The sequence below is a fragment of the Mizuhopecten yessoensis genome, unplaced genomic scaffold, assembly GCF_002113885.1.
Source record: "Mizuhopecten yessoensis strain PY_sf001 unplaced genomic scaffold, ASM211388v2 scaffold10441, whole genome shotgun sequence".
Lineage (NCBI taxonomy): Eukaryota > Metazoa > Mollusca > Bivalvia > Pectinida > Pectinidae > Mizuhopecten > Mizuhopecten yessoensis.
Window position 1 is genome coordinate 324,586 of NW_018408548.1, and position 72,089 is coordinate 396,674.

The 72,089-nt window shown below is 35.4% G+C and overlaps 5 protein-coding genes across 12 annotated transcripts in view; 3 read left to right on the plus strand and 2 right to left on the minus strand.

Annotated features, from left to right (window-relative positions):
- LOC110460609 (SRSF protein kinase 3-like) overlaps window positions 1-11,412 on the plus strand; it is a 94,476-nt gene extending 83,064 nt beyond the window's left edge. For all 4 annotated transcript variants that reach the window (XM_021513613.1, XM_021513611.1, XM_021513615.1 and 1 more), the window contains 4 exons: window positions 913-1,001; window positions 2,050-2,157; window positions 3,231-3,393; window positions 5,288-11,412. In XM_021513613.1, the coding sequence (XP_021369288.1) occupies window positions 913-1,001; window positions 2,050-2,157; window positions 3,231-3,393; window positions 5,288-5,478 (551 nt within the window). In that variant the 3' untranslated portion in view covers window positions 5,479-11,412. The remainder of the gene's footprint in view (window positions 1-912; window positions 1,002-2,049; window positions 2,158-3,230; window positions 3,394-5,287) is intronic.
- A 2,221-nt stretch (window positions 11,413-13,633) lies between these two features.
- Window positions 13,634-39,411, minus strand: LOC110460610 (histone acetyltransferase KAT2B-like). Of its 2 annotated transcripts, none has more exons than XM_021513617.1 (17): window positions 39,181-39,411; window positions 37,940-38,063; window positions 36,074-36,219; window positions 35,596-35,685; window positions 35,255-35,436; window positions 33,962-34,153; window positions 32,429-32,580; window positions 31,444-31,596; window positions 27,028-27,176; window positions 26,032-26,240; window positions 25,212-25,338; window positions 24,632-24,742; window positions 21,697-21,840; window positions 21,017-21,165; window positions 20,532-20,598; window positions 16,277-16,361; window positions 13,634-15,873 (listed from the first exon to the last, which is right to left on the minus strand). In XM_021513617.1, the coding sequence occupies exons 1-17, from the start codon at window positions 39,370-39,372 to the stop codon at window positions 15,680-15,682; spliced, it is 2,466 nt and encodes an 821-aa protein (XP_021369292.1). In that variant the 5' UTR covers window positions 39,373-39,411; the 3' UTR covers window positions 13,634-15,679. The 2 variants fall into 2 exon arrangements, with proteins under 2 accessions (XP_021369292.1, XP_021369291.1); XM_021513616.1 differs by having other exon boundaries at window positions 37,940-38,066.
- Window positions 39,412-43,559: 4,148 nt separating this feature from the next.
- Window positions 43,560-58,796, plus strand: LOC110460612 (pre-rRNA-processing protein TSR1 homolog). The gene is made up of 20 exons (XM_021513618.1): window positions 43,560-43,756; window positions 44,086-44,156; window positions 45,870-45,956; window positions 46,607-46,719; window positions 47,183-47,378; window positions 47,829-47,899; window positions 48,889-49,045; window positions 49,700-49,876; window positions 50,297-50,441; window positions 50,859-50,977; window positions 51,420-51,557; window positions 51,903-51,973; window positions 52,846-52,938; window positions 53,791-53,935; window positions 54,065-54,116; window positions 55,029-55,234; window positions 55,692-55,794; window positions 56,460-56,600; window positions 56,994-57,068; window positions 58,032-58,796. The coding sequence occupies exons 1-20, from the start codon at window positions 43,645-43,647 to the stop codon at window positions 58,241-58,243; spliced, it is 2,484 nt and encodes an 827-aa protein (XP_021369293.1). The 5' UTR covers window positions 43,560-43,644; the 3' UTR covers window positions 58,244-58,796.
- Window positions 58,797-60,197: 1,401 nt separating this feature from the next.
- Window positions 60,198-66,469, minus strand: LOC110460597 (protein lin-37 homolog). 2 transcript variants are annotated; one of them, XM_021513587.1, is made up of 8 exons: window positions 66,349-66,469; window positions 64,322-64,391; window positions 62,912-62,965; window positions 62,489-62,592; window positions 62,027-62,211; window positions 61,369-61,491; window positions 60,778-60,851; window positions 60,198-60,414 (listed from the first exon to the last, which is right to left on the minus strand). In XM_021513587.1, exons 1-8 carry the CDS (start codon window positions 66,371-66,373, stop codon window positions 60,318-60,320), a joined length of 732 nt encoding a protein of 243 aa, XP_021369262.1. In that variant the 5' UTR covers window positions 66,374-66,469; the 3' UTR covers window positions 60,198-60,317. The 2 variants fall into 2 exon arrangements, with proteins under 2 accessions (XP_021369262.1, XP_021369263.1); XM_021513588.1 differs by lacking the exon at window positions 66,349-66,469 and adding an exon at window positions 64,624-64,693.
- Window positions 66,470-66,540: 71 nt separating this feature from the next.
- Window positions 66,541-72,089, plus strand: part of LOC110460596 (histone deacetylase 11-like) — a 20,930-nt gene continuing 15,381 nt past the window's right edge. For 2 of the 3 annotated variants that reach the window (XM_021513583.1, XM_021513586.1), the window contains exons 1-4: window positions 66,541-66,648; window positions 67,257-67,408; window positions 68,159-68,259; window positions 70,400-70,429. In XM_021513583.1, the coding sequence (XP_021369258.1) occupies window positions 66,623-66,648; window positions 67,257-67,408; window positions 68,159-68,259; window positions 70,400-70,429 (309 nt within the window). In that variant the 5' untranslated portion in view covers window positions 66,541-66,622. The remainder of the gene's footprint in view (window positions 66,649-67,256; window positions 67,409-68,158; window positions 68,260-70,399; window positions 70,430-72,089) is intronic. The other variant, XM_021513584.1, reaches the window with a different exon arrangement.

The following is a 72,089-nucleotide window of genomic DNA, read 5'->3' on the forward strand; positions in this document are numbered from 1 at the left end:
GACCTCAAATTGTTGCTCTAACCAACTAAGCTATATGGTCAAACAAGTCCCACACCTAATATGCACAACAGTTATATATCAGAAACGAAATGAAGGGGAGGTTACTGTACATTGTATATACGGAAAACCCCCACAGTGGAATTCTAGAGTGTTTTGCCTGCAGGGGGACAGGGTTCCTCAGCCTGTACTTGTTAAATGTTTTACTTTAAAGGCCCTCACTGTAAATGTATTAGTAGGAAACTATATTATTGCGATTTTAAGCTTTCTATTAGAAAAAATGAAGTGTTCATGTTGTGTTGCCAGTAGACTTATTCTCCCCCTTCACCAACTGTACTGGATCCTTTTCTGAGAATGTCTTGTACTTACGTGCTATTGATTTTACATTTAGAGGATAACCCTATTGTATTTAGAGATTTGAAGCAATATTTATATCCTGATGATACGGTCCCAAATTGAGTCTTACTGGTAAAGAGGAGCAGAGTTAGTAAAATGGATATTGGCGACGTAAAATCACAATATATTGCTTCAAATCTGAAAATACCAGATGGTTATCCTCATTCTAATTCACTGAAAGTATACAACCACAAGAAACGATGATTTTAAGATACATTTTACCGTTTTCTTTAAAATCTTGATCGCTCAGCTGTGGATTGGTCATGTCTGGAATATTCAAAGTTAAATTGACCTTTGAGGGTCACGCTATTGTTATTGACGTAAACGAATAATCAATTTCATGACGTGTCGGGGTCATCCACATCATTAACAATCGCCATCCAGGCTTCATATGCAAATGAGAGATTTCTGGACTGTAATATTGTGGTTATACTGATGCATATTAATTTGATTGACCAATCAAATGCCATGTTACATATCAATTGAATCAGAATGTAATTTATTTGCCTTTTGTTACAGCACGCAAACTAAGCGGTGTGGTCGACCCGGTGAGGGAAATTTGTGATATACCTGTGAAGATAGCGGACTTAGGAAATGCCTGCTGGATAGTAAGTACTGTCACAACTTCACAGTAGTACAATAAATAACTGATGCTTGAATACCAAGAATAATGTTAACAGATTTTAACACATCTTAATCAGTTTGAAAATATGTAATGTCAAATAAAAACTTAGTTTATGTTCCAACAATTTGGAACTGAAAACTTTTCAATTCCTATTTGTGTTCTAAACAATTATTCATACCAAACTGATGAATCTTATTCCGAAAAGAATATCAAAGTTTTCCTTTATTCACAAACAATGTACGTACCAAACGTGTCGGAACGCACGAAGACTGACTGCTATGACTGCGTGAGTGATTTGTATTGCTTACCTGTACAACGATGTGATGAAATTGTATGTTTTATATATCACTTGATCTCAGGACTACATCTGAGAGTCATATTGAAAATGTTTTCTACCTTTATACGATATCCCAGATTCTATTTCCTCAGTTTATTGCTGTATATTAATAGCTCTAAAATATTGCAATATATTGTAAAATGAAAACATTTGGTAAATTGTAATAGTTTTGCCCCTGATTTATTTTCGCCTTTGAATGCGAGGACAAATATTTTGGATGCATAGAATATTATGATTTACAATTATCATTCAGGTTTTACGTAACACTGAAAATAAAAACATTTGGTATTATTCAACTCTACCTATTTCAAAGTATTAAATTGAATGTAAATTGTAATAGTTTTGCCCCCAATTTATTTTCGCCTTTGAATGTGAGGACAAATATTTAGGATGAATAGAATATTATGATTTACAATTATCAATCTTAATTGAGGAGAAAATATTTTCAGTGTTAAGTAAAAACTGATTATCATTCAGTTTTTATTTAACACTGAATATATTTTCTCCTCAATTAAGTCTTGACTTGCCCTAAAACAAGCACCGTACTGATTAATTTTCGTATCCATGACAAGTGTTATGTTGCTTTGCTGTTAAAACACTGGAGTGGCAGTTTTGGACGTAACATGTTTTCTCTGTGGTAATACAGGTCTGTGATTATGGAAGTTGTATCTAACACCTGATTTCTGTTTTTCAGCATCACCACTTCACAGAGGACATCCAGACGAGACAGTACCGCTGTCTGGAGGTCCTGATCGGGGCCGGCTATGGCGCACCAGCCGACCTCTGGAGCACTGCTTGTATGGTAAGGCTTTAGGACTGCTATAGACCATTTCATTGTATCAATTATTCACAGACAACTACTTGTTGGCAGCATGCTTAGAGCCAAACTCCAGTCAAACTAACTGATAAGAGTAGTAATTTTCTTGATTTCCACCCAGATACAGTTAAATATGTGTACATTGGTTAGGTAAATGGTTATTTAAGTATCTTTGTGATATAGACAATGTCTGGCTGATAATTACTGAACAAAAAATCATATTTACAATTGGAAAATTTTAATATTCTTTTATAAGTTTAATGAGTTGGTCGAAGATTCTCAGGTATACTGGTTACTGGTATAATACTTACCATACTTAATCATTTTCCCCTTTACACTGGAAGTACACATTCTTTTGTACAGTAGTATAAGGAGTCCCTTCACATTTCAAGATCTTTGACTCATCATAAACTTAAATGAAGAAATTTTTCCCAAAGTGGGTATATTATGGCGGATTTCTTTTAACACCAATGTACTTAGCTTATATATGAGGAAAAAATTGGTTGTCTCATTTTATGTTAAAATGTCTTGTGTTGTATTAGAATTGTTCAGTTAACAGTTTCAGATCCTTCAAATATCAGTCACTCTTGTAGTTTCATGTTATAGTCAAACTACGATCAAATATAGAAAATCATGATTGATTAATCAAGTCAGGAATAAAATGACTAAACACTGATTAATTTGAACAACACTTGTGTACAGCTTGCTGTGTACACCCCACTACCTAAGGGAAAAGTAACAAATATAAGGGGGAATGAGATCCAAGCTCCTCTAGTGGATGTTCAGTGAAGTTCTTCGTCCCCCAGTCGATGGATTCCAAAATGGAAACCACCAAATACGGCTGTAAGAGTAATCAAAATTCAAACGAAGAGATGAAGTGAAAAGTGCTGAAGTTCAAACTGCAGCAAATATTTTCCAGCATACAGTATTTTTGTTGTTATTATCATTAACATCAAAATTGAACACCAATTTTAAATACGATTTGGAGGAGGACATTGTGATTGTTGACTTTAAGTTTGCTTTATCAATGTGCTGACCGATCCACTCTTTGTTTACAGGCTTTTGAGCTGGCGACCGGTGATTATCTGTTTGAGCCTCACTCCGGTGAGGACTACTCACGAGACGAGGACCACCTTGCACACGTCATAGAACTTATCGGCCCCATTCCACGCCATATAGCCCTGTCTGGCAAATATTCCCGCGAGTTCTTTAACAGAAAAGGTAACTAAAATTTTGGTTAATGACCCATTTTTTTTATTTTTTTTTACGTAAATTAATGTCTATGAACTGTTCAGGTTTTTATTTCCAATCTGTCATCAGTTTCTCACATTTACCTAACTCAGTTTTAAGAGCAAAATTTCGGAAATAGTTGAAAATGATTTATTAGTATCAGAATAGCTAAAAAATCAGAACCCCGACACTGATTTGATGATGCATCATACAGAATAAATCAAACATCAAAATTGTACCTGACAAACAGGGTCAGTCCCTATCTGGGCCAGTACTGTTTGATAATGATATACCTGTTATAGCCTTCCACTGACGGCACTCCGGTCTCGTAAAGTGACGATTTGTTTCTAAAATATCAGTTTGAAGAGCGACCCAGGTGCGGGTCGCTTATTTCCCGCATATATTAGAGGGGGGGAGGTCTGACGTTAATCGACGACAGACCGATATAAAAAAGTCGATAAAACGTCAGAATACTAAGGACTATATACAGTAAAACCTTGTTATACTGCCACCAATCTGTACTGCACTATGCCTGGAGAACAAAAGGGATGTAACTGTAGAAATGATAATGTCCAACTGGGCAAGCACTATACAGTAAAACCTTGTTATACTTCCACCAATCAGTACTACAGCATGCCTGGAGAGCAATAGCGACGTAACAAGAAATGATAATGTCCAAATGGGCAAGCACTATACAGTAAACCCTCTTTATACCTGCACCAATCAGTACTGCACTATGCCTGGAGACCAATAGCGACGTAACTGTAGAAATGATAATGTCCAACTTGGCAAGCACTATACAGTAAACCCTCGTTATACCCGCACCAATCAGTACTGCACTATGCCTGGAGAGCAATAGCGACATAACAAGAAACCAACTGGGCAAGCACTATACAGTAAACCCTCTTTATACCCGCACCAATCAGTACTGCACAATGCCTGGAGAACAATAGGGACGTAACTGTAGAAATGATAATGTCCAACTGTGCAAGCACTATACAGTAAACCCCTCTTTATACCCGCACCAATAAGAACTGCACTATGCCTGGAGAGCAATAGCGACATAACAAGAAACCAACTGGGCAAGCACTATACAGTAAACACTCTTTATACCCGCACCAATCAGAACTGCACTATGCCTGGAGAGCAATAGTGACGTAACTGTAGAAATGATAATGTCCAACTTGGCAAGCACTATACAGTAACCCATCTTTATCCCCGCACCAATCAGTACTGCACAATGCCTGGAGAGCAATAGCGATGTAACAAGAAATGATAATGTCCAAATGGGCAAGCACTATACAGTAAACCCTCTTTATACCCGCATCAATCAGTACTGCACTATGCCTGGAGAACAATAGCGACATAACTGTAGAAATGATAATGTCCAACTTGGCAAGCACTATACAGTAAAACCTCATTATACCCGACCGATCAGTACTGCACTATGCCTGGAGAGCAATAGTGACGTAACTGTAGAAATGATAATGTCCAACTGGGCAAGCACTATACAGTAAAACCTCGTTATACCCGTACCAATTTTCCAGAGAAATTCTTGTGTTATAAAGGGGTTTGGCTATAAAATGAGGTAAATATATAAAGAAATTCAAAAGAAAAAGAGAAAAATTGACTTTGAAATATGTTGGCAGTAAGTGAGTGGGAAATTAAACGAAAGGCATTATATTGAGGTTTTACTGTGTATATGTTTCTTAATCTGCATGGGGTTGTCCAATTAAATCCTTGGATTTTATCATGTAATGTTTTAAATGGTTTTATAAAGAATTGGCCTGCTCCTCCCTCCCTTCTATAGGCAGGCCAACTGGAGAAATCAATTTTACAAGTGAACTTAACCTTGAACTAACCTATTATATACATTTTTGAACAGGAGAGTTACGACACATCGTGAAGCTGAAGCCATGGGGCCTTTACGAAGTGCTGACAGAAAAATATGAATGGGAACCGTCGCAGGCCCAGCATTTCTCCGACTTTCTAATGCCTATGCTTAGATTTGACCCCGAGAAGCGTGCCACAGCGTTCGAAAGTCTAGAACATCCCTGGTTGACCGATGCGTCTTAGCCATACCTGGTGACCTGAGGAGTCCTAGCTATCCCTGTCTGTTAATCAATTCATGCTTGTGCTAAAGTAAGCAGATCTATCCCCAGAGCTACACGTATCAGAGAAATACCAAAGTTAGTTGACTTGCCTTTGTACAAGACGAGGAAGCAAGATTCATCAGATTGATGATTTCTTTGTTATGGTGGTTGGACTACAAGTGTCTAACTTCCTTCTCTGGACAAGGAGGCAAACTCAAGAATCCTAGGTTTTGTTCATCATCCATTCTCATTGAAATCGGAGGATTTTTTTATTAGTTAGCCAGACACTTCAGTAAGGTTCATGTGCCGTGGGGCAACATCAGTCGTCTTGTCAACTTTTTTGTGAATCTCTTGGCATATCTTAATATCTATAGATGAAATATGTGAAAATGGTAGAAGTGCTCCATTTTGGGCCACAAGTATAATGGTTGAATTTGAGAATAAGAGTCCACCTTTTTAATTATCAAGAAGTCAATTTTGGGACCGATCGAAGTGTGTTAGTGTGTATATTTACTAAGAATAGAATCAGTTATTACCAGATGAGCATTGTAGACTCTACGGGTGTCCTGGTTATTTTTTACACAATTAATATGAAGATAAAATTGTACAATGTCACATATTATGTACAAGTATGAGGAGTACTTGATGATTACAAGTTATTTATATTATGTAAAACAAAGGTGATCTGCCATAGACGCTAGTATTTACAAAGGTCGTATTTATTTGGTAGTTATAACAGTCAATCTGCCGTTCCCTCATTCCTATCCCATTGTTAATCACTGAAGACGTATGTCAAGTTGTCACCTTTATCACTTGTAAATAAACTCGTTAATAACCCTGTACAGATGTAACAATCGTCACGGACCCTGTGAAAGGACAAACGCAGATGTTTATCTAAGCAAGAATTTTTTTAAGGAGTAGAAAATGTATTGAAAACCTACTAATATTGGCGCTTACCCGGTAAATATTGGAGCACCCCCATGTTAGATATAGTCATCAGTAGCATGTTGATAGGATCTGAAAGCAGAGTGTATATAATAGATATAGTTAACAGTAATATTTAGGGTCAGTGGAGCGATGTTCACCGCTGCACATAAGTTCTCATCGTAAATTTCTGTCATAGCCAAGTGGACCTCAGTTGGGGTATAGCCTTATCCCTAAACATTTCTCTGATCTGCAAGCTCTCTTGGCTTCTTTTTAAAACTATGCTTAATAACAAAAAAATAACTTTTGGGATGAAATGGAGAAGAATATTTTGATCAGTTACTTCTGAAATTTATGATGGATGAATGCAATGTCGAGTAATATATGGTTGACAAGCAGTTTGATGGAATGGACGGAAAAAGAAATACATCAGATGAGGGTTCCACCGGCAATATCGGCACTGTGATCAGATGAGGGTTCCACCGGCAATATCGGCACTATGATCAGATGAGGGTTCCACTGGCAATATCGGCACTGTGATCAGGAATTAATTCCTCCAAGAGTGCTTTAAATGAATTTAGTTACAGAAATATTGAGTTTGATAGTAAATATTAAACATACAGTATTCTGTATTGTTTGTAAAAAGGATGATACATGTATAAATATGTATAGTGAAGAGCTTAGAGCTCAAACTTCTGTATCAAGTAGTCAAATGTCCAGCACTCGGACATAGGCAGAAGTCATTCTACACTACCAGGGGTTAATCCCAAGGGAGAAGTCATTGAGGTGGTAAAAGAGGCCACTGGACTCATTCCCGAATTCAAAAAAAGTAATACATTGTAATTTTGTTTCCATTTTATTTTTGGACTAATTTGCTTATAAATGAGACCAAATCAACAAAGGTGACATTTATTTTGTACAAGAATGCAGTTATGAAATAATTAAAAGCAAACATTAACAACAAGGTTAATTCAGCATTGAGCATGTTTGTTAGGACCAGAGTCTTAAGGTTATGAGAAATCAAATTTCTCGGAGAGAAAAAAGTGGGTTTATGTATTAAAATTTCATATTCATGAGTCATGGAATCAGCTACACAACTTTTGGTATTTTAAGTTAAAAATTCATGAAATGAAAGATTAGAATGTTTTTGGCACTACAGGTCTTGGTATTTTGGATGATTAAGTTGAGTCGATAGCTAGTTCTGTATGCTTCTATGTTCTATTTTCTTGAAAAGGATTTTGAAAGGAAAAAAACTTTTTAGCAGAGTTTTGAAATATAATAGAATTAAAGAAGATAAATAGATCACCATTTAGACATTGTTTACATAATTTCTGTTTTCTGTAGCATTTAATATTTTTGCAGCGTTTGAATTCTTTTAAAGAATTGTTTTAGTAGAAAAAAGTATCAGTAGCATCATGTTACATTTCACGATGTATAATTGTCCCCACCCCCTTGCGCATTTGTTTTACCCTAGATTTTGACACGCCCCCTTTGTTGTTGTTTTGTATACATGATGTTGTGATGACTCATGTTTAACCAAAGGGGCCATTATAGGGGTAATCACCCCCAGAGTCAGTGGGTGGGACTGGCAAGTGATTGACATTTGTAGCTGACAATACTAGCCATTTGTTGTACATATATGTATGCAATGCAAGATACTGAAAATCGCTTATGGTTTGTTGTGGATTAATTTTCGTACAATTGCAAGTACCAGATAGCCTTGTACCTTTATACACGTGATGTTAAATCTGTCTAATCAGCTATCATAATGTTATCACAGATTATAAACAACTATAGGGAATAAGAATTCTGACCATGGTTCATACAGGCTGTGAAAAGTGCTGAAATTGAGGTTGGTGCTTGAAAAGTACTAGAAAATAAGTGACTGGTGTTCTGGAAAAATGATAGAAATGGCTTACTGGTAATATTTTATTAAAAGTGCTCCAATAGTAATACTTAGAAAAAAATATTGTAAAAAAATATTATTTTAAATCCAGTTTAACTTGTTTTATTTTTGTCCTATGTACAGATTTCTGAACATTCAAAACAAGATGTTTGTTTTTTTGGTGAAAATAATCTGGATCAGAAAAAATTGCAAGAAAGTGCTTGAAAAGTGTTTAAATTTCGTCCCGGGGGGGAAGGCTGTATGAACCAAGTGGAGGCTAATAGCAGCACAAAACCTAAGTGATTTACGGTATTAAAAGATTGGTGTATAAAGTTTTGTGTATATCTTGATAATCAAATGGATTCTGGTCTCAGTAGTATATTAGTTTTATTACCGTGAATAGTTAAACTGGGTGGAAACAGCTAATGTTGGTTTGGTTTCCGCTTAATTCTTTTTGATTTTACAATGTTTCAAATCAACCTGTGACAGTGAAATGTTCAACACATAATTGTATTATGAAAATCGTTGAAAACTAATATTAAACCTCCTTCGTCATTCTGAATTTGCTCTTATTTTTCAGAAATAATAAAATCAGGAACACAAATGAAACCTGGGTAACAATTTGGCTTTTAACAACATCTCTGAGTTGATGATAAGGACCAGGGTGTGTTGTGTAGTACCTCAGTCATGGGTTGATAGAATATATTGTGATGGGTCCCTAGTCTGCCTCACGATGGTACAGACGGAACCAATCCTACAGCTGCTGATTCTGATAGTTTTATGGAAGGATGACAGGGAGAGAGCAAATGATTTTGTCTGATTTTCTTAGCTTTTTCTTTTTTGGAGTTGGTTGATTTGGTTTGTGTAGCGCATTGAAGTAGTTCTAAGGGAGACAGCACACAGCGAAGGAAGGAAAAAACAAAATAAATGTTCACCATGACAAGTAACGTGTTTTGTTTGTGGTTTAATGTGTGTATAGGATCTGATACATCCTATGATTGTCCAGATGTTGCATTCCAACATGTGCCGCCCCCGAGATACAGCTGATTTTTACACCATTAACTAGCCTGCTAGTTGTGTGTTTTATAAATTGTAGGGCTAGCAATGCTGTTTTGAGATGCATATGATTGTATTATGCACATTGGTTTACTGTGAAATAAAATCTGTATATGAAAATGCTGTATACCGGGAAATCTTTGCCCTTCTTGCCCGACATTAAATTCGCCCTTCACATTTAATTACTATGAATATTAAGTTGTAAACAGGTGTTTGCTGTAATGATTAATTTGCCGTTATTATGGAGGGCGAAAAAGGCGAACAACTACAATGTAACAAACATTTCCCAATATACAGTAGAACTTTCTAAAGGAGGGTTTCTGATTTTCAATATGCTGATTTTTGAAGATTACACTTTATGGCAGGTACACAGTAGGTGTATTAGCATGATTAACAGACTAAAGGAAAATCAGAACATTAAGAGAAGGGATTTTATTCCCAAAACAATCAAATGTAAAATTGGGAACAAAGGACTTGGCTCTCTGCTGTATATGTCGGACTAGACTGGACTGATGTATTGTTAGTACTAAACAGGACATGTATATTTAGTACAGACCCCAAACTGGACAGATTTCCTTTCCAAACTGGTCATCCTAGACAACTCTGTATTTATCTTGTCAGAGCAATGTTTTTTGTGAACTTAAAAAAAATATTGAACTGAATAAGGGCAACAGGTTGGTTAATTTTGTTGATACTGCCACAGTTATAAATTTACTGGTGAATTCCTCATTTTCATTCAATATTGACTAATAATTTGTACGATTCACAATTACACATCAGTTGAAACAATTCAAAACGTGATTTCTTTATGCCATAAGAAATGGTTTATCCTTTATTCTCGTCATTAGGTAACATTCTCGCAGGTCATACCGAACAGGCATTTCAGGCTGTTTTAAGGTATGTTTAAGAGAGGTTCATGTAAAGGAGAGGATTGGAGATCGTGTGTAATATACAAAGTGACAAAAGGTACGCCAACAGAGCCCCATTATCTATTGCAAACTTCAAAATCTAACGTGTCAACATCACATTGGGTCAACATCCGACCAGACAATCTCGTTCAAAATCTTCTTCATTTGTCACCCTGTGTGTAAAATTACAAGCTGCAGTTTTCGTCTTCAAAATTCAGTAGATCATCAGATTTTGTGGTGATGGGCCAACTGGATACAAATACATGTACCTGTGGTGCATAATTTGATACGACCAAGAGAAATGGACATTTTTGTGCATTTATCACATAGATAATTTTGCATTTATCAATAGCATTTTACAGTCTATTCTAGCTAACCTGTCTGCCTTGAACAATTGGGTTTGACTTGTACAAACTTTTTGGAAAATTGTATACAAAGAGAAGGAAATTTAGACAAAATTCACTTTAAATTGAAAATTTCTTGAAATAGTTGGCGAAAAATGGATTGGTTACAAATACATGTATATACTGGGAGATAGGTTGGTTGTATTAAAATCATAGCCGATATAAGATGATTTCTTCAATCGTATATATCAGTGACTTATCTAGTAGTTGGATTACAGTACAATATGTATTTACTGCAGTAGATGGACCTGTTTTTTGTGGAGACAGCAGTTTTCTATAGTACATGTACTGCTGAGATAGGCGACACCACAACTGATATTGAATTTCAACAAATTGTACATATATACCACCACCAGCCCAATGCTTAAGTACATGTATATAGCAGTCATAATTTAGAACGTGGGCTGGATGCTGAATTATCATATTTATTGTATAGTCATAACAATTAATTATGATTGACATGCCATGGTGACATGATTTAATTATGTAAGTGTATCGTTTCCTTGGTATCGATATTGTTTGGTCTTTTCAAACACTGGTACAGTTATAACGGTAGGTTGCGACATGCAGTTATTTTTATTGTTTTATGTCTTAGACAGTAGAGGTATGGACATTGATATGGCACAAACTAGCTACACAGATCTGACTGTAGTCAAGCCAAGGAATTAAGACCGAATCTTTATATTGAGTTTACTAAGAAATATGAACTGAAAATGGAATAAAAGTGCAGATAAGCATTATCACTGACTTCCTGTTTTGATTTCATACAACTGCTACTATGTAAGTGTGAACATCAGCTCATTCAGGCTACAGGGCGCTATCTTTGAATAGAAAAGAAATATAAGAAAAACCAAAAAATTCCAGACCGTGAAGAAACATGTACTGTAAAAGAGGAAATGTTCATAGACTGCTTTTGTTTATCGTGATCCAAACAGTTGAAGCGGTTGGATCAGAGTTGTTTGAGAAATTAATCTGATGCTGCTTTCAGGCGAGCCTTGAAAAAGCCTTGGAAGGCCTGCATAAACATTTGCAGGTCTGCCAGAATTTATACCTGAAAACGTAACGATTAAAACCAGTAACAAACCAGTTGTTCCGTATAAACAAACAGGCCTATTGTGGGAATGCATCAAGTAAATTGGTGCAAAAGTATCCACATGAAAATATGTATAGATTACCGGTAAATAAATTCCCGAACCATTGCCAGCATAATGCCATCATAATTTCTACACTGTGGTCACATTGCTAGCATTTCCTCATAGGAGAACTTCTACACTGTGGTCACAATGCAAGAATTTCCACATAGGAGAACTTCTACACTGTGGTCACAATGCAAGCATTGCTACATAGGAGAACTTCTACACTGTGGTCACAATGCAAGCATTTCCACATAGGAGAAACATTTCCACATAGGAGAACTTCTACACTGTGGTCACAATGCAAGCATTGCCACATAGGATAACTTTTACACTGTGGTCACAATGCTAGCATTTCAACATAGAACTTCTACACTGTGGTCACAATGCAAGCATTTCCACATTGGAGAACTTCTACACTGTGGTCACAATGCTAGCATTTCCACATAGGAGAACTTCTTCGCTGTGGTCACAATGCTAGCATTTCCACATACGAGAACGTCTACACTGTGGTCACAATGCAAGCATTTCCACAGAGAACTTCTACACTGTGGTCACAATGCAAGCATTTCCTCATAGGAGAACTTCTACACTGTGGTCACAAGGCAAGCATTTCCACATAGGAGAATGTCTACACTGTTGTCACAATGCAAGCATTGCTACATAGGAGTACTTCTAAACTGCGGTCACAATGCTAGCATTTCCACATAGGAGAATTTCTACACTGCGGTCACAATGCAAGCATTTCCACATAGGAGAAGTTCTACTCTGTGGTCACAATGCAAGCATTTCCACATAGGATAACTTTTACACTGTGGTGACAATGCTAGCATTTCAACATAGAACTTCTACACTGTGGTCACAATGAAAGCATTTCCACATAGGAGAACTTCTACACTGTGGTCACAATGAAAGAATTTACACATCGGAGAACTTCTACACTGGTCACAATGCAAGCATTGCTACATGGGAGAACTTCTACACTGTGGTCACAATGCTATCATTTCCACATAGGAGATCTTCTACACTGTGGTCACAATGCAAGCATTGCCACATAGGATAACTTTTACACTGTGGTCACAATGCTAGCATTTCAACATAGAACTTCTACACTGTGGTCACAATGAAAGCATTTCCACATAGGAGAACTTCTACACTGTGGTCACAATGCAAGCATTACCACATTGGAGAACTTCTACACTGTGGTCACAATGCTAGCATTTCCACATAGGAGAATTTCTACACTGTGGTCACAATGCAAGCATTTCCACATAGGAGAATGTCTACACTGTTGTCACAATGCAAGCATTGCTACATAGGAGAACTTCTACACTGCGGTCACAATGCTAGCATTTCCACATAGGAGAATTTCTACACTGTGGTCACAATGCAAGCATTTCCACATCGGAGAACTTCTACACTGGTCACAATGCAAGCATTGCCACATAGGAGAATGTCTACACTGTGGTCACAATGCAAGCATTTCCACATAGGAGAACTTCTACACTGTGGTCACAATGCTAGCATTTCCACATCGGAGAACTTCTACACTGGTCACAATGCAAGCATTGCTACATGGGAGAACTTCTACACTGTGGTCACAATGCTAGCATTTCCACATGGAGAATTTCTACACTGTGGTCACAATGCTAGCATTTCCACATAGGAGAATTTCTACACTGGTCACAATGCAAGCATTGCTACATAGGAGAATTTCTACACTGTGGTCACAATGCAAGCTTGGTATACAACACAAAAAATAACTTACACTTTTGGTAAGATTTATTGATTATGAAGTTGAATAAGAAATGATTTCAACAAAAATACATGTAAGGATGATACCATGATTTATATGAAGTTTGAGTTTCCATACAACAACTAACATTTATACTAATTTCACAATACACTGGCTCCCTTATCTGTCAGGCACTCGTACATGTAATATGAATCGCATTACTAGGGAGATTTCATGAGTGCATGTTTACAGGAAATTTTCTTAAAATCTTAAAAAGATTTTTTTCTGAAAATATATCTACTTTAATGGAGAACTTGTAATAAACTTGTCACAATGTCGTGTATATTTCATGAAACAGAACATCTCCGTTAACATGCCTACATAAACAAGCCACTTAAGATCTTGCTGATCTAAACAACCCAAATCCCTTCATGCACTTTGATTTTGTCCGAGGTTTTCTACATGAATTCACTGCAATATTTCATTAACTGTTCAAATTCATATTTTTTGAACTTTTGATCATAACCATTGTTTGGAATAACATTTAGAATCTATTGCAATTTGTTCATACAGAAATTTTACGTCTGGATGTTCCACTCCTTATAAACATGCATGTACAATATAAGGCTCTGTTTCTTTCAATCATACCCACTGTAATACAACAAGGTTACAAATCATTCCTAGCTCGCTGTCCAATAACTAGACCCTCAGTTTGGATACAAGAGTCTTAAGTTACTCAGTCCACTCATTAATAGAATGACGTACCAGTATCCTTCGGTATTCGCAGTGCTGCAGCAGACTGCAGGAATTCAATCAAGTCAGGCAAGCTCTTGACTCTGGCCATACCTGATCTCTGAGCAGTTTAACCTAAACAGTAGGGTATTTAGGGTTCACCAAACGTCTAAGGGAGACTGACCAATCCATACCAGTGACAGAAATGTGGGTAGAAACATGGATTGCAGCAGCTGTCAATATGACAAGCACAAGTTGTTCCAACTGCAAATCAGCACAGATTTCATCGTATCAAATTTCAAAAACATTACAGATGAAGAACCGGACAACCCCACTGATACTTGGGCACACAGTACTGATGTTAAAAGTAACCTCGGGCTGATGAGATTCCGAGGACTTTCTAAGATGTATTACAGATTTGTCCAAGCTTTATGAAACAGAATTCTTGATTATTTGATTCAGAATTTGTAAATTTCCAAACAGACGGGTCATTACGGGTTGTACCTTAAACGAAGTTAGTCTATACTTGTCATTCATTTACTCTTTTAAATACTGACATTCCTCATTCTACTAAACCATGTAGACATGTATTAAATAATGTCATCGTTTACCATGGAACACTTGCACGCTCCACTCTCGTACTTGCTGCACTTTAACATACACACATATACACTGATTTACCATTTAATGGTTCGCAGATAAATTCATTGTAGAAAATAATCGTTGGACATAAAATTGACTCCAATTGATATCCAGATGCGTACAAACAGCATTTTACTGAAATGTTAAAATGAAACAATTTCAACTTTTAGACTGATATAAAACAACATTTCAGCTTTGGGTACATCATTTAAAATGTCTGAATACTTTAAAAAGTACAATGTCATGTACAAGTGCTGTTTCATATTCACAAGTATATTCAACTTGAATATAAAGAATACCACAGTTGTTTCATATTTATATGTAAGATATTGAATACTGTGGATTCAGAAATTTTACAACATTTATCTTTAACTGTGCATCACAAATTCAAAAATATTGTACAAAATACATAAACTGGACATACTTCATAATAAAAGTGGTCAACATTTTCACCATACATGGGCAGTCTAATTGTTCAAAACTCAATACTTCATTTATTTTTTCATCAATATGGTATCTCATTCATCCCTTTGAACTTCCATTCAAAGGTTGGAATAGTCCATTATGAAACTTCAGGGGTGAACGAGTTAATATAACAGAAACAAGTTATTTTAGTTCTTATCTACCGATCCCATGTCACTGTGGAGTAGTATTTTATAAAGGCATTCAGTACAACATTAAACCAGATCTCAATATTGCAGTTTCAGTATCAAATTGCTGTTTCAAAACCAGCCCCCCACACTCCCTCCCCCCACAAACACGATTTCACTTTTCCATCAATCCAGCCTCCTTCATCTTTGTACTGAAGAATTTCTCCAGTGCATTAGCACATTTGTAGTATTCCGTGTCGGGTTTGTTATAAGCCCTACAGTTAGAGAAGATCCTGGACATGTCGGCGATGAAGAGTCGCTTGTTGCAGTAGTAACGATTTTTTAATCTTTCAGTCATTGATTTCAGATCTAAATCAGAAATGAAATGTTTTATTAGAAAGCACTCACATAAATAGAAGAATACATGAATACATATCTGAACTCAAAATAGTCACAAATCATAAAGGCTTTTGAGTGATTAAGCAAAATATTTAACTCATTCACCCCTGAAATTTCATAATGAACTATTTCAACCTTTGAATTGGAAGAGTTCAGATGTGTCTTTAAGGGTGAATGAGTTAATCATAATTAAAGTTATTTGTACATGTGTACACTACTAAGCTATTCTTTTGTCATCTGAAACTTTTCCCCAGGGAAATTAATGCCTAAATAATCATGATTTTCATAGAATATCATTTAAATAATTTTTAAATCACCTAGCTTGCTGATTATACTAGAGAAACAAAGTTACTGTTTCAACACAAGCCCTTACCCATAGGAAACTTGATGTGCTCGTAGTAATCTGGGGCCTCAGACTTGTCAACAGGCTTTTGGAACGGCCAGGAACTTGAATTGGACTGAAAAGACGTAATTGTTTGACATTGAAGACAATCTACTATGATTGAAAAATAAATGTTTGGTAGTAAAAAAGCACTACAAAAACCATATTTTATGTCAATGCAAATCACAGAACGTTCATGAAAACAAAGAAAATAAAAAAAAGGTGTGTGCAATCCAGTCTCCACCCTCTGAACAAACTTTGGCTTCAGAAATTAGGCAAAGGTCATAGCTCTGTATATAGTATAAACCTGAAATTAGGCAAAGGTCATCGCTCTGTATATAGTATAAACCTGAAATTAGGCAAAGGTCATAGCTCTGTATATAGTATAAACCTGAAATTAGGCAAAGGTCATCGCTCTGTATATAGTATAAACCTGAAATTAGGCAAAGGTCATAACTCTGTATATAGTATAAACCTGAAATTAGGCAAAGGTCATAACTCTGTATATAGTATAAACCTGAAATTAGGCAAAGGTCATAACTCTGTATATAGTATAAACCTGAAATTAGGCAAAGGTCATAACTCTGTATATAGTATAAACCTGAAATTAGGCAAAGGTCATAACTCTGTATATAGTATAAACCTGAAATTAGGCAAAGGTCATAACTCTGTATATAGTATAAACCTGAAATTAGGCAAAGGTCATAGCTCTGTATATAGTATAAACCTGAAATTAGGCATAGGTCATAACTCTGTATATAGTATAAACCTGAAATTAGGCAAAGGTCATAACTCTGTATATAGTATAAACCTGAAATTAGGCAAAGGTCATAACTCTGTATATAGTATAAACCTGAAATTAGGCAAAGGTCATAACTCTGTATATAGTATAAACCTGAAATTAGGCAAAGGTCATAACTCTGTATATAGTATAAACCTGAAATTAGGCAAAGGTCATAACTCTGTATATAGTATAAACCTGAAATTAGGCAAAGGTCATAACTCTGTATATAGTATAAACCTGAAATTAGGCAAAGGTCATAACTCTGTATATAGTATAAACCTGAAATTAGGCAAAGGTCATAACTCTGTATATAGTATAAACCTGAAATTAGGCAAAGGTCATAACTCTGTATATAGTATAAACCTGAAATTAGGCAAAGGTCATAACTCTGTATATAGTATAAACCTGAAATTAGGCAAAGGTCATAACTCTGTATATAGTATAAACCTGAAATTAGGCAAAGGTCATAACTCTGTATATAGTATAAACCTGAAATTAGGCAAAGGTCATAACTCTGTATATAGTATAAACCTGAAATTAGGCAAAGGTCATAACTCTGTATATAGTATAAACCTGAAATTAGGCAAAGGTCATAACTCTGTATATAGTATAAACCTGAAATTAGGCAAAGGTCATAACTCTGTATATAGTATAAACCTGAAATTAGGCAAAGGTCATAACTCTGTATATAGTATAAACCTGAAATTAGGCAAAGGTCATAACTCTGTATATAGTATAAACCTGAAATTAGGCAAAGGTCATAACTCTGTATATAGTATAAACCTGAAATTAGGCAAAGGTCATAACTCTGTATATAGTATAAACCTGAAATTAGGCAAAGGTCATAACTCTGTATATAGTATAAACCTGAAATTAGGCAAAGGTCATAACTCTGTATATAGTATAAACCTGAAATTAGGCAAAGGTCATAACTCTGTATATAGTATAAACCTGAAATTAGGCAAAGGTCATAACTCTGTATATAGTATAAACCTGAAATTAGGCAAAGGTCATAACTCTGTATATAGTATAAACCTGAAATTAGGCAAAGGTCATAACTCTGTATATAGTATAAACCTGAAATTAGGCAAAGGTCATAACTCTGTATATAGTATAAACCTGAAATTAGGCAAAGGTCATAACTCTGTATATAGTATAAACCTGAAATTAGGCAAAGGTCATAACTCTGTATATAGTATAAACCTGAAATTAGGCAAAGGTCATAACTCTGTATATAGTATAAACCTGAAATTAGGCAAAGGTCATAACTCTGTATATAGTATAAACCTGAAATTAGGCAAAGGTCATAACTCTGTATATAGTATAAACCTGAAATTAGGCAAAGGTCATAACTCTGTATATAGTATAAACCTGAAATTAGGCAAAGGTCATAACTCTGTATATAGTATAAACCTGAAATTAGGCAAAGGTCATAGCTCTGTATATAGTATAAACCTGAAATTAGGCAAAGGTCATAACTCTGTATATAGTATAAACCTGAAATTAGGCAAAGGTCATAACTCTGTATATAGTATAAACCTGAAATTAGGCAAAGGTCATAACTCTGTATATAGTATAAACCTGAAATTAGGCAAAGGTCATAACTCTGTATATAGTATAAACCTGAAATTAGGCAAAGGTCATAACTCTGTATATAGTATAAACCTGAAATTAGGCAAAGGTCATAACTCTGTATATAGTATAAACCTGAAATTAGGCAAAGGTCATAACTCTGTATATAGTATAAACCTGAAATTAGGCAAAGGTCATAACTCTGTATATAGTATAAACCTGAAATTAGGCAAAGGTCATAACTCTGTATATAGTATAAACCTGAAATTAGGCAAAGGTCATAACTCTGTATATAGTATAAACCTGAAATTAGGCAAAGGTCATAGCTCTGTATATAGTATAAACCTGAAATTAGGCAAAGGTCATAACTCTGTATATAGTATAAACCTGAAATTAGGCAAAGGTCATAACTCTGTATATAGTATAAACCTGAAATTAGGCAAAGGTCATAGCTCTGTATATAGTATAAACCTGAAATTAGGCAAAGGTCATAGCTCTGTATATAGTATAAACCTGAAATTAGGCAAAGGTCATAACTCTGTATATAGTATAAACCTGAAATTAGGCAAAGGTCATAACTCTGTATATAGTATAAACCTGAAATTAGGCAAAGGTCATAACTCTGTATATAGTATAAACCTGAAATTAGGCAAAGGTCATAACTCTGTATATAGTATAAACCTGAAATTAGGCAAAGGTCATAGCTCTGTATATAGTATAAACCTGAAATTAGGCATAGGTCATAGCTCTGTATATAGTATAAACCTGAAATTAGGCATAGGTCATAACTCTGTATATAGTATAAACCTGAAATTAGGCAAAGGTCATAACTCTGTATATAGTATAAACCTGAAATTAGGCAAAGGTCATCGCTCTGTATATAGTATAAACCTGAAATTAGGCAAAGGTCATAGCTCTGTATATAGTATAAACTTGAAATTAGGCATAGGTCATAGCTCTGTATATAGTATAAACCTGAAATTAGGCAAAGGTCATAACTCTGTGTATAGTATAAACCTGATTGAAGTATCTAACACTATAGTACACATTCTCACACAATTTATGACAATAGTACAAGGCAGAGTATATGAAATATTCCCTGGATCTAGATAACACAGGACCATGTTCGAGTGGGCACAAAACCCGAATTCAATATGCAATACACTGCCATCCCAAGAGGTACTTTAATACAAAGTTTGTCAATTCTAGGCGACAGAGAATGAGAGATTTGTCCTGGGCCCCTTCCACGTATCCAGTTCAACCAGGTGAAATGGTTGAACCTGAAAGAAAACAACAGGCTCAGATCTGAACCGAGGCTGACCTCAGAAATATTTGGCACATGTAGATTGAGGGGTCCAGACGTGTCTGACCGTAACTATAATGCTGACCATTGCTAGTTTGCGTTATGTCTTTATAAAACAAGGTCAATCCACATGTACATTTTAAGATACGTTATATAATTTAGTGGAAAGAAGGATATACATTGTCATTTATTCACTGAAATTGTGCCTTTTTTAGCTCCGTCTATAGTTCAGTTGAAGTGGGTTTGTTTATCATGGAATATTTCTGCGCCCCCTCAATCATTTCAACCTGGAAATGCAAATGTGACCCTGGATAAAGTGATGCCCAGTGAATGAAGGGCCATTACTCTATATTTAGTGATACTCGTGATCTGATTTTAGGATGTGACACTTTGTCATCACAAAAGGCACTCACAAACACAATTGATTATTGTGGGTGAAAGAGTATATGAGAACGACCCAGAAAATGTGACTGACTGACAAAGTGCAAGCCAAAGACCCTTTATGTAGTACTGACTGGAGACTAATCATTTACTTGGTATTCATGTTTTATTAAACCATAATAGCCATTTTGTATTTGTGCCGTTACCTTGACTTGCTGCAGTATTGTTTTGGTTGTCGTGTGGAGTTGTTCACTGTCCATATGGGTCTCTTTGCTGCAAGGATAAAAGAAAATATTAAATGAAAATTCAATCTTGATCCTTTTAAAGTCTGTGGTTTTGGTGACACATGTATTACTTCAGTGTCTTTTAAAACTGTCAGAAGTCCTATCCCGGGGTGATGTCATGAATGCTAGTCTTTTACCAGTACATCATGTAATTTGAAATATAAGTGGTGATACAACATGCTAATTGTTTTCAAAGTTCATGCCCATCTACACAGAAAAAAGATTATCAGTGGATCCTTATAATCAAAGTCCAAACTTATCTTTCCTGAAACGATTAATAGAAAGCCTGAACCCTTTCACCACTGTAGACCATAATGGACTCATCCAGATCAATGCATGGTAGAGTCTACTAAAGTTACATGGGGGTGAAAGCCTTAAATTCATGTTCTATTCAAAGCAATATATACCCTTTGTCAAGAGAGGATTTCCAGCCTAGATCGTGCAGCCCTGGGATATTCTCCACTGGTATCTGTCGCACGCCCTCCTTGAAGCAGGTCAGGCCGGGGTATACCTTCTGTAGCTGGTCCTGTTTCTTCTCTATAATAGTCTTCACTATCTGTCAGGGACAACCAGGCAATCAATTTATGAATATATAATATTGACCAGACTTTGGGTACACATTTATAGAGGATAGTAAGGCCAAACAAATATATGTCTGTTTCAGGTATTAAAAACTAGAAGCAGTATGGTAGGTCGGTCAGAATTGTTTTCTCTCTCTTTTTGGAGGGGTTGGGGGCTAATTTAAGAAATTTCAAACACCAGCAAACATAACTTTAGGTCTTTTACATAATTATAAGGGATTTAAATTTGGTTTTAATACATGCCGTTGAAGTATACAGGTGTATATATATAGTCACCATGATTATTTGTCCATCAATTTGTTTGCAACTGGTAGACAAGTTACCTCAACACTGGATGGAGTGTGTTCGAGTGAGATAAATTTGTTACCACACCACAATTATAGCTGTCCAAAAAACTACCTATCAAGTTTTATCTTGTCTGTTTCTCTGTACGTCAATAACCTGAATCAGTATTTTTAATCCTAGGCATATTGTAGCAGTCATCTGGTGTTTAAGTACAATCATACCTCCTTCTGTTTTCTAATGACACTGGAGAAGTCTGTGTAACAGATCCTGGGGTTTAGTTCACACCCCATCAGTGTGGCTCCCTCGTAGTCCTTGATGTAGCCCAGGTAGGACGACCGGTTCATCTTGATGTCTTTGGAAAAACCCTGTCATTGCCATCCATAAAACAAGTACAATATCACCAAATGACTTCAACAAAGACTTCTCCGAACTCACTTTCATTTAAAACTTGAACACCCAGATAGCTTGAACACTACTGTTGAACCAGGCAATTTTCATTTGACATAATTATGGTAAACAGACTTTTGCAAATATTCCTTGATATGACATTTTTGCTTTAAGAATTTGAATTGAATTATCAAAATCATCTACTTGAGAAATTTTTTACTCAATGTCTTTTCAACTAAAAGGGTAACAAAATTAATCAATTCAAAAAACCAGGTCAAACGATATCTACTGCTGCCGGTATTTGTTGGGGTGTGTTCAGTAAAAGAAACAATATGGATCATTATTTAACTAAAATACTCATTATCTTATACAGGTAATATCTTATATTTTGTAATTGGAAGTTTACTACAAATGTATTGAAACTTTCAAATGATAAATTACTGGTTTACATTTATTTTACTAGTGTAACGATAAAGAGAGTAGTGTGCTTCAACGGGGATTGAACCCGTGACCCCCAGCTTCCCAGTCTGTCGCTCTACCAATTGAGCTAAAGGGAAATTCCCTCTAGCTCTAAGCAAGAAGGTAACTGTAACCTTATGCACAATTAAATTCTGCCACACTACTCCCCCCTTTTTAAATGTGCTCGCCCTCAAACACCACAACAACCCAGGTTCTAACTCCCTGTCACCACAGGAAGGGTCATGGACACCATTAGTAACAGGAAAAGAGAGAAGTGTGCTTACAACGGGGATCGAACAAGCTAAAAGGTGACCATAATGGGGATTCTGTGTACAATTACAACCTGCCAAACTAGTAAAACAAAATCTACATTTTAAATCAGAATTACAATTCTGCAATGTTTAAAACTGTTTTCTTTACTGAATCTACCCCTTCCTTGACAATAAAAACATCTTTACTGAATCTACCCATTCCTTGACAATAAAAACATCTTTACTGAATCTACCCATTCCATGACAATAAAAACATCTTTACTGAATCTACCCATTCCTTGACAATAAAAACATCTTTACTGAATCTACCCATTCCTTGACAATAAAAACATCTTTACTGAATCTACCCATTCCTTGACAATAAAAACATCTTTACTGAATCTACCCATTCCTTGACAATAAAAACATCTTTACTGAATCTACCCATTCCTTGACAATAAAAACATCTTTACTGAATCTACCCATTCCTTGACAATAAAAACATCTTTACTGAATCTACCCATTCCTTGACAATAAAAACATCTTTACTGAATCTACCCATTCCTTGACAATAAAAACATCTTTACTGAATCTACCCATTCCTTGACAATAAAAACATCTTTACTGAATCTACCCATTCCTTGACAATAAAAACATCTTTACTGAATCTACCCATTCCTTGACAATAAAAACATCTTTACTGAATCTACCCATTCCTTGACAATAAAAACATCTTTACTGAATCTACCCATTCCTTGACAATAAAAACATCTTTACTGAATCTACCCATTCCTTGACAATAAAAACATCTTTACTGAATCTACCCATTCCTTGACAATAAAAACATCTTTACTGAATCTACCCATTCCTTGACAATAAAAACATCTTTACTGAATCTACCCATTCCTTGACAATAAAAACATCTTTACTGAATCTACCCATTCCTTGACAATAAAAACATCTTTACTGAATCTACCCATTCCTTGACAATAAAAACATCTTTACTGAATCTACCCATTCCTTGACAATAAAAACATCTTTACTGAATCTACCCATTCCTTGACAATAAAAACATCTTTACTGAATCTACCCATTCCTTGACAATAAAAACATCTTTACTGAATCTACCCATTCCTTGACAATAAAAACATCTTTACTGAATCTACCCATTCCTTGACAATAAAAACATCTTTACTGAATCTACCCATTCCTTGACAATAAAAACATCTTTACTGAATCTACCCATTCCTTGACAATAAAAACATCTTTACTGAATCTACCCATTCCTTGACAATAAAAACATCTTTACTGAATCTACCCATTCCTTGACAATAAAAACATCTTTACTGAATCTACCCATTCCTTGACAATAAAAACATCTTTACTGAATCTACCCATTCCTTGACAATAAAAACATCTTTACTGAATCTACCCATTCCTTGACAATAAAAACATCTTTACTGAATCTACCCATTCCTTGACAATAAAAACATCTTTACTGAATCTACCCATTCCTTGACAATAAAAACATCTTTACTGAATCTACCCATTCCTTGACAATAAAAACATCTTTACTGAATCTACCCATTCCTTGACAATAAAAACATCTTTACTGAATCTACCCATTCCTTGACAATAAAAACATCTTTACTGAATCTACCCATTCCTTGACAATAAAAACATCTTTACTGAATCTACCCATTCCTTGACAATAAAAACATCTTTACTGAATCTACCCATTCCTTGACAATAAAAACATCTTTACTGAATCTACCCATTCCTTGACAATAAAAACATCTTTACTGAATCTACCCATTCCTTGACAATAAAAACATCTTTACTGAATCTACCCATTCCATGACAATAAAAACATCTTTACTGAATCTACCCATTCCATGACAATAAAAACATCTTTACTGAATCTACCCATTCCTTGACAATAAAAACATCTTTACTGAATCTACCCATTCCATGACAATAAAAAAATCTTCAAAATTATGTTTTTAGGTCACAACACCACCCTTAGTAACAGAACTACAAACACATACAATGCCCTTACCTGCTTTTTGAAATAACCGATGGCATACTCATCAGCAAACGTGAGGAAGTGGAGGACACTGTGTTTTATGTGGTAATTCTTTAGATGGTTCATCATGTGGGTCCCATAGCCCTAAATAGTAAAACAACAAATGGAATGTTAATCAGAGAGTTTTAAATACCAAACTGTGTTGTAAATCACTGTACAGGTCACCAGTCAATGTAACATTTCACATTCATTCACATCAAGAAATGAAGAAGGAATTATGTACTGAAAATCATTTAAATAAGATATTAGCTAAATTTAGAAACGATTAGCACATGTTAGTTTATGTTCTTCCTACCTCTGTGATGAAGGTAAATTAACCATGATAACAAATATCTATACACAGCTCCGGGAGAAAAAGCATTTCTACCCTGAAGGGTGAAACAACCACTCGGGGAATACATAGATTTTTATATGGAAAGGCCAATATTAATGAGAAGGGAGAATTTCCCTGCGGACAGTATGTAAGTAATTCAGTTTTCTTTACTGAGAGAATTTATCCTCGTTGACTTCTACCAGGAATCTACCTTAAAACAAACACTTTTAACAACCTCACCTTCACTTGTTCGTTGGATGTGACAGCACAGAAAACAATCTCGGTAAAACCCTGTGTAGGGAACATTCGGAAGCATATCCCTCCAATCACTTTGTTGTCCTTGATCAAGGATAAACACTTGTGCTTCCTGAAAAAAGCAACGAAATTGCATTTATAAAACACTTGTGCTTCCTGAAAAAAGCAACGAAATTGCATTTATAAAACACTTGTGCTTCCTGAAAAAAGCAACGAAATTGCATTTATAAAACACTTGTGCTTCCTGAAAAAAGCAACGAAATTGCATTTATAAAACACTTGTGCTTCCTGAAAAAAGCAACGAAATTGCATTTATAAAACACTTGTGCTTCCTGAAAAAAGCAACGAAATTGCATTTATAAAACACTTGTGCTTCCTGAAAAAAGCAACGAAATTGCATTTATAAAACACTTGTGCTTCCTGAAAAAAGCAACGAAATTGCATTTATAAAACACTTGTGCTTCCTGAAAAAAGCAACGAAATTGCATTTATAAAACACTTGTGCTTCCTGACAAATGAAAACTTGTATAAAACGGTGTGTTTGTGAGAAAACAAAACTGTAAGAGGACACTTTGGGAGTATCTACATGTAACCCTTTAAATCTACATAAGCTTGCTGAAGGCACTCTTCCCCACTCCATTTTTAGGACAGTTTCCCCCAATTTAATGAAGAAAATAGTATGTTGTTTAACTTGTATCCAATTTTACTTGAAAATACAAATTTTCCTACAACAAACTCTTTATCTAAGTTCATCTCTTTGAAATGCAGCTTGATCATCATTTTAAAGTGACATGCAATTACTTACGGATCAAACACCAGGCGAGTTATGTATTCTTTAGGCATCCGGGGAAGCTGGTGAGAGAAGACGTTTTGGAGGCCGATAAGCCAGATCAATGTCTGTTTGGTAGGTTTGTTACTGAGGCTATTAGCCACCACGTGGAACTCTATCACGCCCTTAATCTCCTCTCGTCGAGCTGATTCATCACGTGCGGAGTGGGCGGGGAATAATGAGGTCTGTAACAGGAAATATCATGTTAATTTCAATGTCAGTCAAGAAAGTAGTTTTTGCAAACACAGCAATTATAATCACAAATTTCCTCCTTCTTAACAATGACATTCAACGTATATATATATTTTAGTCAACAATAATTAAATATCCGAATAATGTATATAAAACTCCTACCAAATGTGTTTCACCAATTTTGAAGATTTTCTAGTTTAACACTGCTATATATATTAATTACTACCTCACCTATAATTATTTAGTAATAAATTATTTCAGATGATTTTTCATCACCACTATGTTAACATACTTCAACTTGTCTATAACAGCATAATACATTGGAGGTTTAAAAATTTGATATTCGGAGATTTAGAGAACTGGTAGTGCATGTATACACTGTAAGATTGTCTATGTGACGTTTCAATGACTAGTACGATATGTACACTGTCACCTTCATCAGACAAATGACCAGTAAAGCTTATCCACACCAAGGTGTACAATGTGTACGAGTTGTCCACAAAATCGATGTTGATTCGGCTTCGCTGGAAGCGTATGTACAATAGTTGTTATACATGTACCATTTCACTTGTCATTTGTCTGATGAAGGTGACAGTGCACATATCGTACTAGTCATCGAAACACCACATAGAAACTCTTATTGGTTGTGTAGAAAGAACTTCTCATAAAACATTGATTATTGTCAGTCAAGTCTGGGAAATGATCTCCCACACAGTGCTATTGACCGTTACATGTGACTTAAGATTCAGTTACACTGATAACAAACTGACAGATGCTTACATCAGGTCCAACCATCTTCTCGGGCTCGGTGATGGTGGCCACTACCTCTGCCAGGTACTCAGCACTGATGTCTCCATCAATCCGCTTCCTCTTGACTTCCTCGGGACTGAAGGCATCCTCCAACTTCCTTTTCAGCTCACTCCCACCACCTAGTAAAACACACATCATCCAGATAAATAATCACCTGTTGTTGTCATAGCTTTCACAATTTCTTTTTAAAGAATCTGGTACATGGGCCTGCCCTCTGAGGATTTAAACCACCAGTGGCTAGGTACTATTATATAAATAGTTAAACCACCAGTGGCTAAGTACTATTACATAAATAGATAAACCACGAGTGGCTAAGTACTATTATATAAATAGTTAAACAACCAGTGGCTAAGTACTATCGTATAAATAGTTAAACCACGAGGGGCTAAGTACTATTATATAAATAGTTAAATCACCAGTGGCTAAGTACTATTACATAAATAGTTAAACCACGAGGGGCTAAGTACTATTATATAAATAGTTAACCCACCAGTGGCTAAGTACTGTCATATAAATAGTTAAACCCCCAGTGGCTAGGTACTATTATATAAATAGTTAACCCACCAGTGGCTAAGTACTGTCATATAAATAGTTAAACCCCCAGTGGCTAGGTACTATTATATAAATATTTAAACCACGAGTGGCTAAGAACTATTATATAAATAGTTAAACCACCAGTGGCTAAGTACTATTATATAAAAATTATATTAAGGTGAGGATGCAACTATGTTTAAAATTGTTTAGGATTATGTCTGATAATTTGTTTTTTAATATATTTTTTCAAATTTCACAGTTTGCAGTCATAATTACTACGTATATGCTCAACAATGCGAGATTTGTGCAGTGAACACTTCTTTCCAGGACAAAAATTCTGCAGAAATGTTCGCACACTTTACCCCTCATTTGAGAAATGGAATGGAATGAAAGCCTATTATCATCCCCTCTGGTGGTACTGTTATCCAGGTGCCCAGCACTTTTTGTTTCTAGCTGTACATTATGGAAAGGTCTTTTGACTTAATTTATATCGGGATGTATCAAAACATTTTTATCAAATCGTTTTAAAATGAACCATCACAAAATGTCACTTGACTTGTAGGTGAACAACGTTGCTTCAGTAATACTCTGTTATATCTCATAGCTGGGGACCATCACTTGTAAATGGACAATGTCATATCTCTAAGCCCGGGATGTGACTTGTATAGTGACAATGCTGCCCAAATAACACCCCAGAGTTAGAGACTTATCTAGTCCATAGGCTGGTTTTGAAAAGGCATCTGCCAGAGTACCAGGTATGTTATAAGCTAGATTAATCGTAAAACAAGTCGAGTGGAATGAAATTGGATTGATCGTTGATCGTTGGTGACCGGGTAGTTCAGTTTGTTAGCATGCTCTTCTAGAGCTGTGAGATACCAGACTCTAGTTAAGTCTGGCTGCTACATTATCCTACCTCTGTTACAAATAGCACATTATCCTACCTCTGTTACACAAATTATACATTATCCTACCTCTGTTACACAAATAGCACATTATCTTACCTCTGTTACACAAATAATACATTACCCTACTTTTGTTACACAAATAGTACATTATCCTACCTCTGTTACACAAAAAGTACATTATCCTACCTCTGTTACACAAATAATGCATTATATTGAATCCAAAACAAATCATTATCCTACCTCTGTTACACAAATAATACATTACCCTACTTTTGTTACACAAATAGTACATTATCCTACCTCTGTTACACAATTAGTACATTATCCTACCTCTGTTACACAAATAATGCATTATATTGAATCCAAAACAAATCATTATCCTACCTCTGTTACACAAATAATACATAATCCTACCTCTGTTACACAAATAGTACATTATCCTCCCTCTGTTACACAAATAGTACATTATCCTACCTCTCTTACACAAATAATACATTATCCTACCTCTGTTACAAATAGTACATTATCTTACCTCTGTTACACAAATAATACATTACCCTACTTTTGTTACACAAATAGTACATTATCCTACCTCTGTTACACAAAAAGTACATTATCCTACCTCTGTTACACAAATAATACATAATCCTACCTCTGTTACACAAATAGTACATTATCCTTCCTCTGTTACACAAATAGTACATTATCCTACCTCAATTACACAAATAGTACATTATCCTACCTCTATTACACAAATAGTACATTATCCTACCTCTATTACACAAATAATACATTGTCCTACCTCTGTTACACAAATAGTACATTATCCTCCCTCTATTACACAAATAATACATTATCCTACCTCTATTACACAAATAATACATTAGCCTACTTCTGTTACACAAATAATACATTATACTACCTCTGTTACACAAATAGTACATTATCCTAGCTCTATTACACAAATAATACATTATCCTACCTCTGTTCCACAAATAGTACATTATCCTACCTCTGTTACACAAAAAGTACATTATCCTACCTCTGTTACACAAATAATGCATTATATTGAATCCAAAACAAATCATTATCCTACCTCTGTTACACAAATAATACATTACCCTACTTCTGTTACACAAATAGTACATTATCCTACCTCTATTACACAAATAGTACATTATCCTACCTCTATTACACAAATAATACATTGTCCTACCTCTGTTACACAAATAGTACATTACCCTACCTCTGTTACACAAATAATACATTATCCTCCCTCTGTTACACAAATAATACATTATCCTTCCTCTGTTACACAAATAGTACATTATCCTACCTCAATTACACAAATAGTACATTATCCTACCTCTATTACACAAATAATACATTATCCTACCTCTGTTCCACAAATAGTACATTATCCTACCTCTGTTACACAATTAGTACATTATCCTACCTCTGTTACACAAATAATACATAATCCTACCTCTGTTACACAAATAGTACATTATCCTCCCTCTATTACACAAATAATACATTATCCTACCTCTATTACACAAATAATACATTATCCTACCTCTGTTACACAAATAGTCCATTATCCTACCTCTGTTACAAATAGCACATTATCGTACCTCTGTTACACAAGTAGTACATTATCCTACCTCTGTTACACAAATAATGCATTATCCTTCCTCTGTTACACAAATAATACATTATCCTTCCTCTGTTACACAAATAGTACATTATCCTACCTCAATTACACAAATAGTACATTATCCTACCTCTATTACACAAATAATACATTGTCCTACCTCTGTTACACAAATAGTACATTATCCTGCCTCTGTTACACAAATAGTACATTATCCTACTTCTGTTACACAAATAGTACATTATCCTACCTCAATTACACAAATAGTACATTATCCTACCTCTATTACACAAATAATACATTAGCCTACTTCTGTTACACAAATAATACATTATACTACCTCTGTTTCACAAATAATACATTATGCTACCTCTGTTACACAAATAGTACATTATCCTCCCTCTGTTACAAATAGCACATTATCCTACCTCTGTTACACAAATCATACATTATCCTACCTCTGTTACACAAATAATACATTATCCCACCTCTGTTACAAATAGTACATTATCCTACCTCTGTTACACAAAAAGTACATTATCCTACCTCTGTTACACAAATAATGCATTATATTGAATCCAAAACAAATCATTATCCTACCTCTGTTACACAAATAATACATTAAATAATACATTATCCTACCTCTGTTACACAAATGGTACATTATCCTACCTCTATTACACAAATAATACATTAGCCTACTTCTGTTACACAAATAATACATTATACTACCTCTGTTACACAAATAGTACATTATCCTAGCTCTATTACACAAATAATACATTATCCTACCTCTATTACACAAATAATACATTAGCCTACTTCTGTTACACAAATAATACATTATACTACCTCTGTTACACAAATAGTACATTATCCTACCTCAATTACACAAATAGTACATTATCCTACCTCTATTACACAAATAATACATTGTCCTACCTCTGTTACACAAATAGTACATTATCCTTCCTCTGTTACACAAATAGTACATTATCCTACCTCAATTACACAAATAGTACATTATCCTACCTCTATTACACAAATAATACATTGTCCTACCTCTGTTACACAAATAGTACATTACCCTACTTTTGTTACACAAATAGCACATTATCCTACCTCTGTTACACAAATAATACATTATCCTACCTCTGTTTCACAAATAATACATTATGCTACCTCTGTTACACAAATAGTACATTATCCTACCTCTGTTACACAAATAATGCATTATATTGAATCCAAAACAAATAGCCACAGCAAATCAATAATGTCATAGTGTGTACATACCTGTCTCTACCTTGGAGGTGCGTCTGGTGGTGGGTATGAGGCCGGGGCTCACATTGATTGATGTGAAGGTGTCACCTGCTGTTACGGGGACGGTCCCTGATGTGGTGAAGCGATTCAGACCACTCACCCCGGTGGCTGTGGGTGGAGGCTGTGCTGTAAGGAGAACATTCTACAGCTCTAAAGAATGAAACAACAAAATTACTACCACTATTCTACAAATTAAAAACAACTATTTAATAATCAAAGTATGCAGATGTAACACTCAATAGTAATAACATTACTGCTTCTATATGAACAGTTTTCACTTCATGCAAATGTTTTCAGTCTTCAGTTAAAGTACTTTTAATATAGATTCTCATCCTGTTAGTGTAACTTAAGGTCCAAACTATTGAATGTTGTCATAAATAATATATCAGCATTTTAAAATGTTTTCACATTAAATGCCATGTCTTATTTCTGTGTAAAACAAATCTGTTCTTTTTTTCCCAACAGCATGCTTTTCAAAGTCATCTTCAGAACACTTTTCTGATCATAAATATCATTTACAAATATATTTCTCTAATCTTTATGTTTTCTCTTTAGATACTTTATTTGTACTTAAGCTTTTTTAAACTGTTATTGGTAATGTTTTGTTTTTAATTTTTGCCATATTCATGATCTGAACACAATCCACAAATTCTAATCACCAACAATCTCTTTGCCCACGTACAAACCTTAATACAGTCAAACCTTTATCGAGAGACCTTCCTTGGGAAATACCAAAAATGGTCTCTTAACACAGGAGGTGGTCACAGGAGCAGGTTTGTATGTACGACCAATGGCAGAGTGTGTTGTAACACATATGGAAACATTTCATATTTGGTCCAGATACAATATTAACCCCATTATATTAAGCCACTGTTGTTCAGTAGCTCACACTTGGTAATATTTTACTGATACTGATATTCAGAGTCATGTAAATAGCATAACTTGGGTGTATTCTTACCGTGATTTATTGTGTCATCAAAATCTAAACAGACGGACGCGAAACGGTTGCTAGGTGATGATCCGCTCATATTGGCAGCATTCTGGGAAAATTCTGGATCCCATATTGGTGAATTTGTACCATACACCTCTTCTTCCAACATTGACAAAAATCTGGAACATTTGAAAATACCAACATTTCACAAATCTTACTGCTGATAGATCTTACTTATGAGGTTCTGCACACTGGCCTTGGGAACTCCGATCTGGGTCTAATCATTTGTCTACCTCAGCTATCCTATTTGTGACCAAAGTTTTCTCTAGTATAACATTAAGTTGTGAGACCCTTTTCAAATGATATTTCACATGCAACCATACACTCCAGTTTTACAGATTGATGTTAACTTTAAAAATTTGAAGTATGATGCAAGTATGATGCACATCACGTGCTGAAAAGTTGTGAATTACCCAGGCAGCAGTAATTAATCCTCCCCCCCACCCACCCCCCCGAGAAATTCTGAAAATGTCTGGAAACCAAAATATTGATAATCCTATGTAAAACCAAAAATCCGGACCTCTTCACTGATATCCAGCAACAGATTGACCGTGAGGGGACACTTTTGTTAACTCATTCACCCCTACATATTTTAACTGGACTTGCCCCGTTTTTGATTTGGTAAGGTTCCAATGTGACTTTCGGGGTGAATTGGTTAATGTGGATATTTAACAAGAGATCCCAAAGGGATCTTGGCGCCCACTTTTGTACCATCTTCATTAGTTCTTTGTCAGTTCGATCTTTTCTCTTCTTTTCTCTAATCTGTTTGATTGAGTCATGTTAACAGTAAATGCACCTTGAGGTAACTTTTGATCTAAACTTAATACTGATGTGTATGAAAGTCAACCTTCCAAGTGTGTTGGTCATTTCACATATTTACTAGTACAGTACTTTATGTGAAAGAAATAGAATCGATCATTGCAATATGAGAAAGATCTGATTAGATTTTCTTTTAATCCATTTTGTTTTTATGATCAGTCTCAAAATATAACATACACAATGAGGAATCAAAGGGAACCTACATTTAAAATTTGAGAAAGATCCCTCTAGTTCTTCCGGAGAAATAGCGGTAACAAACCTACACTATCAAAATCCAAGATGGCTGCCTGTCGGCCATGTTGTTTATCCGATCAATCTCAAAAGTTGCCCTGCACAGCTAAGGACCAAGGGGAAACTACATACAAAATTTGAGAAAGATCCCTCTAATACTTCCTGAGAAATAGCAATAACAAACTTTCAATATCAAAATCAAAGATGGCTGCCTGTCGGCCATGTTGTTTACTCGATCAGTCTCTAAAGTTGCCCTGCAGAGCTAAGGACCAAGGGGAACCTACATATAAAATTTGAGAAAGATCCCTTTGGCACTTCTTGAGAAATAGCGATAACAAACTTTCACTATCAAAATCCAAGATGGCTGCCTGTNTGGGCTAAAAATTCCTGACATTATGCCCAAACATCCAAATTAACAGGAGTTTACTGTTTAGTGATTTGATACATTACCTTGGAAAGTGAGTCAACACAAGGGTCCTTTTTTCAGGGGGCATTTTTTCTTTCTCAGCTCGAAATTTATCGAGGAGTTGTCTGCGCATCGTTTGGAAGACAGAGCGGAGAAGAGTGCGACCAAAGATGAGGGTTGTCTCATATCTGGTAAGGCTATCACAGAAGGCAGGCACATGGCAGTAACACAACCACCTGTGGTAATGATAGAAGGATTGACCATAACAAAGACATCTGAGGCATACCCACACATATAACATATTACCTTCCATGGGTGAGAAATTTGGAATATCAACCACCGTATACTCAACAATGATATAGTGTTCTACTGCAATATTATCAATGAATATACAGACAGACCTGAATGATTTCAATTAGATTCAAACAGAGAAGTTTAATTACCCTACTCTATCTATGACAAGAAAATAGAACAACTTATTTTAATGTGAGATTGATTGGATATCAACAACTAAATCCTTCCTTTAACCTTAGACATGTCATTAATGTTTATAGATTAATCCTTCCTTTAACCTTAGACATGTCATTAATGTTTATAGATTAATCCTTCCTTTAACCTTAGACATGTCATTAATGTTTATAGATTAATCCTTCCTTTAACCTTAGACATGTTATTAATGTTTATAGATTAATCCTTTCTTTAACCTTAGACATGTTATTAATGTTTATAGATATCATTCTTAAGCTGATCACATTAATATTTGACAAGTTAATTGTTATCATTTTATACTGTAAATAGGAAATTTGCGTCCAGTCAAACTTTAGCCCTTCGCCCATGAAACTATTTTTTACCCAGTGTTCACTAACTCCTGAACACTGTTATGGAAAAGCCCTCATTACGGTGGGTCAAGAGAGGCGAAAATTAAACTGCAGCGAAATATTCCCGGTATAAAGTATATTGTAAAGTATATTGTATCTGGTAATAAGCCCATACTTGGTGATAGGCCCACCTAAATATCCTGCAATTCAGTAGAAATGCTATCAAATAACTACCAGTACCCTGTTCTAACTGATCCCTCTACTTTGAGTGACAGATTATGAGTAGCGCTCCCTAGATTATATACGGTAATGTAAACCATATACTGTATACAGGGAAATTTTCACTTTTTTCGCCCTCTGCAATGGGGGCAAATTTATTATTAAAGCGAACACTTGTAAACAACACAATAAACATGGTACTTAAATGTGAATTTAATACTGGGTGAAAATAGATTTTACTGTCGAAGGGGCAAACATTTCCTAGTATACAGCAGCAGTACACGTATTCGTTATCCTTACCTAGTGTAGTTGACTTTGTACACAGCCATGTCCTCCGTACCCGCATGCTGTGTTCTGCTGGTCGGAGTTTCTAACTTCCAGTGGTTGAGGCAGTGCAAAAACATCTTAGCCAGATCATACATTGTCTGCCATTCACGTTGAGCCAGATGTCCGAACTTGTATACCACAAAGTTTGTCACTCCCTGTCATAAACAATTATATTACATTATAGTTATTTTATTTCTCTTGGCCTTTGTGTTGAATAAAATCCTTTTCCTTGTTTTCACAAACGATGTTATAGGTCAATATCCAGACTTTCATTAATGAATATACAATAAAAAGTACCAGATTTGCTTTCTCACCTTTGCTATACTGGGTTTCTCAAATGGCGGACTCCCTAGGGGTCCTTCTATGGTGGGTTGGCTCATGTTCAGAATACATTTCCGAAGCAGCTGAAATCAGAGGTAATTCTGTCAATCGTTTCTGATGATTATTTCAGTTATTCACATATTTGATTGACGGCATGATATTTGTACAAATATCATCAAATGCAAGTTAAACATGTTCAGTAGGGCTTATGTATGGTGCCCTATCTGTATGCTTCAAAAAACCAAGATTATTTTTTATTAAAGTGCCTTGTCAATGTTGTTAAAATTTTAACCTTTCCAAAATATAGAATTACCAGGGTACATGACCAACCATTAAAACTCTGGACTTCTGGCTGTTATTTCAAGTCATATTTACAGCTGTTGAAATCTTATTTGTCGGCGATACAGAATAAGCGGTTGAATAACTGTCAGGGGGGTTTGTAGTGGCATGGATTTAACAATTCATACATACCTTAAACAGGTAGAAATAGACTTGTTTTGTTTCTGCATCTTCTTCCTTGTGTACGCACATGAACAGGTTTTCAACATCAACAACAATTCTCAGCAACCGGTTTAATTCAGATTCCTCTGTGTTTTCTAGGTGGGAGACGTGAGCACCTGGAAAAAATTAACACCTCTAACACCTCAACATTCAATTTGAACAAACACCCACATCTACATCTAAGTGTGTAACTTCAGCATATAGCCCAGCAGTGTACCATACACATCAGTGGGTTCCATCTGTAAGATTCGGGAAGTTTTTCGGAGTGCATACATTTGGTTATTATCTTCTACATAGTACACACTAGAGTTGTCCTAATTATAAGCTTTTCACCAGGAAAAGTCCCTTTGATGGATTCATAGTGTAGGTCATATGTCTTACTGCACAAAAACAACACAGAATTAAGGCTTACTTGAAAACATAACCAACTACACACATCAAGCAGCTGGCACCTACAAAATGTTTTTTTCTACCACGATACGTTGTGTTATTCCACTCTCAGATCATTGTATGAACATGCAGACTGTTGAATAAATATGAGTTATACACCACACATGGTATATGACCTTCCATAGTTTTGATTGGTCACGAAGATGAACCTTGACCAGACGACTATATTCACTCACTTATTATTGCATGCTGTTTTGTTTACATCATCTGCTGTCAACATCCAGCAAATGTTGGTGACTTTTGTGAGATTATGCGATGGGGGGGAAAAGGGGGTTATTAAGGCAATACCAAAAGAAGATGATGCTTAAAGACTTGATCGCTAGTTTCAGGCAAAATTGCTAGAGACGCTCGATATCATTTCGACACCATACCGTCGCGTGTCCAGGTCGTGAAACCCAGAGACGTAATATATATGTCTCTGTGAAACCCAAACAAGATCTGTAACAGTGTCGGAAATAAACTTCAATTTCAATCATCTATCTTAATTACGAGAGTACACTTCCATATTTAGAGTATTAAGACTTAGCCCAAAGGCAAATTTTGGAAAATTCTACAAGCCCAACCTGTATTTTCATAGTAACGTACATTGAAAATGTTCACTGGCTCTGACATAATCTCTGCTAGCCTCCGGTGTCAACCTAGAGGAATTGTACACCTCTAGCCTCTGGTGTCAACCTAGTGGAATTGTACACCTCTAGCCTTTAGTGTTAACCTAGTGGAATTGTACACCTCTAGCCTCTGGTGTCAACCTAGTGGAATTGTACACATCTAGCCCCTGGTGTCAACCTAGTGGAATTGTACACCTCTAGATCTGTAAACAGTAATTCAATTTGGGTATACTGTAATTATGCAGTGTAGCTGGGCCAACTGACTAGTGACCCCATGGTGGACGGGGCGGCGGTGGCCAAGTCGTTAAGGCGTCTGACATTCTGCTACCACTAGCCCTCCTCCACCACTCAGGGTCGTGGGGTTCGAGACCTATGTGGGTCAGTCGCCAGGTACTGGCTGTAGGTCTAGTGTTTCTCCAGGAACTCCGGCTTTCCTCCACCACCAAAACCTGACATGTCCTTAAATGACCATAGCTGGTAATAGGACCTAATACACAAACAAACCAAACCAAAAGCCCTATGGTGACAGTCTTATTTAGTTGGTAGGGTGTCTGTTTAAAGTTTAAAGGTCATAGTTAAGTCCTTGCCTGACCAGTTGCATTTTACTGTTCCAGTTATTTCTGGAGCGAGCAACATGTTACTCGAGTATAAATTCTATTTTGCTGAATATTAATTTTTACAAAGCCTTTGTATTTAATATGTGAACCTGTTATTGCTTGAAATCATATACTTTCATGGATATCCTGTTGGATTTTAAACTGTGATTGTGTTTTCTTACCAAGTGTATGTGAACAGCTGCGACAGGGGTCGGTGAGGTTCGCCAGGGGCTGTGATACGTCCATTCGTGGGGGAGTGGGAGGGGGGTTAGGATTCTTCCATCCATTGCACTTACAGGAATCGGACTGCTAAATACAAATAGTCAAGTCATCTTTTTGTGTTTTACTGATTTACAATTATTCCTTCAATTCTGAAAAAGCATGATTATCAAATGATAACTTAACCATAAATGCGAAAGTCTTGTCTCTCTTACATTTAAAATGTTGACATTCAAACTAAAATCACATGTACTTTTTACAAATTTTCAGATACAGCATTGTGCCAATAGCGATGCGATAATCTCTCTTAGTTATTCTAAATTTCATGCATTTTTACCTTTTTTAAAGAATTTTCTGGGGTAAATTAAATACAGTGTTACTGAAACAGTATGCATTTCCATATAACCAGTTAACAGTCTGATAATATTTTCATACATATGATAAATGCAAGGTACAAATGTATTGTATTTAGATGAAATTGATTTTACAATGTCATTTTGTTCTTCATCTTACAAAATAATGGCAATGATTTTTTCCCAAGAATAACTTACTCTCACTACATATTGTAACTAATTACATAGAAATATACGAAAACGTGTCTGATAAAACATCAATTAATTCTCTTTCAGTGTGTCCAATTTTATTTCAATGTCATAATACTTCAATGAAAAAAGAAAGAGATGCAAGAAATATATAGTAAATCTGGGCATATTGCCAATACTAACTTTTGGCACAATGCTGTCTTGGAAATTACATTTTGAAAATTTGCGTTGACAGTATGTTAAGCTTGTCAGACTTTGAACAAATGGACATGAAATTCTGTCCATGACATATATAGTAGGCCTTAATAAAAATATATATAATTTCCGTTTTAACAGCTGAAATATTATCATTAATACGAAAAATAATTATCTTAATGAGCACACATTAAAGATGGATGTTTTTCTTTGTTCTAAACGAATTTTTATTGCAAAGTGTCGAAACAATGTTTATCTCATGACATTGTTTACTTTTTTTTCTGAATATTGACAGTTGCCAAAAAGACACCAAAAAGACTTCTAATCTATTCCCAGATAATAAACACGCATGTTCACTATTTAAATGAAAGCTATACAAGTTACTTACTACAAACATTACAACAGTGAATACATAATGCTGAAAGAAACCTGGCGAATATTACAAACAACAACAGAAGATGGTAAACCTTGCAAGAAGAATACACTGCTAATTTCTCAAGCTTCTTTGTCTTTGGGTAGTTCAGTACGATCGCTTTCTTCTGTGCTATTCGCTGCAGATGATTCGGTCGTGACATTTCCCCTGTTGTGCCCTGTGTGAGAGTCTGTTTTGATTGTGCACTGGTTCCATTTTGGAGGGGTTTGTCTAAAGCGTCCGACATCTTTCATCTTTCCGTTCGATTTCGTCTAATTTCGGAACACGAAGCGTAGCGTAAATCCGAAGGGTTCCGAATAAAAGTAATACTAAAAACGACATCGGACCAACAGTATGGGGAAATTACACAAAGCTAGACTTTCACGGACGATTGATAAGAAGTTAGGTTTTAAACAGAATATGTTTGCCAGAAATAAATGACAAGAGTATCGGTTGCAAGTAACATTATAATGCCCTCTCCAGTTTAAACATATTTACAATCGGTGTAACTTGCCATAATTGGGATTACCTACCTGTGCATTGGAAGATGAACGCAACACACAGGTGTTTGCACATTTACATTTGGTAATAGATACAGAATCCCAAAAATGAATTACTTTACATCATACAGCTGTTTCGTGTTTCTAGGACTCATCGGTGATGCTAGGGGCCAAAACGTTGGAAATCCAAATTGCCTAAACTCTACTATTGAAACAGAGGGGCATGCAGGTGCGTAAACCTATTAATTTATGAATTTACAAATTCGGAGAAAAGTATTTGTTAATTTCGAATTAAACAATCTATAAAGTATTATATTATGAACCGTGCCACTACTCAAAAGAGATAACTGATGTTCCGAAATAGTTCAAGTTACAATCATCGTTGAAAAGAAATCTGTTATATATATACCATATATATATAATAAGAGAGTTTGTGCACAGACTAAGATAATTCCATGGTTTGTGTAAATAGTTAAAAAATATTCTGATAGAAGATTTGTTTAATAGAGAATGAACGATATTGATCAAGATATCTTTTGAGTTCTGTTAAATCCCAAATCCATGCATACTTCTGTAGTATATAATGTCTATTTATAAAGAATTGTAGAAGGAACTTTGGATAATGGCATCGTTGAGTACCTAGCAGAGCTGGAAACAAAACGATTTCTATAATAACTCTCGTGAAGTTTCGTATCAAATACAAACTGTATGGTAAAAATAAAAGGCGACCTAAAATAGATCCTTGGCGAACGCCTGCTTTCATATCGCACAAGATAGAGAACTCAATAGCTGGCCAGATATTCTATATTATTTCAATTTGCTTATGAGCCCTTATGACATACACAACCAAATGCCATATATTTGTCACAGAACATTAAACATAGGATGCATTCTTTCCTTCAAAGCTAAATGAACAAGAAACAAAAGAGTTGGTATGAAGTCGAAAAATCATTTAGACTGGATTATGAGAAGTTCTTTTTACACAACCAATAAAATGTTCTATGTGACGTTTCGATGACTAGTACGATATGTACACTGTCACCTTCATCAGACAAATGACCAGTAAAGCGTATGCACACAAAGGTGTACAATGTGTACGTCTATACAATCGATGTCGATTTCGGCTACGCTGGAAACGTATGTACAATAGTTAACGTTGTTATAGATGTACCGAAATGACTCAATTCAGCTACGCTTTGTTAACACTTGGTCATAGATGCGCGAGAGTCTTTGAGCCCCTCGTCTCGTCTCCATACTTACCAACCCGAAGAAAATGTTTAGAAATATCATTTATACTGGTTTTGCAAAAAAAAGTTAGTTTTTCGTTCAAAACAGTTATGAATATATTTGAAACTAATCTTTACAAAACTGTTCTCATCAGTATAAGTATAAGAAATCCTTCTGAATAAGGGTATTTCCAAGGTCGAGGATATGTACTTCGGTAAAGAAACATATCACAACTAGCATGAGGCTGAACGGTATTAAATAACGACTATTATCAATAGATGCGATACCACAGAGTAATATTGATTGAAATATATTTGAAAAATTGATATCCTTTTCAACTGTTAAAAACAGACAGATGCACATATATCCCAACCCGCGGTGATGAAACTGGCATCAGGATATATAATGGCCACCAGGGACACTCACACTATGACGCAATGGGAAACGCTACACGAGACAGATAGTAATCTAGGACACATATTTACATGATAATATTATCAAATGTAGTTGGATATTGAGAAGATATTTGCAAAACAAGCTGATGACATATCAAGAAAGGTTTGAGCTTATAGTATCTATATAGTATCTAACGAGTTTTTAAAATCTATCATGTCTGTACAAAAAGTATTACGAGTTTAAATCTGTCATGTCTGTACCGTAGTGTTTTAGATTGCCGTCCACTCCGCATGTTGTCTGTCTCTGTCAATCGACAGAACAAGCTTGAACCAACAACAAATCAAAGCAATACTCACGTGCTTGGACAGCCCATAAACCGCGTGACACTCGTGTCAATCAAATGAACCTACGAGCATGCGCAATACGTTACACGTGTTGGATCGGTCGGCCGCCATTTTCAAAAGTTCAATGATACTAACATTTAAAACAGAAAATGCAGGAGAAAGGCATTACAAACCAGAGATAAGTTTGTATATCCTTATTTTTTCTCTCTTTGTTATCAAGGGAAAAATTATCTTTGCTTTCTTTTGTTTAACTTTAAATATGTTTATATGTGCTTGTAAATTTACTTGTTAGTTTTCGCACGTTTTGTGGTTAAAATTGCATTTGTGAGCTAATTCAAGATTTTGTTATTTTTTCCTTTGGCTTGACCTGTAGCAAATAGTCTCGTTGAACTTATTGGCATGACTTTGCATGAAGCCGTCGGTTTGTGACAAACATTTAACTATACAACAAATGTGTATTGATCAGTGTCTAACATTTTATGTCAGTAGTGTTTTCCAGGTGGAGTCAGCAGATTGAGCAATGAAGAGCTATGTTCACTTAATGTTACTTGAAGCGAATCTTGTTGGATTAGATCAATCTCTCCCTAATAAAAACACTAAGTGGAAGCCCACATGTAAGTGTGTTAATGCACACAGAAGCACGGAAATAGAAAACGCTGTTTCATGAAATATACTGAAATCAAATCAGACCACCTTCTGACGGCAGACCGAATTCGACATCTCTTAGTTGCAACTTGAGTGTGTCGACCTACATACAAAAATGGCGTAAGAGTATAAGAAATCTCCATCTTTGAGAAGCGTAAACTATATGAACATCGAGAGGGGATTCCTTGGATTTCGAAGATGGAGTCCCCCGTGGTAATGACTACTAGTTCTCTACAAAGTTGCAGTCGCATGTGCTCTGTGGTAGAGCTCTATCCTGCTAACGTTGTCACCAGCGTTCCCACACTATTATCAAGCTGTCTTCGTCCATTCTTTTCAAGTGTGTTTTCAAACAGTTGGTGCAGTGTTTACCTGTTGTCACTGCTGGGTATTGATATTTATGAATACAGTAATTTCTAACAGAAGAATAAAGGTACATTATGTCACAAAATAAATAGTTTATTTAGTGATTCTCTGCAGAAATGTTTACTTTAAATTGATCATATAAATATTGTGATTTTTTTTTATCGAACAAATGTTGTTCAGTATTAGAAATCAAATTAAAAGGAACAAGCAAAAACTACAGTAATCGAACTTAGAACCTACCCACTGCCATCCCCACAATATATACTTGTGCTGCTACCCAAGAAGTATTCAGTGCCCAATGCGCAACATGAAACTGACTGTTGAATACATTGACGACTGAAGGAACTGTCAACCAAACAATCCTTTATGTTGCATTATCTTCTATATAAAAGGGAGAATACAGACAAAAATGAAGGAGAAAAAATGAAAGAAAACATAACCTACACCAGAGACATATAAACCCATAGCAAAAACATGAAATCGATATCATCCGAATAGACTACCCGATACGGGCGCGCTTCGGTATTTCGGTATGGAAAGAGTCAGTTTCTTAATTATCTCTAGTATATACGTCTCTGCATACACGTACTTATTTAGAGATAACGACGTATTTAAGTTTTTCACCTGTCAATATTAGCATTACCGTGCGGTTTGTAACTGATAAAAACGATCCAAATTAAAACTGTATCTTGTCTGACTTATAAACAGTTTTTAGGAAATTGGTTTATATTAGTGGCGTTATAGTGTTTCCTCTGAAACCCCACACACAACATCTTGAGTATATGTTACAGTCCCAACTGAAATTTTTATATGAAAAACAAATTGTGTCAGTATATTTTGAGTATGAAGGTTGTTGGAGCCGATAAGATTAATACATATCGTAGTAATACTCTGTACGATTTTCTGTCGGTCTTTTCGATCGCCTGTTGTCGGTTGATGTCGGTAGGCGGGAGCTTTCGCACGGTCGCTTACATCGCAGAAAATCTACATCCGGTTTTCAACACGTGTTGTTTGTGAAATGACATGTTGTGGTAAATTATAGAAATGGGGATGGAGACTCAGCAAACACATAGACCAGGACAGTGGAAACAACAAAATAAAACCCACAAACACGGAAAACATAGGAGTAAAGGCCAATTAGAAAGGGAATCCCAAGGTATGTGTACCGTTCGTTTCAGCTATACTGTATCAAGACATAAGCTGAACCTTTTCATTCGCAAGGTTGTGTTGATCATCTTGAAAGACAGTTCAGATGAACGTCCATTTAATAAAGTGCATGAAAAAAATAACTGTAAGCTGTATAACTCACAAAATGCTGTCAACATTGAGCAGTTGATAGAGGACATTAACTATGAAGATAAAATGAAGATGAAAACATCATCGTTATTCATGTTTGTCAAGCATACCTTTTCATATCAACTTGACTTCGACATTTAAAAACTTGCAGTACTAATAAGCAATAACTCAACAACAATTTATTTATAGGCAGAGTAAATGTAAAGACATTGTCAAAAAGAAATAAACAACAAGCAAGAAAGAATGACAGAAGACATCAGGTGAGTACAAGTGTACTATTTATACTGGTCAGTATAAACATTAAATTGTACTGCCCCTTTATTTGTGACATGAAAAAGGTATTTAATTAACACACAAAGAGCAGTTTTTACATCTGATAAAAAAGGACCAAAATGACATGATTACAGGGCAAATTGAGATAATCACATAGCCCATTACTGTATTGTATCCCCATCACTTACACAAATGAACAGTGTTCATCACATGACATTTCAGTGATTGACACTGTGATAGTGTAATGCAGCTCCTGAGTCGGGTAAGCAAAAGCTGAGTTTTGTAAACACACAGGCAAAGCGTAAACAAATAGGTAACACATTCAAGATCAGAGGCATATATATATATATGGGAATAAGTTGTCTGGCCCGAAGGGCCAAGTGAGCTTATCCCATGGTGCAGCGGCCGTCGTCCGGCGTCCGGCAACTTTTTCCTTTAAAATGCTACTTGTCCTGAATGGCTCAGAGGATTTTGACCAAATTTGTTCGGGAGCATCATTGGCCAAAGGGTTCTCAGTTTTGTATAAACGGAGGGTATAACCCCCCTGGGGGCAGAGGGGCGGGGCCAAATAGGGAAAAATAGGTAAATCTTTAAAAATCTTCTTCTTCTCAACCAATAGAAGGATTTTGACCAAATTTGTCCTAGAGCATCTTTGGACAAAGGAGACTCAAGTTTGTATAAACGGAGGGTGTGGCCTCTCTGGGGGCGGAGGGGCGGGGCCCAATAGGGGAAATAGAGGATTTTTTTTCTCCTGCTATACAAGTGAAGGGATTTTAACCAAATGCAGTCTGAAGCATGATTAGGGACAAAAGAATCAATTTTGTATAAACTGAGGTGTGTGGGCCTCCTTCTAAGGGCAGATGGGTGGGGCCCATTAGGGGAAATAGAGGAAAACATCAAATATCCTTCTCCTTTTGTACCGATGAAGGGATTTTGACCAAATTTGGTCTGGAGCATCATTGGCCAAAGGGTTCTCAGTTTTGTATGAACGGAGGGTATGGTCCCCCTGGGGGCAGAGGGACGGGGCCAAATAGGGGAAAATAGGTAAATCTTTAAAAATCTTCTCCTCAACCAATTGAAGGATTTTGACCAAATTTGTCCTAGAGCATCTTTGGACAAAGGAGACTCAAGTTTGTATAAACGGAGGGTGTGGGCCTTCTGGCGGCATAGGAGCGGGGCCCAATAGGGGAAATAGAGGATTTTTTTTCTCCTACTATACAAGTGAAGGGATTTAAACCAAATGCAGTCTGAAGCATGCTTAGGGAGAAAAGAATCAATTTTGTTTAAACTGAGGTGTGTGGATTCCCCTTCTTTGGGGCAGATTAGTGGGGCCCATTAGGGGAAATAGAGGAAAACATTAAAGATCCTTCTCCTTCTGTACCGTTGAAGGGATTTTAACCTAACCAAACTTGTTTTAGAGAATCTTTGGGCAAAGGGAATTGAATATTTATAAATGGAAGATGCAACTTTGTTACTTGTACTCCTTTGATAAACCTGAATGGTACTCAGCAGGTTTTAAATTGAATAATAAAATACCAGGTGAGCTATTAAGGCCCTTGGGCCTCTTGTTTAGATTTACAGTACAGTGCTTTTCTGTTTAGAATTTTTGTAATTAATGATACGAAAATGTAAAGTTACTTTCACAATTACCATTGATTGGTGTGGAACTAAATCCAAAATACTCTTCATTTCTGTCCAAGGCCCAGCAATTACGAAAGCAAAAGAGAGATGAGGTGTTGGAGAAGAAAAGGAACAGGGGATGTCAAGGATCACCCCCACATTTTGTGGTAAGGTTGTTATTGTTTTGCATCAGTATAAGAATAGAGGATATTGAATGGTTTCATGAGTATTTTAGATTTCTTTACATTTTCACATACCAGTAGTTCCAAATAACATTAAAAAATGATGAACTGATGATATATACAATGCAGTGGCGGATCCAGAGACCTATCTGGGGGGGTTTCCAAATTTCCTGGGGGGGTTTCCATGTGGGGAAAATTTGAGGAAAATGGTGAAAATACATGATTTTTAAAGAAAATTCTAAGGGTGGGGGGGTTTCCTGAAGCCCAAAAAACCCCTCTACCCCCTGGTATTAAAATGACAGCCTTGAGCCTTGCATAGGAATGCAAGATATGATACTTAGGAAAGAACAAGTGTTCCAGAAGTATATAAATTTATACTATCAAGCTCAATGCCAAAATGTATTTACCCAAAAATAATACCTCAGTGTGTATTGTGGTAAATTCAATTATTTTAAATTTCATTGGGTGTCCTAGAGTCTGGGAAGGAAAGGTTTCTTTTATTCAAACCCAGGTCAGGTCTGCTGCATTTTTCTTTGCCTTATTACAGATGAATGTCAGTTGTTTATGTTCTTTTAATATTTTTTTGCACTAGATCATTTGATTTCTTTTCATGTATCTTTATTTAAATCTTAAAGGTGATATTGCCTCTTCATAAAAATGTCACCTGTGATGCAGTTTTGGAATTGTTAAAGAAATGTGATGAAACAGCAGTGATTTCTCACAATGAGCAAGGTGTCTCTCATATCAGGTAAATATAGAACACAGTGATTTCTCACAATGAGCAAGGCGTCTGTCATATCAGGTAAATATAGAACACAGTGATAGGCCGGTTGTAGGAACTCTTTAGGCTAGAATCGTGTAGAGGGACATAAGATGGACCTTTATGCTTTAATAAACATGTTGGTCATGTTTGGGAATAATTTTTTTAATCAAATTATTTAAGTAGTAGTTATTCTTAAGAGATGCTGTAAGTGTCATTAACAAAACAGTAAGTTTTTGTGTTCTTAGGTGCATCGGGAAGCAAAAATAACACATTCCAACTAACTTGGCTACTTATAAGTCTTGTAAGCCACATCAAATTAAATAAATACTATATAGTTTCTTAATCAAAGTTTCAATTTTATTTGAACAAACTTTTCATCATTAAAATAAGAGAAGCAGAACAGACAACATGTTTACCGGTATTTAAGATCTTGTAATTTAATTCTCAGTATACCAAGATTTAAACAACGGTTGTCATTCTTCATACCGGAGTATGGCAATCTCCATGCTGTCCTGGATGCAGCCAAAATTGCAGATTCCTTGTTGTGTCTCATGTCCCCAGAGGGCGCTGTTGACAGTGTGGGGGAGCATTGTATCTCATGTTTATATGCACAGGGGCTTCCTGCAGTAACATTTGCTGTACAGGTATGTATATGTCTAGCATTGAATAGAGTGTGTGTGTGTTTATATTAGCAAATTCTTGAAGTTAAATAAATAAGTTGTTATTTTGTTTTCTTCATGAAAAAATCACTATATTTTGATCAAGGTTTTAAATCATATACTATATTTTGATCAAGGTTTTAAATCATATACTATATTTTGGTCAAGGTTTTAAATCATATACTATATTTTGATCAAGGTTTGATGGTATATTATCTGGATTGACTTGCCACAAACACCAGAACCTTGTACAAAAGTGTTATTACCTGTCTTTTTTTAAACCATTACACTGTCCTGTAATAGCAATGTGCTTTTGAAAGCTCAACAGATCAAATAAATTTGACAGTATGTTTATTAATTGGCATTTACTACAATTTACCTCTATCTCTGAGTCAGATAAATCTATTTCTAGCTATTCTGAACTATCCATTTCAGGGTCTGAAGACATTAAATATGAAAAAACAAAATGAAGCAAAGAAAATCATTCAGAGACATATAGACAAAAGGTATGGTATGACAGCATTCTGGATTGAGTGATTACAATTACACCTTTTGCCTAATTCCTTTTGAATTAGTATACAATATCAATAAAATCTTTGTGAAATGAAAAATTGCAATTAATGTTTCAATAGTTGTTCAGGTAAACAGCAACAGCAGTATTGTATTTTGTTAATTTAATGACTTGTCACATGATTATTGTATCAGAAAAGTGTTCAAATGAATGACTTTTGAAATGTATCACTTGATAAATACCAAATGCTGGTTGAAGAATTAATGTGTACCTTATGGCTGTAGTGCCCGTGTACTACAACAGTTACCTCCCCTTGCAGTCATGCTTAGCACTATCAGTTATGCTACCTTTTTGGCCACAAGAGGTGCTTTATATCAATCAGCAACAATGTGTCTGCTGTTAGTGTTGAATGCCTGACAGTGCTAAAAATGCATTAATGTCTTGGTCCTCAAGCCCATTGCTGTATTGGAACCAATAAACTACACTGCATTTTAAGTATAAGAAATTGCATCTAAAAATCAGTGCAAAAAACATACTTGTTTTTATGCACACAGATTCCAGTAAATTATCAAATTTGTGCACTTGTAGTAGATTAATTTATAAATGAATTGGCATACCAAGATTATTTGTAGTAGAAAACAATATAAAGAAAATCCAAATAGAAAAGTAATTAATCAGTGCGTAAAGAGCTAAAAATCTAAGAGTTTTAGTACATGTACAGTACACAGTAAAAACATTATCGCTGACCCCTGTTATATTGTAGTCTGTACAGTGCTGTCTTTGAGTGACATTTTCCTGTCATTTGGCTTAGGATCTAATGTATTCTTGAACATCACCATACTGATCTCAACAGAAGGCAATCAGTGATCTAGCTTAAAATGTGTTTCCTTTTTTGTGATTTTTTTAATTGTTGCATGTTATTTTATGAACTAGTTACTCAATAACTTTGTGCCATTGATGGGAATATTATTTTGATTTTGTCAGGTTTCCTGCAGAGAAATTCCATGCTATAGACTCGCCCCAGGATGCTCTACTTATACTGCGGCGGATCACCAGCCACAAGCTGCCCCCAGTTTTCTTTAGAGACAATAGGCCACATCTCTTGGCTGAAAACGTTGAGTTTGAAATTGAGAATGAAGAGGTAAAGAATTTATACGATTTAAGTTGACCCAGAATTAGTTCCAGTAAATGCAGTCCCATCAGACTTGGATAATGTTGGAATAAATATCAGTTTATCTGTAAATGATATATATGTTCTCCATACTGAAAACTCTTGCTCAGTGAAATATTGGTATTTACGCTGAAAAGTAATCATAGTGTAAATATTATGTATAGTAAGGTGTTATCTTATATTTGCCATCATGATGTATTCACTCATTTCGCCGAGAAGGAAAATGTAATTGTGTTGACCAACTTACCAGTAACATCTCTTTGTGTACAGCAAATAGATATGGTTGTACAGTCTCTCATCTGTCCGTTGTCTCACCCTAGCGTTGAGACGGGGAGATGCCCCTATTCATAACAATGGTATGACATTGCTTCAACAATACACTGACGTCATGTCAACCCTGAATTTAGCATGTAACGTGATCATTACATTGTGTATATGATACACATTAGGAGAACAGGATAGGAGAAAAAGAATCATTCACCCCCTTTGTGAGTAAGATAGGGGAATCTCAACCCTCGGGGGGGGATTCCCCTATCTTATCCACAAGGGGGTGAGAGATTCTATTAATCACTCTTATGTCTTATGTCTTATCAACTGCTTACTAGGTATTGTTTTTGTTTTTAGAGTGAGGTTGGGACACTGAAGTTGTCGGGGTACCTGCGAGGGCGATCACTGTCTGCTAACGGGCTCATCCACTTGCCAGGATGGGGTGACTTTCAGATGTTACAAATTGATGCACCTAATGACCCCCATCCCTTCAATCAGAAACTTGTCCAAGATTCACGGAAACAAAATGGTCTGGTAGGTCTCCTAAAATTTATGTTATTAGTAGAAATTTAGCTTGAACAGAAAGTTAAAAAATGTAACCACAAGAAGAAATTTAGTTTGAAATAGAAAATGACACCAGTCCACCAATTATGCTACTTATAGTTGCTATTATAAGCTTCTGAATTAAAGGTAAAAACAAATCAATGGGTTAAATAGAGAGAGAAAATTTTTGCTTTTATGCATCAAGGCAGATGAATATGTTCATGATGTTCAAAAAGTACAGTTGAAGACCATCCTCAGGTGATAATTTCATTTATAAAAAAAAAGCAAATTATAAATATTTTTTCAGAATATCTGAACAATATTTAAATTAAATATTTTAGCAATATGGTTTCCAGACCTGATCTTTCGTGTATGTGTATCTTAAGTAGTTCTCTTGTTTCTCTTTAACAGGATGTGGATATGGACGGAGAAAAGGAAGAGGTGAGGATGTTGGAGAAGGCTGATCCCAAACACCAGGAGTCCCTACAGAGTGAGGTAATACCGGACCCGTTAGAAGGGGAACAGACCTGGCCTACAGAGGCAGAGATGGCTGAGGGTAAGTAAACAAGAACTGTTACTGAAACTTACTTTTCTTCGAGTTCAGTGGTTCACGTTATTAACTAAGTTTCATTTGTGTCTACTTTTAATGTGCTTACTGAGTTGGTGTTCTGTAAAACATAATTTTATTGGTGTAACTTTTAAAGAATCTGGCTCTAAGATCACCAATTTAAGAAACCATAAAACGTTACAAGAATGTACTTGATTATTCTCCAATTTGAGGAAATCCCAGCTTAAAACCAAACTAAGACTAAAAGGGTATGCAAAATTACTTTCCTTAAAAAAAGAACTCTGTGGAAACAAAATATACTCTTTCTGTTTTACACTAAACCCTCCCCCAATATACTTTGATTGATTGCCCTATTTCTGCGTTTTTTCTTTCAATTGTTGTGTTAATCACATAAATATGTTACAGCTGAACAACAATCCAAAAGGAAGACAATAAAGAAAGTACCAAAAGGTACATCAGAATACCAGTCGGCCTGGATACTGGATGATGATGATGATGATGATGAAGATGTGGTTAATACTAAGGTATCTTTTAGAAAAGTTTCATCCTTATACCATTGCTGTTAAAAAAAACCAAAAACAAAAACAGAACTGCTCCATTTATTCTTCTTGAATTGAAATAATGCAAGTCCTAAAATGTGGGAAAGTTCAAATCATAGAATCATTCAACTGATTCTTTTGTATTTTCGTCGTCAGGGATCTTCTATGTATCTGGACACTGATAATCAAAGTTTTTGTTTTTACTCGAGTTCAAAACTGGGAGTTTAATACTGATAATTGATGTTACACTACAACAGTGACATGTTGGGGCTTATCTTTATACTATTGCTGTTAAAAAACCCAACAGAATTGCTCCATTTATGTAACTTGAAGTGTGGGAAAGGTCAAATGATAAAATCATTCAACTGATGCAAGTGACATGAGTATAATTAGATTCATATTTGAATATCTATTTCTTGTGTGAAAGGGAGCTTCAAAGGAACATCAAATGGATGATGAAGACGATGATGAAGATGAGGATGAAGATGATGTGGACATGGAAGCAGAGGAGGAAGAAGACTCGGACGGGGATGAAGAAGCATCTGGTGATGAGGAATTTGAAACCGTAAGTCCTGACGGTAAACTGTTATCTGTAACTTACATCGACTCTCATACATTATTCCAGAATTGACTAGATTAGAGGGCAGTTCAATTCCACCCACAAGTGTCAGTTTATGGTAGAACCCCACTGGGTTTTTTTTATGTCCGAATATGCAATGCATTATGTTAAGGCAATTAGTATAGTAATGTTGGTACATTTGTATGTCTTTTCATCTGTCTGTCTGAAATGGAATTTTTTCACTGACGAAGAACATTTCTTGACACTTTATACACCATTGGCTTGTGTGTTTCACACCACTGGTTTTGTGTTCCTTTAAGAATAAAAAAAATAAATATTTCCAATTTACAGTTAACTGTGACAGAGAACAATGATGCTGAAAGATATGATGAAAATATGGACATGGATGAAGAAAAAGCCATGTAAGTATTGCATAACAGTCCTTTTACATTTTCGTTGTCAGGGATTGCCTATGTTTCTGGACACTGATAATCAAACTTTTTGTTTTTACTTGAATTCAAAATTGGAATTGTTGACTCACTTTTAATAGTGATAGTTGATGTTATACTACAACAGTGACATGTTGGGGCTGTGGGGCTTTATGCACTTGGCCGAGTGACTGTATAATGGGATAGTACCACCACAGTTCAATTGTTGCCTTTTTTGACCTCCATAAGTGTCAGAGGGCAAAAGAATTATCAGAACAGCAATTATCAAAAACAGCACAAGGTACATAATGTGACAGGTGCATAGGTGTAAATTAAAATATGGATTTAAGCTACAGAGGGCAAAAGAATTAACGTAACAGCAATTATCAAAAACAGCACAAGGTACATAATGTGACAGGTGCATAGGTGTAAATATGGATTTAAGCTACAGAGGGCAAAACTTTGATGGGGTAAACATTTCCTGTTGTGCAATATATTATTTAGACATTTACATTTCCAAATAGAGATTGTGAAAATATTTTGTATGCCTGCTTTTGGATAGTATTTGATAATAAGTTCAAGTAGGAATAAGCTGTTTTAATCTGGGAGAAATACTGTATACAAGTACTGCAAAATTTTGGTAGCAGTTTAACTTTCGCCTTTCTCAACCTCTATAATATGGGTGAATTTATCCTTACAGTGCATATTAGACCACCATATACATTTTACGTTTATGAAAGACAAAATTAACAATTGGCTAGTATGGATTTTTCCAGTTAAAGGGGATTGTTTCACTGGGTGAACGTTTCATGATATACAGTATGGTTCACAATATTGCCTGGGTTAACTAGTTGATTGAAATCCAGGTTTGAGAAGATGAAGGAGGAGAAGCTACATGTGATGTTCCCAGACGAGGTTGACACACCAATGGAAAAGGTTGCTAGGCAGAGGTTTGCCAGGTAAATAAATAACAAGCCAATCTAACACATTCGTTAATACCCAGACGAGGTGGACACACCAATGGAAAAGGTTGCTAGGCAAAGGTTCGCCAGGTAAATAAATAACAACCCAATCTAACACATTCGTTAATACCCAGACGAGGTTGACACACCAATGAAAAAGATTGCTAGGCAGAGGTTTGCCAGGAAAGTAAATAACAACCCAATCTAACACATTCGTTAATACCCAGACGAGGTTGACACACCAAAGGAAAAGGTTGCTAGGCAGAGCTCTTTGCCAGGTAAATAAATAACAACCGAATCTAACACATTTGTAAATACCCTGATGAGCTGTGAGGTCTAGCATATTGTATGTGTAAATGAGATCCATTAAACAACTGTATGCAAGATGTGAATTGGATACTAGCCTTGGTGGAGTTCTCTATTTACATCGACTCAACACTTAATTGAGTCGCTTTATATCTGTGTTTCAAGTAACATGTAGCTCAAGGAAGTGTAATCGGGATATTCTATCAAGGGTTGCTGTTAAAAAAACAATCAATCTGGGTTGCTGTTAAAAAAAACAATCAATCTGGTATCTTTCTTGTAAAGATTTAGACATGGAATATTAAAAATTGAAATTAAAAAGAAAGAAGGGGAAGGTTAATTTGCTTGAAAATGTCTGGGCAGGCTTCTTGTCTAAAGCTGTTGTTTTGATGTAATATGACATTTGAGCGAAATAGTGATATAACGTCAGCTAAATTTTGTCTTGCATTTAAACATACCTCCAAAACATTCCCAACGTGAAGGATGTTTGAAAAAGCAATGTCATGTTGAATGTGCTACAGTTGCTATCCACTCTTTACCATCCAGGTACCGTGGCTTGCAGAGCTTCAGGACGACCTTGTGGGACCCCAAAGAAAACCTTCCCTTGGATTATGCAAGGATATTTCAGTTTGGAAACTTCAAGAAGACGAAGAAGAGAGTCCTAATAGAGGAAAATGATGGAGGTGCAATGGTGGGCAATTTATGACACTAATTCTCAAATATTTAAAGAATAGCAACAGTTTTTGCAAAAAATATGTATAAAATGCACTTGAACTAAAATTCAAATACTGTACTTATTAAAGTTACATATTTGTTTCAGACTGGTTGGTACATCACTGTGCATGTAGCTAACGTTCCCAGGGAGTTTATGGGTAAGTGAAGTTTTATTTCAAACATGGTTTCCTTCAGATATAGAAGTATATTGAAATTAATTAGGAAAGCCCCCCACCTAAACCATGGTTTAGAAATGTAATCTGGAAGTATTAAAAAAAATGTATTTGGTTAATTTTAAGAGTTTATTAAGTATTATTTCTGTTGTGTTTATCCAGTGGAGACTGTGGTTCATGAGTTAACTTCATAAATCTTACTATGAGTTCTATGCCAGGATACCTTTCCAAGAATTAGGTCACAGTGACCTATGCTTTGAGCTTTGACCTTAACTTTTGAAAAAGTTTATCTGGAGCATATCTTCTATACCATTTCACCTGTAGTAGCCAGATTTGGTTTACAAGGACATCTTGGGATGGCAGAGTGCAAGAATAAGGTCACTGTGACCTATGACTTTTGAAAAAGTTTGTAAGGGGCACATCGTCTATGCTATTTCACCTGGAAATAACCAGATTAAGTGCACAAGAACATCTTGGGTTGGCAAAGTGCAGAGTGCAAGAAGTAGGTCACTATGACCTCACTGTGACCTATGCTTTGAACAGTAGTTACATTCTGACAGAAGTGTACATTTTTGTAAATATAGAAATCATTACCAGTGGGGAACTTTTGATTGCCTTGCAACACTTAACCTTGTTGTGACAATGTTGTTGATAGGAAGCTGTGAATTGATATTGGCTCTAATGATGAATATGCCCTCATGCAAAATATGCAGAAGTTTTTTTTGTGTAGAAATTTCCTGGCATACAATAACAGTTCACGATACATATACATGTAATACTAATTCTGAACAAGCATAATCCAGTGTTTCCCTCTGTAGCTGAAAATGAAAATACATAGTCATGTAGATACATTTATGGTAAATGTGGAGCTGATTTCTTTGGAACTTTCTGTTGCAGAATCCTACAAACCTGGATCACCAGTGGTGCTGTTCGGGCTGTTGCAGCATGAACAGAAAATGTCCGTCTGCAACTTTGTGATCAAGCGTTGTGGAGAATCAAGATTTCCAATCAAGTCGAAAGAAAGACTTATATTTCATGCTGGTTTCAGAAGATTCTCTGCTTGTCCGATATTTTCACAACACACAAATGGGAATAAACACAAGGTAAACAGGACTACACTTTTTGAACTATACTGATATCACAGAAAAGGGAAGGGTGTTATCTCGTATAGTCAGTTATCTTTCGGACACCTGGTACTAAAGCAGGAGATTTCCAGGCATTGTTGACATGACATAAGTGCATTCTGTCATGAAGTCATTGTATTTTTGATGTGAGGTCATACAGTTATTTGGCTAGGGAATCCTTTCATCTCACTCTCGAGGTTAGACAAGGATATCTCACACAGGACAAAAGCAATACCCCTGTCCAGGGTATAAGAAAACCATGTCTGGTAGCGACAGTGTAGAAATATAAACCTCTTGCAATACCCTAATGAGTCAAAGCTTTTATGATTATTACTTTTTTTCGAAATTTGCCTAAAAAAGTTACATGCTGATTTAACCAGCTAAATTGTTCAAATAATGTACTTCATTTCAAATGGCTCCTGTTCTTACCTTCCAGTTTGAGAGATTTCTATACCATGATGTGGCTGCCATGGCGACCATCTATGGTCCAATCATGTTTCCTCCATCACCGGTGCTTGTGTTCAAGGAAATGGGAACAGGTAAAGAATTTATTTCTCAACTTCTTGTGTTTATAATCAGACCAAAATTATCTGTCATATTGATCTTAATGTGGAATGTTCAAAGTTAAAAAAAATCTGTTCACAATTAGTGAATACATTACAATATAGCCAGTGAAATTAAATGGTATGGTATGAAGATCCGTGTACATTATTAGATGCACATGCTCTGAATATACAAAAGCAGTAAAACTTTCTTATATTTTGTCATATCAGTACAAAGAAGTCAACCCTACTTACTTCCCTTTATAAGAAGTCGGCCCTACTTACTTCCCTTTATAAGAAGTCGGCCCTACTTACTTCCTTTTATAAGAAGTCGGCCCTACTTACTTCCCTTTATAAGAAGTCAGCCCTACTTACTTCCCTTTATACAAAGTCGGCCCTACTTACTTCCCTTTATAAGAAGTCGGCCCTACTTACTTCCCTTTATAAGAAGTCGGCCCTACTTACTTCCCTTGATACGAAGATGGCCCTACTTACTTCCTTTTATAAGAAGTCGGCCCTACTTACTTCCCTTTATAAGAAGTCGGCCCTACTTACTTCCCTTTATAAGAAGTCGGCCCTACTTACTTCCCTTTATAAGAAGTCGGCCCTACTTACTTTCCTTTATGAAAGTTTTAACAGAACGTTATTGATATTTATTTCAGGAGCACATGAATTGGTTGCCACTGGTTCTCTGTCATCGGTCAACCCCGACCGTGTGGCGGTGAAGCGTGTCGTACTGAGTGGATACCCATTCAAAATCAACAAACGTTCTGCTGTCATTAGATACATGTTCTTCAACACAGGTCAGTGAAATTATTACACCATTGTGTCAAATTACTGTTCCATGAAAGATACCTTTTTGTAACCAGTGTATTTAAAGTTGTGATCATCATTACAAGTCACAATGTTCAGATTGATTGTAGAATTGGATTCCTTGTAAACAAGACCCAGTTTATATTCAATAATTATGTAACATGTAACAGTAAAAAGGCCAAAGTGATGGCTTGTTTCTTTATTTCTGCTCAGTTTGATGAAAAAAACATATTGTTTTACATAGTTAGGCAGATCATATGATAAACAGAATCTTTAACTAGTCCCATTCCATAATGACTTTCATCAAACTCTCTGTAGCTTGTTTCTTAAAAAATTGATATGCTTTTTGATGTGATATTTTAATGGTGAATATTCTGTTCCAGAGGATATCATGTGGTTTAAGCCTGTGGAACTGCGGACGAAATGGGGAAGGAGAGGAAATATTCGTGCTACCCTTGGTATGTATAGAGTTTTAATTAAAAACGGAAGACTCATCATTGTCCTCGTTTTATACCGGGAAATTAACGCCCAGTCAAAATGTTGCCCTTCGCCATGAAATCAATTTTCACATTTCATTACTATGTTTATTTTGCTGTTTACTTATATTCGCTGTTATGATAAATTAGCCTTCATTACAGAGGGTGGGGGGAAAAGACAAAAATTTAACTGCAGCGAAAATTTCCTGGTAAACAGTACATTGTAAGCGTAGATTCAGATTGATAATTACCTGGTAAACAGTACATAGTAAGCGTAGATTCAGATTGATAATTACCTGGTAAACAGTACATTGTAAGCGTAGTTTCAGATTGATAATTACCTGGTAAACAGTACATAGTAAGCGTAGATTCAGATTGATAATTACCTGGTAAACAGTACATTGTAAGTGTAGATTCGGATTGATAATTACGTGGTAAACAGTACATTGTAAGTGTAGATTCAGATTGATAATTACGTGGTAAACAGTACATTGTAAGTGTAGATTCAGATTGATAATTACCTGGTAAACAGTGCATTGTAAGTGTAGATTCAGATTGATAATTACCTGGTACACAGTACATTGTAAGTGTAGATTCAGATTGATACACAGTTAGCTTTGATATTAATAATATTATTGAAGTCACCCTTATAATTCAGAGTGAGATTAAGGTTCCTTATTACTTTGTTTTGTAAACTGCACAGGTTTAAAAACATAGTATTTATCTGTGAATAGAAGTTTTGATGTACGAAAAATCCAGTCAAATAGGAATCAACTAACAGGAGAAGTGGGATATGACAGAAAACATTGAATTATCATGAGGTAAAAATTTACTTGGGAAATGAACAGAACATTCAAGACATCAAGGACTGTATTAAAACAGTTTCACTTTACATAAAAATGTTAACCTCGGACATTAAATTGTTATCTTTGTTCTTCACTCCAGGAACACATGGCCACATGAAGTGTGTGTTTGATGGTCAGCTGAAATCACAGGATACAATATTGATGAACTTGTACAAGCGTGTGTTCCCCAAATGGACCTACAACCCTTATGTCCGTTGTCCTCCCTCTATCTGTGATACATGTGATGATGATGAAGATGAGGAGGAGGAGAAGGAGGGAGAGGACATGCAAGCATACAAGATGTTTGACTGAGGAACACACTACAGCCAAACAAATTGTACTACCCCCTGTGTTATTGACAGGCAGATCTCAACCTGCAGGACTGATCCAGTTCAAGACTTCAATAATAAATTATTTATTCTTAACTTCACATTAATTCGGTAGACAGTGTTTTTCTTCGTTCAACAGGTATAATTGATTGAAATAATTTTCTGAAATATCTTAAAGAATTTATTATAGACATCATCAAGTTTATTTGTCACAAGAAAAGTGTTGATGTTTACCAATGTGCAGAGACTTTGAAATCTGGTCATTAATCATAAATGTGGAAAACAAACATGAGTGGAGATATATATGTCCAGTGGGGAAGTAACATCTCTGCAAGAGTGGTAAGAATTCCTTTGACAATAGTTATTCTAAACTGAAATGTGTTACAATAGTACATCTTTAATAATAATAGATGTGACTAGTTAACATTTCCAGTACAATGAGTTACAGATTTATGACTTGTTGAAATCTGTTTGTGTCCATTACAACGCAATTATTTGTTAAATGTACATCAAATGTAAATACAATTTTAACTGATGCTAGATGCTTTTGTTATTATTTACTATTGATAGCTCACCTGGCCCGAAGGGTCATGTGAGCTTAAGCCATACTGCAGCGTCCGTCGTCTGTGCATCAACTTTTCTTTTAAACAATTTCTGAAGAAGAACTGGATGACCTAGGGTCAGGTTATTCGGCCAGTAGGTACCTGGGATGGAGTGCTATAAAGTTTCCTCATTAAAATAACCTTGACCTACTTTCAAGGTCACAGGGGTCAAACATGTTAAAAACTTCAAACAACAATATCCTTAGACCCATTTGGAATAAAGTCATGATACTTGGGTAATGCTATGAAGACCAGTAGTGCGAATCTTTTTCTTAATAACAGTAATGAGGTCAAAGGTCAACTTTAAGTGCTTTTCAGTGGTCAAATGTCAACATGGGTTAAAAGCTTAACAATCTTCTTCTCAAGTCCCATAAGGCCCAGGGTCATAATATTTGGCCAGTAGGTACCTGAAATGGAGTGCTATACAATTTCATCATTAAAATGACCTTGACCTAGTTTCAAGGTAACGGATCAAATATGTTAAAAACTTTAAACAATGATATCCTAAGAAGCATTTGGTCGAGAGTCATGATACTTGGGTATGCTATGTACACCAGCTGTGCAAATCTTTTTCTTGAGTACAGTAGTGAGGTCAAATGTCAACTTCAAGTGTTAGCCGGAGTCAAAGGTCAACATGGGTTAAAAGCTTTAAAATTAAAATTTCAAATTTCAAACAACAATATTGTAAGAAGTATTTAAGAGATGTTAAAATGTCTTGTGTTTTTGTTACCAAATTTGGTCTGAAGTTACCGATATGTCAGTTTCTTGTAACAAAAGAAACAGGTGAGCGATACAGATCCTCTGGGCCTCTTGTTAAATTATGTATACATACAAGCTTCCTAGATCCAGCCACTGAAACCTGTCACTTGTCTTTATCCTCACCTTTACATATTCTGTTCCTAAATAAGAAATGGGCTGGCACATGTGAGAAGTGAATAAAGTTGTAGTACATTTGTATTCACAGTTCTACCGTTAAAGTGAAAGTAAACACACTGTGATAAAAAAGGAAGTAAATATATATATTTGAGTAGCCATAAACCAACAAAGAAACATGAGGCACATGAAAGTGATCAATGCATTTTTATAAGTGTACACTTTAAAATCATGTTTTTCAATCAATGCAAATAAAGTTATAAACACATCTATTTTTTTGTATTTAACAAATATGACTTGACTTCTATAAAGATAGGTTACAAAGAAACCCAATTTATTCAACAAGACCACTTGTGCTACCCAAATCATTAACAGGAAATATTGTTGTTTATTTTCCAATGGTGATCCAGTTTTTCTGTGCTCTTCAGGTGATCGTCCATTAATCATGGTACATTTTAGGGGGGGGGGGGGGTCAAAGTTCAGTAACATTGGGGCAAAGACATCTTTATAACAGAAATGTCCTTCTTTCATTTTGAATCCTAGCATACAATATTCATTAAAACAAAGAGTCTATTCCAGTTGTCAGGGAGATTCCTTCATTTGCTGCTCAAACATTTCACGCAGAACATTCATACTGTCGGAGAATCTCAGCTCATTCATAAATCCAGCATCGCGCCATCTGGAATGTAATAGGAATATTGTTCAGTACTGAAATTACATAAATCACATCCAAGGCAAGAGATAAGTTCGTAAATGTTTATCTAAACATTCTAGCAATAATCTGTAATATCAAATAAAGAAACCATATAGTTTTGAAAGCTAAATTCTTGTCTAGTCATGAAGTTGGTCAAAAGAAGTTTCTAACCAACAAAGGACACCAGCTTCCTTTAGACAAGTCTATAGGTTGTGAGGTATGACGAGCAGTCGCGATTAAGATCGTATTACACAGAAGGGCCATATACAGCTTGATTTAAACATTCTTTCCTTGCCGTGGTAAATCTATGCTATCCTTTGAACGGTGGAGAGATTACAAGGTACTTACGACTGTCGCACCATTTTCCATCGCTCCATGTGGCTCAGTAACAGGTGTTCAGGTGGTGGGGCCGTGTCTTGGTCCTATCAAACAAAGAACTCATTATAAGAAATATCATAAAAGTCAAATAAAGTGACAACTTAAGGCAGCTGCTTTCAGCAGATAACTAGTCTGAATGGATTTGACCTGGATATCATTATTTTCTCTCTCAAACATTAACAATTTGTTGCTCATAAATTCTTTCAATCAGATCTTGACAAATATACAAATCTTTCTTACAGATTTACAAAATATTTAAGCAGAAATTCTTGAGAGAAAATGAATTGATATCATGATTGAACAATAAAATGGCTAATCTCGGATAGACTGAAGGAGATAGTAATTCTGTAGTCTGCTTTCAGTAGTCGGAGACTAAAAACAAGAATACTCCCACCTAGTCTAGTCCAGACACGTCTAATAAGTGTTCAGTGACAGAACATTTTTATCTTTCACCTCTTGCTGTGACCTTTCATGTAACACTAAACACATTAATAAATGTAAGACAAGTGCTAACAATTGTTCCGATCAATCTATTAACAACAAATAACAGTTAAAACTCACAGCATCAATGTCGAGTTCCTCGTCCGGCTGGGGGACAGGCATGGGAATACGGTAATCCTGTATGACATCAGGGTCGGCTTTGATAGGGTCTGGTAGTTTGTACACATCGGGAAATATATCCTCCTTGAACAAAATAATTACAATTTATACACTCAACTATAACTGTCATCCGGAGGATAACTAATACCCCGCAGATGCCGTTAGTTTATACATCATTTATTGACCTTGACCTAAACTTTGGTGGACAAGTTAATTCGCATAAAGGACCGTGACTGGCTTAAAAACTTAGTGTTGAAATCTGAAATCAAAATGCCGGTGCACAACTACATAATATACTGGTCATTCAAGTGAAGTTTCAATAAAATCTGCCGGGTAGTTAAGATTGAGTTTTCCGGACAAGTTACTGTGGACGACACATACATACAGACAGACCGGGTGATTCCAGTATACCCCCCTAACTTTGCTGCGGGGGTATATTAAATAATTTAATGTGTATATTTATATTCTTACCTCTTGAGTAATTATGTTATACTTTTGAATTTGATTTTTTTTGATAATTGTCTGTATAATTCCTCTATTGAATTTTGTTGTTTTGGTGGAAAATTTTACAGGAACACAATAAAAGCAGCTGTGAAATGAGACGGGCAGATTTCTATACCTCCTCCTCCTCCTCACTGTTGGTCGGTGGTTCTGGCTCAGGGGTTGGAGTTCTATCCCTTGTCCCCAAAGATCTGTTATGAGGCTGGTTTTTGAGCCAGGCCCTACATACAGGGTAAAGTGCAGCTTCCTCATCAAACTGAGCCAGGTCTACACTGCGGTCAAACAGCTTCATCACATATGTATCTGTAATAGACATCAAATAATACTGTAAACACTGCAGTGATTTGAAAACAAAACAATTCCTTCTCAACTCTTTTTTTGTTTGGTTGGGACTGATCTATGTTACTAAAAACATTTGGAAATTCTGAGATGAAATCAAACACATTCAAAATTGTCATTTTCAAGATTCCTTCCTTGAGATTATAAACAAATATTAATTAATACATTATTTTTTTAATAGAATTTACTTCAAAGAAACCAGATACGCTTAAAATGGCATGTCTATATATATACTACATACGATGATACTGGCTACCGTCCATTGCTTCATCGTCTTTCCTCTTTCTTTTCCGGCTGATTCTGACAGTGCTACGTTTAGTTGGTGACAGAATGATGGCAGGTTCACTGCAATAAAAGGGAAATTATTATAACTATGTACTAGTTACAGATTTACAGTGAATAAAACATTAACTTACACATTATTTTATACTCCGACAAAGAATAAGATTCTTTTCATCATAGTAAATTCTGATATCCTTTCTATAAAGAGTACTTAATTTAGAAATAAAAAAGACGACAAAAAAGGTAAAAGTGAAATTCATATGTTCAAATTGATAAATCATCTTCAGATGATCACAAAAATTCTAAACATGTATTACAAACTTGACTAGTTTCATGTGAATCTGAAATTCAATATACATTTCATAACTTATTTATATCATACCTCTGCAACATTTCTGCTGGTGTACTCCCATCCTCTTCATCACTCGACAGATTTCTGTAATAGTTAACGTAACACAGTGTTCATTCATCTCTGATAGAACTTTCAGATGAACAATGTAAATACAGAAGCTCAGAACAGAAGAAACTAAAATATTGGGAGAAGACTCAACACAAGTCCAGTGTAGGAAGCCACTCTTAAATACTAGTACCTATTCACAGGACACTAGCTAACGATCAGTATACAGGCCTTGGTGCCCACTCATTGTTTTACATGTTCAATGTTCATAAAGTGACAGAACTGTAATTAATGATTCCTCTTCTTAACTCATTCGCCCCTTAAATTCCATAATGAACTATTCCAACCTTTGAAATGGAAGAGTTCAAATGTGTCTTCAGGGGTGAATGAGTTGAAGAAACAATAGATACTGATGAAGGATCTGTTATAAATTATTTAACCTTCTTTCATCTCTACTCACTTTGATGTTCTAGTTCTTTGAAGTATATTGATTTAGAGTTAACCAAAGATGCCATGCTGTTTGAGTTAACTCACTATTAATCAGCTCTAGACCTATATGTTCAATGTTCATAAAGTGACAGAACTATACTTAATGATTACCCTTCTTTTAACTCATTCACCCCTGAAATTTCATAATGAACTATTCCAACCTTTGAAATGGAAGAGTTCAAATGTGTCTTCAGGGGTGAATGAGTTGAAGACTTCAATTGTATACTACAGGAAACTTTGTGTCCAGATTCACACCCTTGTTATGACTGCTGTTGGACAACAAGTTCTTATTTCTGCTGTAACTATCTCACATGACATCAATTTTTTTTATTTTTTTTTTTACACATTTCACATTTGTACAAAGGGGTTGTTCATATAAATCTAAGTATTTTCTGTCACCTCATCTTCTTGAAAAGTTGCCTTATTATCTATTTTCCATAGCAAACCAGAGGTTTGTTATTTCATATTTAGAACCCATAATTCAGGGCTCGCACTGACATGATTGCGCCATCAAGTGCACCTGTAGTGCACAAATTATTTGGCAAAACTGAATCAAGAACCAGAGTCAGCCCTGATAATTCCATAGTAAATGTTGAAAATGTTGACAAGCTCTGACATTTCCAGTCCCAAATGGCAGACTAGTGAAATTATACACCCCTGTGGAGTGTGGACACTGCTCCTGTCTCATCACATCTTTACAAATACAAAATTGAAACCCATTGGGTGAGAAATATTCATATACTGTACCAAGTTAGGTTAATATCTATATCAAGTCATATATAAGATATTAATTTGATGAAGATTTGACCATGTTCCCAGGTAGTATGGCATTGGTGAGTATCTCCCCTGAGAACATAATTTTGCCCCCTCAACAGTACATCATCAAATGACAAGATCTTGACTTACCCTTCACCTTTCTTGTCGACTAAACTTTGAAGTGTAACACCAAACCGGATCCTGGCAGATGTGACTTCAGCTAAAAATAACAGAAATAATAACATAAATTACTTCATTATAGTTCGTCTGATATACTCCGAGTATGACTATGCTAATGAAGTAAGGAAAGCCCTTGACATAATGGTGGCAGTAGAAAATTACTCCTTGTTATAAAACTACCATGTGGTTACATTGTGGTAAACAGTCAGAATTTTTACAATATGCCTTCCAAAAAGTATAAATGTTAATTTCATTGTGGAATGTATAATTACCTAGCTACTTGTTCATGGCAATAATAACCTCCAACAACAAGGAATTCCATAAGCTGATTTTACAGAACAGCAATGTTGGGATCAGTCAGCGACTCACTTGATGAAATTGGTATGTTAATAGTGCTGGTGGAAGATGCCGTGTCATTTTCATCACTGACAGTAACACACAATATTATCTCGAGTATTAGGGAGTTTTATGCTATGTAATATGAAGACCTATTTATCGACTGAGCCAGTGATGATCTTCCATCTTATAGTTATAATACATATTGCCGGTAAAGGATATAGTAAATATATCCTAAATGAATACAGGGGTTTTGCCAGATATTTCGGGAAAGGGACCCCAAGCAAGAATCGGGAAAATATCATCGCATTTGGCAAACATTGGGAAAAATCATCAGTGTTCCCACGAGTACAGGTCTGGGAAAATATCATAAGTTTGGAAAAACAAAACCTGCAATGTGATTAGAAAAACATTTCTAGCTGTTTAATTTCTTACAGTACAATGTATAGCAATAAATAAACACATCAATTTTCAGTGTTTTTGTGTATTCAATTTCAAATTTTCATTATTTATGTATTTTGAATGCTCCTTCATGGACAGTAATACTTTAAAAGCTGCGCATATAACGACTGGAAACTTGTATAAACATGCTTTTTAATCCAATTTGGAAAATAAAGACTGAAATAGGGAAAATTCAGAGTCATTTTTCAATTGGGAATGGGTCCCTGTACCGGACCCTATAAACACCTGGCAAAACCCCTGGATGATTGAGGTAACGTAGAATCATTTGGAATGTAATAAACAAAAGTGGATATAATCTGTAACTACAAATGATGTTCAGGATTTATCTTTGAACTTTTGTCAGGAACTTTTCAAAAAGATTTTAGCGTCAAGCCCACAGCTATCGACCCTACGTTTTCTTTATGTGTTCCTCACTGCATTATCACGATTTAGTATGACTTCTTGGTCATAATCTGTAGTGCCATGTAGCATGATTGGTTAAGTTGTCATTCAAACCTCCACTGCATTTAAACAATACTTAAGTCTTGTAATTATTGATACTTAAGTTGGGGAGTGGGATACAATACGGCCAATAATACTAGTCACTGTCAGCATGGCCAAACAGATTGATACTTTACTACTGAAACTGACCATTTTACATTTACTTTTATAATAGGATACACCGGGATGGGTGCAGGGCTAATATCAGTGAGCCAGCCCCCACAAGATTGAGTCTGGGGAATACCTTTTTGGGAGCCAATAAAGACTTCAGTTCCTGTATTGACATTTGCTGGTATACCAGACAGTATTGCTGAACTTGTTACATTTAAAAGCAGAAAAACTCATCTGTCTGCATAAACGGAAATACGACTCTTACTGCCAACAGTAACGCGTCCACAAGCACAGGGGCATGAGAGTAAATCGATCCTGATATGTGGAATTACTGTGTGGTCTAGTATGGTAATGGAGAGTTTTTGGGGGTTAGGATTAGCAATAGGCAAATGTAGATTTCATATAATAATCATTAAAGGATTCGATTTTTACAGATACTCCAATCCAAGCACATGCACAGCAGCAATAGACCTAGTGTAAATATTGATTCCCAGGTCCCTGTGCAAAATCAGCAGTGTAAGTTTGCATCTTCTGATCTGCACCGAAGAAGCGGCTACAGTTGAGAACTAAGTACGAAATGGTTCTTTCGTTCACTTAACAATCATTACCAAGTTTAGATGATTTTCCTGACATGGTGAATGGAGTCGGGGTATGTGCTAGTAAAAGGTTAAGGTGGTACACAGACTCTATTTCAGATTTTCCGCCATTGTTGGTCAGACCCAAAGCGCTTTGTTATCTGGAATGTGATTCGCTGTTGAAAACCTGACACTTTAGTAAACGAACTTTGATTGGACTTAACATTACACAGGAAATAAAATTATGTGGACGTAAACATTGATCGCCGAAAAGATGAAAATTGCGAAGAAGAAGGCGTAAACGACAATGAACGGAGACACAGATGAGGGAAAGTATGTTAACAATGAAGATACGTTAACAATTAAAAAAAATCAATGTTTTCATTGGCAACATCTAAGTCCGTGATTCTATTTTTAGTGAACCATGATATTTGTATAGTTGACCCAAACTGGTCCATCCATAGGTGGTGGGCACGTCTATTAAAAAAATAAAATGAATATATAATCTAGTTTTATATATTCAATTTTTTTTTTTTTTGATAGACGTGCCCACCACCTATGGTCCATCCAACAAAATCAGACGACAAAGATAATATGAACTTGGATATATCTGACAAAAAGAAAGATTGATGATTGCGACGTTTGATTTCTTCTCTTTTTATATAATTTTGAGCGTTTTTTTTTTCGAGAAATAGGTATATTTTTGATTCAGGTGTCATTAATTTTACGAATACATGTATTTGTATCGGAGGAGGTCCTGTTTCGGTGCTTTAATCGTTGTGTGCATATCGTGCATGTTTGTTGAAGTCGTCGTTTTTTCATAGTAAAAATATCTGACTTTTATATATTTTAAGATTTTTTTGATGCCCAATATATTAATACAAAATATGATTGAATGTTTGTATAAAATGTTATTGATAAGCTCTTGTTTTTTTTTACAGGAAAAAAGAAAGTTGTGACCTATATGTAGATGTAAAATCCTCACAATGGCCTATTATCTACTCACCTGAGTATAACATTGGATTCCTGGGACTGGAGAAACTTCATCCTTTTGATGCTGGGAAATGGGGGAAAGTTTTCCAATTTTTAAAAGGTATTAATATATATGACAATATCATCAAAACACATAGTGATAATGGCCATTTATATAGTGCCATATCCTGCTGAAGCTAGCAGCTTTAGAGTACTTTACAATATATTTAAAGGACATACTAAAAATATAAAATGTACATGAAAAAACTACATACAATAATATAACTATAATAAAATGTGTATTATAAAATACTTCGCCCAATTTTAAAAGATATACACAGTACGTACAGTGTATCATCTCTGGAGATGTGTATCCATTTCACTGTCAGGTGAAATATGAATATGTAAATTTGTTTATTGGTTTATTGGTTTGTAAAACAACTCAGATTTAAACACCACAGTTGTTTTAATTGATTGACTGGTACCCTAAAATCGGATTTGACAAAGACTACTACACATACTACACATACCATACTTTTAAAGGGGGATAGGCTAGTGGATTTCCACACATAGGTAAAATGATTTTATGAGAATTAACACATTGGTGTATCACGGAAAAGGTTCATTTATCAGGAATGTAATATATATTTGTCATAATTAGTCAGTTTTAAACGGGCCTGACACTATGGTACTTTTAAGGACTTAATGTTTTTATCATAAAATGTACAAAAAATTGACATTGTGAAAATGTATTTAGCTAATGTTAGGATTCAGCTAAGGCCCTGTACTATGTGTATACAATTATATGTCTGGATGTTTAGTGTTGCTACAGTATATATTTCAACACATGTATAAATATATTGTGATACAGACCATGGGATGATCCGAGATGACACCACAGTGAGACCACGAGAGGCATCAGAGGAAGATTTGTTGGTTGTCCATACCAAACAGTACCTTAATGATCTCAAAGTAAGGTCATCATATCCAACTGTATATACTATTGTCTGGGACTTCAAAATAATACATTCATGTCATGACCCATTCCATTAAATGCCATTGATCTCAGAGTAGCATATTCATGTCCTGGTCCTGCTAACTCTTTAAAGATTTCTGAAGTGTTCACCTTTAGTCTGTTACTGTCCTTATTAAACCTTCATACACCATTAGTACATTTACATGTAACTTAATAGTTTCAGCTTACCTGACCTATAATGGGCCATGTGACCTGAATTTTGTCATGGTATAGTGTCCATCGTCAACTTTTATTTTAAAAGACTATACTAGTCCAGAATGGCTGAAGTTATTTTGACCAAATTTGTATGGGGTGCCGTTTTGGTATTTATTCACAAAATGTGATATCATTAAATCGATTTTATGATATCATTAATTATTGTGTGATATCATAAAATCTAATTTATGATATCATAAATTATTTTGTGATATCATAAATTATTTTGTGATAGCACTAATTATTTTATGATATCACAAATTCTTTAAATGATATCACAAATTCCATTTTATGATATCATTAAATCGGGCTATTTTATGATATCATAAATTCGAATATATGATATCATTAAAAGAATTTGTGATATCATAAAATATATTTTTCTAAGGACTGCTCCCTCAGAAAGCGGACGTGGAATTAAAGAACGGTAACTCTGTTTGGATTGCCATTCGCGCCAATTTGACGAAGATGGATGGAATGGAATTGAAGGTGAGTTTAGGCCTAACGTTAGCGGTCTATATCAGAGAACGGTAGACCTGTTCAGACCAAAACGGGATATGATCTATCAATATATTCGTTCTACATTATTCAGTTAATTATTCTCGTCTCGGCAGCTCGGATCAGCACACCATTTAAGATAGACAATGCAACAAAACCAAGCGTTTAAATATACATCCTTGTTGTCCATAGACTAAAACTGAGATGGGGAGAACTCATTATTTCGTGCTAACAGTTTCTTATTTTATGATATCATTAATTCGAATTCATGATATCATTAAATCAGGCTATTTTATGATATCATGAATTAGAATTTGTGATATCATGAATTAGAACTTATGATATCATTAAAACGATTTTATGATATCATTAAAACGATTTTATGATATCATTAATTCGATTTTATGATATCATAAATTCCATTTTATGATATCAGAAATTCATTTGATGATATCATAAAATGGACTTTATGATATCCTTAAATACGTCTATTTTATCATATCATAAAATCGAATTACCGGGTAATGATTTCATAAAATGGATTTAATATCATATTTTGTGAATAAATACCAAAACGACGCCCCATAAATTTGTCATGTTTTGGCCTAAGGAGATTCAATGTTGGATGAATTAAGGTTGTGTCCTTGTGTGGGGACAGACGTGCGGGGCCTAATGGGGAAGGGATTTAAATCTTACTAGGGTATTTAGAAATAAAGGACATTTTTGAAGGAAAATTGCTTCTTGAGGATGGATGAAAAGATTTTAATTTAGCATGAAAGGTGTGCTCATTCCCTTCCCGTAGGAAAGAAAGACAGGGTACAAAAGGGGAAAACAATGGGCTGTTAATCACCTCTGGTGATCACATCGTGGCCACTACCAATTGAAGATTTTCAAACTCGCTTGAATCTAAGATGGCTGCTCTTTGATTAGCTGTGATGTTTTCAACATCATATACTTTCATTATGTTGATTTTGATTGATAACACTTTTTTTACACTTTACTGTTTCTCCCATGGCCCTGACCAAGTGTTCTTATGTTTTGGAATCAAGTCACTGTTTAAGATTGCCATCTATTCTCTGATTGTCGGAGACATTTTCAATTTCTTTTCAAATGTCACCTGGACAACTTAAGCAAAAGTTAATTTGAAATCAACAATGCTCATGAATTTTTATAGTTTACTAAATCTCTATTCCACTAGATCAACTTAATGATGTATAAATGTTCTGACCAAGTATCAATATTATAATTGTCTAATTCAAATTATAAAAGCAACAGGTGGGCTTTACAGGCTCCATGGACCTCTTGTAATATTTAGGCACCAATCATCAAATTTAATGGATTTAAGAATCATCATGGTGTTTTGTGCATTGTTTCCTCCCACAGCTCACTAACATTGTGGAGGGGATAGAGGAGGTACTATTTGTCACTCATTCAATCTTACATTCTGTAGGGTCCCCTCACACCCTCTGTGGGGTAACCTCGTCCCCGTGCTTCACTTTGCATTTTACCTGTCTCCCCGCTTCTTCCACTCCGCTTGATTTGTGTTGTGGAACATGCAGTATTTTGTTCTGTTGTAGAGATAAGGAAGCACAGGGACCAGACACCTGATAATTTATAAACTATACCACATCATATTCAGTGGTTGTTGTAAAAACATTCTATTATCAAATTGTTTCAATTTGTTCTCAACCTCTTTGAGTATAAACGTGATTTTCTCATCATGCTGATACTATTTATTATAAAAATTAATACTAATAAATTTCTTTGTCATAAAAAGAATGTTTTCTTGTATGGCTTCCTACAATTGTTTTGGTAATTCTTATATGTCAAGTCCCTGTGTTAATAATACCGTAATAGAGCCTTTTAATCTGCAAACAGTTTCAAACAAAATCTTTTGTTCATGTATATGTATGCATTACATTATGTATAGAATATTTTTTTATAATAAATATTATAGAAATTTTGAAAATATGTCTTGTTTATGTTGATATGGTTTTATTTGTAGATCTGAAATTTCCATAGTGTGGCATATATAGACCAAACACTTTATTTTATATTATTAGAATCCACAGTATATTGTAGCTATAGATTGCATGACATAGTGTGTATATATTCAATAACCCTATCCTCCAAAGACGTTTGTAATTCACTGGCTATAATGAGTGTTTCAGTAAAAGGAAACTCCTTTAATTTGTTCTGGGTCGAAATGGTGAAGGTTTGACTCCTGATGAGTGAAATATTTCAGTGCTATTCAGTATCTTACTTTTATTAGTGTTGTACCGTGTCATGCTGAAATGATACAATAAAAATGTCTTATACATCTGCCCTTAATGTATAAAATATTATAGGGGCGAGGCACTGTCACTTAGTGCTTAAACTGTCTGATATACATTACTGTGGATTCAATCAATATAACAAACAATTGCAATGTGTGACCTATTTGATCAGTACCTAGCATCATACAACTGTTGCGAGAAGCTGCTTCCCCATTTACCTATAAAGTTTAATGAACATCACGAGCAAATATTTATTTTTCATACCCAGGACGCACTTGTTCACAATCCCATTTATGAATGTTGTACAAATCGTATTGATGAAGTTGTACACAATTTAGATTAAAAGAGAAATTATCTACATTTTAAAAGTTACATCAATATAGAGGAAAATAATGTAACTTAATCCAAAAACACTTCCTGTGATCCTTGTGTTGTAGATAGTTTACATATTGTACTGTATGTGGTTCTCGTGATGATATTATATGGTTGCTATCAAAAATGAACCAATTTAAAGGGCCATAACTCTGTGCATTGTGGAGCATAATACCAAATTTCAGTACACATTATACAACTTTCCTAAGATACATCGAAGAATTACAAGTTTGGTAAATGAAGGGACTTATAATTTATTCATGCGAAACAACCGGTTTGTCTAGTTTTAAATATAACATTTTCAGGTATAAATCCTGGCGGACATATTAATGTTTATGCAGGCCTTGCAAGGCTTTGTCAAGGCTCGCCTGAAATCAGCATCAGATTACTAGGTCTGACCTTGTTTCATAAACGAATACCTTAGG

Excerpts from the sequence above, each read along its gene's own strand:
- LOC110460610 (XM_021513616.1), bottom strand. The coding sequence starts at position 39,372 with ATGTCGGACGCTTTAGACAAACCCCTCCAAAATGGAACCAGTGCACAA. Across the intron at positions 35,686-36,073 it reads TCTATTTCTACCTGTTTAAG|CTGCTTCGGAAATGTATTCT; the intron begins GTATGTATGAAT and ends CTCTGATTTCAG. Across the intron at positions 15,874-16,276 it reads GCACATCAAGTTTCCTATGG|ATCTGAAATCAATGACTGAA; the intron begins GTAAGGGCTTGT and ends TTTCTGATTTAG.
- LOC110460612 (XM_021513618.1), top strand. The coding sequence starts at position 43,645 with ATGGGGATGGAGACTCAGCAAACACATAGACCAGGACAGTGGAAACAA. Across the intron at positions 44,157-45,869 it reads AGAATGACAGAAGACATCAG|GCCCAGCAATTACGAAAGCA; the intron begins GTGAGTACAAGT and ends TTTCTGTCCAAG. Across the intron at positions 53,936-54,064 it reads AAAATGATGGAGGTGCAATG|ACTGGTTGGTACATCACTGT; the intron begins GTGGGCAATTTA and ends TATTTGTTTCAG.
- LOC110460597 (XM_021513587.1), bottom strand. The coding sequence starts at position 66,373 with ATGTCAGGAAAATCATCTAAACTTG. Across the intron at positions 64,392-66,348 it reads AGGAAAATCATCTAAACTTG|CTGAAGTCACATCTGCCAGG; the intron begins GTAATGATTGTT and ends TGTTATTTTTAG. Across the intron at positions 61,492-62,026 it reads ACAGTGAGGAGGAGGAGGAG|GAGGATATATTTCCCGATGT; the intron begins GTATAGAAATCT and ends ATTTTGTTCAAG.